The 72,089-nt window shown below is 38.9% G+C and overlaps 2 protein-coding genes across 7 annotated transcripts in view; both read right to left on the bottom strand.

Moving 5' to 3' along the window:
- Positions 1-20,602: 20,602 nt before the first annotated feature.
- C4BPA (complement component 4 binding protein alpha) lies at positions 20,603-63,627 on the bottom strand. Of its 5 annotated transcripts, none has more exons than XM_061159975.1 (13): positions 63,427-63,627; positions 59,254-59,432; positions 56,048-56,202; positions 54,885-55,067; positions 54,129-54,228; positions 37,906-37,991; positions 37,534-37,728; positions 37,109-37,291; positions 35,436-35,636; positions 33,822-34,013; positions 22,695-22,859; positions 21,524-21,699; positions 20,603-21,008 (listed from the first exon to the last, which is right to left on the bottom strand). In XM_061159975.1, the coding sequence occupies exons 2-13, from the start codon at positions 59,412-59,414 to the stop codon at positions 20,799-20,801; spliced, it is 2,007 nt and encodes a 668-aa protein (XP_061015958.1). In that variant the 5' UTR covers positions 59,415-59,432; positions 63,427-63,627; the 3' UTR covers positions 20,603-20,798. The 5 variants fall into 5 exon arrangements, with proteins under 5 accessions (XP_061015958.1, XP_061015957.1, XP_061015959.1 ...); XM_061159974.1 differs by lacking the exon at positions 63,427-63,627 and adding an exon at positions 60,018-60,053; XM_061159976.1 differs by lacking the exon at positions 59,254-59,432 and having other exon boundaries at positions 56,048-56,211; positions 63,427-63,626.
- Positions 63,628-69,583: 5,956 nt separating this feature from the next.
- C4BPB (complement component 4 binding protein beta) overlaps positions 69,584-72,089 on the bottom strand; it is an 11,842-nt gene continuing 9,336 nt past the window's right edge. For both annotated transcript variants that reach the window (XM_061159973.1, XM_061159972.1), the window contains 3 exons: positions 71,964-72,057; positions 70,691-70,814; positions 69,584-69,760 (listed from right to left, as the gene is read on the bottom strand). In XM_061159973.1, the coding sequence (XP_061015956.1) occupies positions 69,617-69,760; positions 70,691-70,814; positions 71,964-72,057 (362 nt within the window). In that variant the 3' untranslated portion in view covers positions 69,584-69,616. The remainder of the gene's footprint in view (positions 69,761-70,690; positions 70,815-71,963; positions 72,058-72,089) is intronic.

The raw sequence follows: 72,089 nt of genomic DNA, 5'->3' as shown, positions 1-72,089 counted from the left end.
CAGTAGCTTCAGTTCAGTTCAGTTCAGTGCCTCAGTCATGTCTGACTCTTTGCTACCCCATGAATTGCAGCACACCAGGCCTCCCTGTCCATCACCAACTCCCGGAGTTTACTCAAACTCATATCCATCGAGTCGGTGATGCCACCCATCCATCTCATCCTTCAGTAGCTTACCTGCTTGCAAATGCATCAATCTCAACTTATTCTTTAATAGATCAACCAACTCAGTTCTTATAAAAGGCTATACATTTGGCTATTGAAAGAAGAGCTTTGCAGTTGGTGTTGTCCATGATGTTATTCAGTTTCTTATAAAGTAACCTGAGATCAATTTTAATTTTCTATTTAATATTACCTGTTTTAGTAAGAACAAATAAGGTCCTCTGTCAGAAATATGTTTAATTTTATCAACCAACAGGAAATATATAACCACTGTATTTCTCATTTTTTCCTTGATGGAAAGTTAAGATTATGAATCTAAGTTTTGGGACTTCCCTGGCAGTCCAGTGGTTAAGACTCCTCACTTCCACTGCTGGGGGCATGGGTTCAGTCCCTGGTTGGGGAACTACAATCCCACATGCCGTGTGGTGCAGTCAAAAATTAAAATAAGTAAATAAACCTAAATTTTAGTAAATTTTCTGCTTCTCTTCCAGCATTTCCTTCTTTATAGACTTAACTCTGAAGCAATCATAGAGTGTCTTGACTTCACATTTCTGTTTTAGCAACTTTAAAGTATAAATTCTCTGCCAGTTATCACTGTACTGCCCTTTGGCTCCAATTACAGACAACTGTGATAATGAACATTTCCCCTTCGCAGTGAGCATGATGCTAAACTTTCTCAGTAGAGGGTGCTAAAGGAACAATGTAGGAAGAAGGTATCTCCTGCTGTTTCCTGCTGCTTCACAGTGGGTTAGCATTGTGAGTGTGAGGTTATCTAGCAGCAGTCAGCCCCAGTCCTTGCCCTGAATGCAGAATATCATGGTAATTTTGCAGCCCTGAGTTGGCCTGGCCACCAGCTTCCTATAGGTTCTCCTGCCAGGGATGCTATACCCGCCCTTTTGCCATACCAGCACTGTCTGCATGTCCACACACCTGGCTGCCAGGTGCCACATGCCTGCACCCGTCTGTCCTCTGGGCTTGCACCTGGGCTCCCTGTCACTCTGCACACCTGTGCTCCTAGATGCCACGGGCAGCCAATGCACAGAGAATGCTCTAGTGCCCCAGCCAGCTGCAGGCCCACAAGCACAGTCACCAGCCGCAGCTCAGCTAGGCTCTGCCTGCACTCCTAAGGGCTGGCTTCTGCAGACCAGCTCCGATTCAGGCAACTTACTGAACTTCTCTGGCATCTAGTAGGTTACAATTATGCCTTTTCCAACAAGATCTAAACCCAAACATCAGAAAAGTTCCCCCTTTGAAGTTTGTCCTGCTTGAGTACCTTCCTGCAGCCTTCGGGAACCATGTAGAGTTTTCTTATAGCCTTAAGTTTCTCTTTCATCAAAATTGAACCATTCTTTATATTAAACTTTCCCCATTAAAATCACTGTGTTGTTTTTTTCTTTCCAGATTAGACCCAGATGGATACATGTACATTTTGGCATACATTAAAAATGGATATAATTTAAAACTTATAATACCCAAGCTTCTGTCAGGTGAGCTAGATGACACCTAAAGGCTTTAAGAAAAACAAATATTTTCGGAAATAAAAATTTTTAATTATGTAAATTCATGTAGCATATTTCAATATATTTCAAACATAGGAAGGAGAACTCATCAAATTTCTAAATCTGCAAATAGGCTCATTATCATACCAGAAAATTGATTATTTGCCTTAAATCACTGAAAGAAAAGACTAAGAAGATTAATTCCTGAATGCAGATGAATTTTAGAAAATAACATGCCCCGCTTTTGGTTCCCATAAATACAAAATGGCAGTACAATCAATACAGTCTACCTTTAGCTAATATTTTTCTTGACAGAAACTCTGGTTTATCAATTTGCTTCTCCCCAAGGTTATCAAATTTAAAATAGAAATAATTCACTTTGTCATAATTCATTTTCCTGTGGTCAGAGAATATTTTGGCTTTGTAGTTGACTTCTCTTAGGCTGAACTAAACTTTAGCACCAAATTAACATTTCACATAACTGTATACATTTTTTACTCACAATATAATTATTTGGCACTACTATGAGCAAGCCTCTGAGTGAAATAACAAAGATGAACTAATCATAGTCGAAGGGAAAATGCTGTTAAAGAGACAAATGCAAAACATCTGCATTCCAAGAAAGGGAGCAATTATCTAAGCAAAGAATGAAAGTTCTCTCACTGTTGAGAGTGCAAAAGTAATGTGATGGAAATAAGCTGAGGAGATGGAGGGAGAAAACAGAATTCAAAGAGAATGTAGAAGCAGTAATCTTTTCATCTTGCATGATAGAAGTTCAAACGAACAAGCAGGCAGAAGGCCAGAAGCCGCTTCTCTGGAGACCTGGGACAGAAGCAGAGAAGACACCGATAAACACTTAATATTGGGGGATTCCCTACCTGTATTTGGGCTGCCCTGGTTGCTCCGCTGGGAAAGAATCTGCCTGCAATGCGGGAGACCTGGGTTCGATCCCTGGATTGGGAAGATCCCCTGGAGAAGGGAAAGGCTACCCACTCCAGTATTCTGGCCTGGAGAATTCTACGGACTGTATACGCCATGGGGCGGCAAAGAGTCGGACACAACGGAGCAACTTCCACTGTCACCCTGTACTTGTCAGGAAATAGGACATCCAAAAGCTCAGTAGCTCGAAGTAGAAATTTATTTGTCTTTGATGAAAGAGGAGGCATAAAGGCATTTAGGATGGTCAGCTGTTCTGACCACATGATGGACTGTGGAGAAGTTAGCCAAGATGGCATGTTCAGGCTCTCTCGCCCCACATTTTGGACATAATGGCTGTGTAACAGCTGACCTCAGTTGTAGCCCCGCGCATGACTATCTTGTGCTGTGGAGATACTTGAGCTCCACCCATGAAGTGGCATGAGTTTCTGCTGCGTCATGGCCGTGACCGTTGGGTCAGCCACAAGCAGAGAGAATATAGTGTGAATACTGCCACGGCTGCTGCATCAGCCAGGAGAGCCCACTGTTACGGCTGTTGAGTGTGAGGAAAGCAGAAGTAACGCCATGGCAGGCAGCTTAGATTAGGAGTAGACCTTCCTACTTCTGGGTGGTAAAATTATCAGGCCACCTGGATACAATCAATTAATTAGCTTTCGCTTAACACTGACCGCTGTTTGCCAATTAGGAAATTAGGAACTGGGCGGAAACCCCTGGGAAAGTCCCGGGTGCGCGAAAGTTTTGACCAATGAAATTGCTTTGCAAACTTGTAACCAATCCGCTTAAACCAACTACCAACGGGCGTGTGCTCACCCTATAAATTTGTGTAACAGCTTGGGCTCGGGGCTCTCTGACCCTGCACCACTGCGTTGGTTGCGGCAGAGGCCCTGGCTCGAGTCAGTAATAAACTTCCCTTTTTGCGAGTTGCATTGTCTTGGAAGCCTTTCTCTCTTCCCGCTCGGGGATTCGGACATCGGGCATAACATTGAGTCAGCCAGGAGAGCGGCTGTGTTGTGTTATGTCTGCTGCTACAGCTGCGGCGCCAGCCAGAAGAGAATGAACACGTCTGTAGTCCCTGCGGTTCTGGCATCTTCTTTCACCCTCCCAGCTCCCACCTTGCCCAGTGCAGACGGTGTGAGCAGCAAGACAGCTGGCACTGTGAACAGGGTGACGGGCAGTAGTTCAACCAAAGCCCAGATTCCTTCTGCCTTGTTGCTTCAGCATCCCGCAGGATGCTGTCCCCCGAAGCACGGCGGAAACTGGCTCACCAGCAATATATCTGCATTTCAGCCCTTACTCTGGGGATAAAGCAAGCAAAGCGCAAGCAGCTAGCTTCTTACTCCCCACCCCTTCCCACGTTTACCAAGGTATAATCGACGTATACTACCGCCTAGGTTTAAAGTGTACAGCATAATGATTTGATTTATATACATCACCAAACTATTATCACAGTAAGTTTAGCGAATATCCATCATCTCATACAGATACAAAATTTTAAAAATAGAAAAAAAAATTTCTTGTGATAAAAACCCTTAAGGTTTACTCTGGTAACACTTTCATATATAACATACAGCAGTGCTATTTATATTTATTATGTAGTACATTACATCCCTGTGTGTGAATGTACTCAGTGGTGTCTGACTCCTTGTGACCCCATGGACTGTAGCCTGCCAGGCTCCTCTGTCCATGGAATTTTCCCGACAAGAATATTGGCAGAGGTTGCCATTTCCTCCCCCTGACCCAGTGATTGAACCTGCGGCTCTTGAGTCTCCTGCAGATTCTTCACCACCTTGCAAGCCCACATCACATCCCTAGTGCAGATTTATCTTACTACTGGAAGTGTGTACCTCTTGACTGCTTTCATCCGATTCCCTCTACCATCTCAATCTGATCTCTTTTTCTTTGTTAGTTTCTGAAGTATATTGATTTACAATAACACTATGGACAATAAACTGTGGGAAATTCTGAAAGAGATGGGAATACCAGACCACCTGACCTGCCTCTTGAGAAACCTGTATGCAGGCCAGGAAGCAACAGTTAAAATGGGACATGGAACAACAGACTGGTTCCAAATAGGAAAAGGAGTATGCCAAGGCTGTGTATTGTCACTCTGCTTATTTAACTTATATGCAGAGTACATCATGAGAAACGCTGGGCTGGAAGAAGCACAAGATGGAATCAAGATTGCCGGGAGAAATATCAATAACCTCAGATATGTAGATGACACCACCCTTATGGCAGAAAGTGAAGAGGAACTAAAAAGCCTCTTGATGAAAGTGAAAGAGGAGAGTGGAAAAGTTGGCTTAAAGCTCAACATTCAGAAAACTAAGATCATGGCATCTGGTCCCATCACTTCATGGGAAATAGGTAGAGAAAGAGTAGAAACAGTGTCAGACTTTATTCTTTTGGGCTCCAAAAGTACTGCAGATGGTGACTGCAGACATGAAATTAAAAGATGCTTACTCCTTGGAAGGAAAGTTATGACCAACCTCGATAGCATATTAAAAAGCAGAGACATTACTTTGCCAACAAAGGTCTGTCTAGTCAAGGCTATGGTTTTTCCAGTGGTCCTGTAGGGATGTGAGAGTTGGACTGTGAAGAAAGCTGAGAGCCAAAGAATTGATGCTTTTTGAACTGTGGTGTTGAAGAAGACTCTTGAGAGTCCCTTGGACTGCAAGGAGATCCAACCAGTCCATCCTAAAGGAGATCAGTCCTGGGTGTTCATTGGAAGGACTGATGCTGAAGCTGAAACTCCAGTACTTTGGCCACCTCATGCGAAGAGTTGACTCACTGGAAAAGACCCTGATGCTTGGAGGGATTGGGGGCAGGAGGAGAAGGGGATGACAGAGGATGAGATGGTTGGATGGCATCACCAACTCGATGGACATGAGTTTGAGTAAACTCCGGGAGTTGGTGATGGACAGGGAGGCCTGGCGTGCTGTGATTCATGGGGTCACAAAGAGTCGGACACGACTGAGCAACTGAACTGAACTGATGGTAGTACCTGTTACACAACATGATGACTTAATATTTCTAAACATTTCAAAATTATCACCATGATAAGAATAGTTAGAAAATGCCATTATACAAGAATTTAACATAGTTACTGACTATATTCCCCATACTATGCATTTCATACGGGTGGCTAATTTATTCTACAATGGGAAGTTTGTACCTTGTGAAGGTGAAAGCTGCTCAGTCTTGTCCGACTCTTTGCGACCCCATGGACTATACTGTCCAGGGAATTTTCCAGGCCAGAATACTGGAGAGAGTAGCCGTTCCCATCTCCAGGGGATCTTCCCACCACAGGAATCGAACCCAGGTCTCCCACACTGCAGGGGGATTCTTTACCAGCTGAGACACCAGGGAAGCTCTTGTTCCTTTTAATCCCCCTCATCTGTTTATTTCCTTCCCCTACCCCTCTCCCCTCTGGTAACCACCTATTCATTCTCTGTATCTGACTTTGTCAAGCAGCTTCTTTTCTAAGTAAGTGATCAGGAGTTGTATTCATTAGAAAGTTGCTCCAAGATAGGTTCTAGTGAAAAGTGATGTGTTCAGCTGATATTTAAAAGGATGAACCAGAAGTGGTTCTGTTTCTTAAAATCAAAGGGAGGAGTCTTAATATAGAAAAACACTTAGCAATCTGTGTTATGACAACAATTTAATTGTAAATACCTCACCTGTACCATCAGACTACAAGCAAGACTACAGTCAGCAAAATTTTTTCATATACACAGAACTTTAAATGAGATTATTCAAGCCTCAGTCTTCAGTAACCATGTTCATTAATAAAAGTTTGCAGGGAGAAAGATAACACTCCTCTATTACAAATAGCTGCATGAAGACAGAATGAATCTAGGTAGGAAAAACCAGGCAGTACTTTTTTTAAGAGAGAAGAATAGAAATCTTTTGGAAAACATTATTAAATGTTCTTAAAAGAAACTGAAAATCAACAAAAGGTTTGGAATATAAAGCCAAGGAAATCTCCTAAGAAGTGTGTGTAAGAAAGAAGATAGAAAACATAGGAAAGGTAGACCATCAACCAATCAACAAGGAAATCCAATTATCAGACAAATTGGACTTCCAATAAGAGATAAAAGTGAAGAAATATTATAGAATACATCATATAAGAAAATTTCTCAGACCAGAAGAACATGAGTTTAGAGACTGAATATATTCATCAAATACTGGAAAAACATAAGAAGAGACAAAATATAGCAAGGTGCATCAACATATTTTAGAACATCATGGGTGACAAGAGTGTATCTTAAAAAAGTCCAGTGGAGGGTGTAGAAAGTCAGGTCAGAAGTCAAGAGGTTCTCTGACTTCTCAATAGCTACACTGCAAATAACAGGAGAAATTCATTTAAAATGAGAGAAAAAATTCCTTTAAAATGAGAGGAAAAATTATTTTTAGCCCAGCCTTCTACACACAGTCAAACTAAATCACGTGTGACAGTGAAGACAGTTTCAAACATGCAAAGATCCAAAATTTTACTTTCTATGCATCAATTCTCAGGCAGTTCCCAAAGGATGGGCTTTTGTAAAATGAAAATTCAAGAGAGAGGAAAACATGGATCAAGAACCAAAGAAAGTAACAAAAGCAGGTGTGAGAGCATCCACCATGGGCTGAAGTGTGTGGCAGACCATAAAGTATCTATCTTGTCCTATCACCAGGGCCTTACCACTTCAGCTCAGCCTGGACAACTTCCACCTGTCAGTTCAGCTTCCTTAAGCCCAGGCTTTTCCAGAACTGTTTAAAGTCACTCTGATTTTCACTTAGCAGGAAAAATGGAGGTAAGTAACACCTCCCAGAAGCAGCTCTCAGTTAACAACTGATGGAAGTTAGCATCACTACCCCAGCTCCCTCACCTTTGGGTGATTCTCCTGAGGTGTGAGTTCAACATATTTACCAGTTTCTCCTGGCATTAGCCTCCTGGCATCCTAAGTGGCTTCATAACACATCCCTTATTGGCTGTCTTTCCTTCCCTGTCTCACTGCCCTACTCATCTCCTGAATAGGGTTTTTCCTGAACCTTCCAAATAAACTACTTATCCTTTCATTCCTCTCTCAGGGTCTGCTTCTAGTGGAACCCGAATTAAGACCATGTAGGAGGATGGAGGGCCCTGAGAGGAAGGTCTGTATGGACTGGAAGGGAGTGGATAAGCATCTGATATCTCTGAACATTGGAACAACACTGGTAGACTGAAAAACCTCTTGGAGCATCTGAGAGGAATTGGAAACAGAAATATAATAAACTAAGCTAGCAAGCAAACAACATCACTAGGGAGGGCACTAACAACACCAGAATAAAAGAGAAGAAAGTTGTAAAGAGAGGAACATGCTTACAGAACACTACTTGATTTATTTCAGTCATGGCATTTAAAAGTTATTACTGATTTAACTGAAATTGTGCAATAACTACCTTGGGAAAAGGAGGAAATGTAGATGATTAAGTTAGAAGATGACTGAATCTTTGTCTGTATTCAACAGACAAATAGACAATTCATTAAAAAGTAGGGGAAAAAAAGTTACTTAAAATATGGTGATAAGTACCAGGGAAAAAAATGCTGCAAGACATGACAATGTTTCTCTGAGACCAGGGAAAAGGAATTGTGTGGGTCCAGTTAGCACATCATATGTTAAATGTTCTTCTATTTTAAATTAATTTTAAAGATAAGTGATAAGTCAAGAAATAGTTTCACTTGTCATGTGGTTTACTATTTATAATTTTATGTTATATAATTTATTCGTTGTTCAGTCACTAAGTCATGTCCAACTCTTTGCCACCCCACGAACTGCAGCACACCAGGCTTCCTGTCCTTTACTATCTCCTGGAGCTCACTCAAACTCAATGTATACTTTTATATAATTTATAACTTAAATATGTAATTATAATTTTACAAAAATTAACAATTTAAATGTGAAATTTAAATTTAAAGTGAAATGATAAACGAAAAATATTAACAGATTTGAGTTGTTTACACCCATCTTTACTGCTTCAGTGTCTGTTTATGTGCACATGCATTTATTTTAGATATTTTAGAGTCAATTAAATAAAAGAAAAAAGAATGGAGAAGTAACTCACATCAGTGTGAATTATTGTCTCTGTACCTCTCCTTCATACTCACAGAGAGCCGTATGGAAGGTAACATGAAGGATTGGCATTTAAAGGCCTCAACTATTTCTGCTGTACAGCTAGAGAATGAAGCTTGAGTAAGATAATTCATTATCTAAGCACAGAAATAAAACCATAAGCGTACTTAGCTATTCAGTTCTAATCCACTAATAAAATGATGTGGAAGTAGGAATCAGATAGTAGAAATCTTACTATCATTGATGAAAATAAGAAAAATGATTCTTTCCTAACCCATCCCAGTATCCCACTTAATTTCTCTGTATTAGTAAAGCATTCATTCTTAAACACAGCTACAAAAATCTACCAGGACTTCTATGTATATGATGCATTTAGAAAGACATCAACTATCTATTTATCTAATAATCAGTGAACTCATTAGTGAGTATAATTGCAGCAATATTCAATGAAACTATATAGTATGAAATAGAAACTATGTTTTTATTCTATTGTAGAGAAAACATGTGCTGTAGTAAAAAAAAATGTAATAGAAATAATAAATGATATAAATTATAATGAAATAAGTTAATTCCACCATTATGTAACAAAATAAAATAAAGACTTGGTTTTCAAATTATTACAGTACTTAATGAATGAAGACTTTCCTGAGGAAGCTTTGTTGGCAAAGGAGAAACACAGGAGAATATAATCACTCCTGCTTGTGGGAGAAGATGAGTGAGAAGTAGTGAAAGTTAGTGAGTGAAACAACAATTTCCAGATATTTATTCACATCTAATCACAAGGAATTGTCAGCATCTTCTCCTCCAGTCCTTACTGATGTCATAAGTAGAGAGAACCATCACAGGAAGACACACACAAACAGAATGAATGTCTGTTTGGGTTTCCTTTGCTTACAAATTATACAGTTCCTGCTAACACAAGACTATACTGGCAATTTAATTTTTAAAAATGATATGTCTTCCCTACCATCTCATCATAAGGAAATGGCAATTATTTTTGATATATTCTAAGCTTAAAATTTTTTATAATTATGTTTATTTTTAATTGATCGATGATTGATTTGCCACAGATCAACATGAGTTAACCATAAGTACACATATGTCACCTCCCTCTTGAAACTCCCTTCCACCTCCCACCCTTTCCTACCCATCTAGGTTATTACAGAGCCCCAGTTTGGGCTCCCTGAATCATGCAGCAAATTTCCACTGGCTATCTTTTTTACATACATTAGTTATATGCTTCCATGCTACCATCTCCATTCATCTCACTCTCTCCTTCTCTCCCCCACCTTGTCCGTAAGTCTGTTTTCTAATGTCTGTGCCTCCATTGCTGCCCTGAAAATAGGTTCATCAGTACCATCTTTCTAGATTCCATATATATGCATTAGTATGTATGGAGCTTCCCTGGTGGCTCAGCTGGTAAAGACTCTGCCTGCAGTGTGGGAGACCTGGGTTCGATCCCTGGGTTGGGAAGATCCACTGGAGAAGGGAAAGGCTACCCACTCCAGTATTCTGGCCTGGAGAATTCCATGGACTGTAAAGTCCATGGGGTTGCAAAGAGTCAGACATGACTGAGTGATTTTCACTTCTGACTTACTTCACTCTGTGTAATAGGTTCTAGGTTCATTCACCTCATTAGAACTGACTCAAATGCGTTCCTTTTTATGGCTGAGTAGTATTCCATTGTATATATGTACCACAGTTTCTTTACCCATTCATTTGTTGATGGACATCTAGGCTGCTTCATTCATGTCCTAGCTATTGTAAATAGTACTGCAATGAACAATGGGATAAATGTGTCTTTTTCAGTTTTGGTTTCCTTAGGGTATATGCCTAGAAGTGGTATTGCTGGGTTGTATGGTGGTTTTATGCCTAGTTTCTAAAGGAATCTCCATGGCTTCATGGCTATATCAATTTACATTCACACCAGCTTTGCAAAATTGTTCCCTTTTCTCCACAACTTTCCAGCATTTATTGTTTGTGGATTTTTTGATGATGGCCATTCTGATCACTGTGAGGTGATATATCAATGTAGTTTTGATTTGCATTTCTCTAATAGTGAACAATGTTGAGCTTTCTTCATGTGATTACTAGCCATCCATTTGTCTTCTTTGGAAGAAGTTCTCTTTAGGTCTTTTGCCTGCTGTTTGAATTGTTTGCTTTTCTGGTATTGAGTTGTATGATCTGCTTGTATATTTTAGAGATCAATCCTTTGTCAGTTGTTTCATTTACTACTGTTTTGTCCCATTCTGAGGGCTGCCTTTTCACCTTGTTTATAGTTTCCTTTGCTGTGAAAAAGCTCTTAAGTTTAATTAAGGTCCCACTTGTTTATTTTTGTTTTTATTTCCATTATTCTAAGAGGTGGGTCATAGAGGACCTTGCTATGATTTATGTCATACAGTGTTGTGTCTATATTTCCTTCTAAGAGTTTTATGGTTTCTGGTCTTACATTTAGGTCTTTAATCCATTTCAAGTTTATCTTGATGTATGGTGTAAGAAGGGCTTTCCTGGTGGTTTAGACAGTAAAGAATCCACCTGCAATGTGGGATACTTGGGTTTGATCCCTGGGCTGGGAAGATCCAGGGCCTGGGAACCCACTCCAGTATTCTTCCCTGGAGAATCCCCATGGACAGAGGAGCCTGGCAGGTTACAGTCCATGGGGTCACAAAGAGTCAGGCATGACTGAGCGACTAAGCACAGCACAGCAGAGCACAGTATGGTGTTAGGAAGTGATACAATTTCATGCTTTTACACAGAGTTATCTGGTTCTCCCAGCATCACCTATTGAAAAGACGATCTTTATCCCACTGTATATTCTTGACTCATTTGTCAAAGATAAGGTGCCCATAGGTGTGTGGGTTTATCTCTGGGTTTATAAATCTCAGGGTTTATCTCTGGGCTTTCTATTCTATTCCATAGGCCTATACGTCTCTTTTTGTGCCAGTACCATACTGTCTTGATGACTGTAGCTTTGTAGTACAGTCTGAAATCAGGTAAGTTTATTCCTCTAGCTCCATTCTTCTTTCTCAAGATTGCTTTGAATATTTGGGGTCATTTGTGTTTTTTTCATATGAATTGTAAAATTTTTGTTCTAGTTCTGCGTAAACTGCCATGGGTAATTTGATAAGGATTGCATTGAATGTGTAGATTGCATTTGGTGGTATAGTCATTTTTATAATATTGATTCTTCCATCCCAGGAACATGGGATATCCCTCCATCTGCTTATGTCCTCTTTGATTTCTTTCATCAGTGTCTTATAGTTTTCTGTATACAGTTCTTTTGTCTTCCTACTTAGGTTTATTCCTAGGTATTTCGTCTTTTTGTTGGAATGGTAAATGAGATTGATTGCTTAATTTCTCTTTATGGTATTTCTTTGTTAGCATATAGGAATGCAAGAGATTTATACATATTGATTTTGTATCCTGTGACTTTACTAAATTCACTGATTAGCTCTAGTGATATTCTGATAGTATCTTTAGGTACATGATAGTACATGATACTATGTACAGTATCATGTCATCTGCAAATAGTGAGAATTTTACTTCTTCCTTTCAAATCTAGATTCCTTTTATTCCTTTTTCTTCTCTTATTGCTTAGGATTTCCAAAACTTTGTTGAATAATAATAGCAAGAGTGGACACCCTTGTCTTGTTCCTGATCTTAGAGAGAATGCTTTCAGTTCCTCACCATTGAGAATAATATTTGCTGTGGGCTTGTTGTATATGTCCTTTATTATGTTAGGGTATGTTCCTTCTATGCCCATTTTTGAAGAGTTTTTATTATATATGGGTGCTGAATTTTGTCAAAAACTTTTTCTGCATTTATTGAGATTATTATATGGTTTTTAATCTTTCAACTTGATAATATGATGTATCACATTGATTTGTGTATATTGAAGAATCCTTGTGTCACTGGCATAAACTCAAGTTGATCGTGGTGTATGATCTTTTTAATGTGTTGTTGAATTCTGTTTGCTAGAATTTTGTTGAGGATTTTTAATCTATGTTCATCAGTGATACTGGCCTGTAATTTTCTTTTTTGTGATGTCTTTCTCTGGCTTTGGTATCAGGGTGATTGTGGCCTCATAGAATAAGCTTGGAAATGTTCTTTCCTCTGCAATTTTTTGGAAGAGTTTCAGGATATGCATTAGCTCTTCTCTGAATGTTTGATAGAGTTTACCTGTGAAGCCATCTGACACCGGACTTTTGTTTTGGGGGAGATTTTTGTTTATCACAGTTTCGACTTCAGTGTTGGCAGTTGGCTTGTTCATAATTTCTATTTCTTCCTTGCTCAGTCTTAGAAGGTTAAACCTTTTAAGAATCTGTCCATTTCCTCTATGTTGTCTATTTTATTAGCATATAGTTGCTTTTAATAGTTTCTCAAGATCCCTTGTATTTTTACGTTGTCTGTTGTAACCTCTCCTTTTTCATTCCTAATTTTTTTATTTGATTTTTCCTCTAACCCCCTCCTTTTTTTTTTTTTTTTTTTTTTTTGTTTTGGATGACTCTGGCTAATGGTTTGTCAATTTTGCTTATCTTTTCAAAGAACTGGCTTTTAGTTTTATTAATCTTCACTATTACTTCCTTCATTTCTTTTTCAGTTATTTCTGCTCTGATCTTTATGATTTCTTTCCTTCCACTAACTTTGAGGTCATTTCTGTTCTTCTTTTTCCAGCTGTTTAGATGTAGAGTTAGGTTGTCTATTCAATGCTTTTCTTGTTTCTGGAGGTAGGATTGTATTGCTACAGACTTCCTTCTTAGAATTGCTTTTGCTGCATCCCACAGGTTTTGGGTCATTGTGTTTTCACTGTCATTTGTTTCTAGGAATCTTTTTTTTTTCCTTCTTATTTCTTCAGTAACCTGTTTGTTGCTTAGAAATGTATTCTTTAATCTCCATGTGATTGTGGTTTTTTTTACAGTATTATTTTCCTATAACTGATATCTAGTCTCATAGTGTTGTAGTCAGAAAAAATGCTTTATACAATTTCAATTTTCTTAAATTTACTGAAGTTTGATTTGTGACCCAAAATGTGGTCTATTCTAGAGAATGTTCCATGTGCACTTGAAGAGAAAGTGTATTCTGCGTTTGGACAGAAAGTCCTAATGGTCTAATATTTCATTTAACGTTTGTGTTTCCTTATTGATTTTCTGTTGTGATGATCTGTCCATTGCTGTAAGTGGAGTGTTAAAATCCCCTACTATTACTGTGTTACCGTCAATTTCCTCTTTTATGTCTGTTAATGTTTGCTTATGTACTGAGATGATCCTGTGTTGGGTGCCTAAATATTTCCAAACGTTCTGTCTTCTTCTTGGATTAATCCCTTGATTATTATGTAGTGTCCTTCTTTATATCTTGCAATCTTTTTTATTTTTAGTGTATTTTGTCTGAAATGAGAGTTGCCACTCCAGCTTTCTTTTGATTTCCATTTGCATGCAATATAATTTTCCACCCTTTTACATTCATTCTGTTTATGTCTCTAGATCTGAAGTAGGTCTCTTTTTTATGATTTATTGATTTATTAAAAATCAATGTAAATTTTTAAAATTATTTATTTATTTATTTTACTTTATAATATTGTATTGGTTTTGCCATACATTGACTTGAATCCACCATGGGTGAAGTAGGTCTCTTGTAGACAGCATATATATGGGTTTTTCGTGTGTGTGTGTGTGTATCGATTCAGCCAGTCTGTGTCTTTTGGTTGGAGTATTTAATCCACTTACATTTAAAATAATTGTTGATATATATGTTCCTATTGGCATTTTCTTAATTGTTTGGGGTTTGTTTTTCTGGTCTTCCCTTTCTCGTGTGTTTACTACCTATATAAGTTCCTTTAACATTTGTTGTAAAGCTGGTTTGGTGGTGCTCAATTCCCTTAACTTTTGCTTATCTGTAAAGCTCTTGATTTCTCCATCAATTTTGAATGTGATCCTTGCTGGGTAGAGTAAGCATGGTTGTAAATTTTTTGCTTTCAGTACTTTAAATATATCCTGCCAGTCCCTCTAGCCTGCAGAGTTTTTGCCAAAAGATTAGCGTTAATCGTATGGGTTTTTCCTTGTATGTTACTTGTTGCTTTTCCTTTGCTGCTTTCTTTCTTTCTTTCTTTCTTTTTTTTTTTTTAACAATATTTTTACAATATTGTGGTGGTTTCCACCATGCATCGACATGAATCAGCCATGGGTGCACATGTTTCCCCTCATCCTGACCCCCACTCCCACCTTCCTCCCCACCCCATCCCTCTGGGTTGTCCCAGAGCACAGGTTTTGAGTGCCCTGCTTCATGCATTGAATTTGCACTGGTCATCTATTTTACATATGGCAACATATATGTTGCAATGCTATTCTCTCAAATCATCCCACCCTCATCTTCTCCCACATAAGTCCAAAAGTCTGTTCTTTACATCTGTGCCTCTTTTGCTGCCTTGCATGTAGGATCATCATTACCGTCTTTCCAAATTCCATATGTACACCTCAGTACACTGTATCGCTGTTTCCCTTGCTGCTCTCTTCCTTTGTGTTTAATCTCTGTTAGCTTGATTAGTATGTGTTTCGACGAGTTTCTTCTTGGGTTTCTCCTGCATGGGACTGCACTTCTTGGACTTGATTGACTATTTCCTTTCCCGTGTTGGGGAAGTTTTCGACTATAATCTCTTCAAAAATTTTCTCAGTGCCTTTCTTTTTCTCTTTTCCCTCTAGGACTCCTATAACTCTAATGTTGGTGCATTTAATATTGTCCCAGAGGTCTCTGAGACTATCCTCAATACTTTTCATTCTTTATCCTTTACTCTGCTCTTCAGCAGAATTCACCATTCTATCTTCCAGCTCACCTATCCGTTCTTCTGCTTCAGATATTGTACTTTTGGTTCCTTCTAGGGTATTTTTAATTTCAGTAATTGTGTTATTCATCTCTGTTTATTCTTTACTTCTCTTATGTCATTGTTAATTGTATTAATTGCTTCTTATATTTACTCCATTTATTTTAGAGGCTTTGGAACATCTTCACTATCATTATTCTGAATTTTTTTTCAGGTGGTTTTCCTATTTCCTCTTTGTTTATTTGATCTTGTGAGTTTCAACTTTGTTTATTCCTTTGTGCTATATTTCTGTCTTTTCATTTTTTCTCCCCAACTTACTCCATTTGAGATCTCCTTTTCCCAGGCTTTAGGGTCATATTCCTTCCTCCTTGTGGTTTTTGCCCTCAGTGGTTAAGGTTGGTTCAGTTGTCTGTGTTGACTTCTTGTTAGGGGTGCCTTGTGCCTGCATTCTAGTGGGAGGAGGTGAGTTGGGAGGTTTTTGTTGTTGTTGTTTATCTTGTTTTTCCTTCTGATAGGCAGGACTGTGTGAGGTGGTATATTTTGGAGTGTCTGTGGGAATCTTGTCAGCGATGATTATTTTTGTGTTTTTGTCTTGCTTGTTCTTTGAGTGAGGTGTCCTAAACTGGGTGCCTTGGCAACTGGGTGATACCAGACTTTGTGTACAGGTGTAGGACTTCATGGAAGTTCTCAATAATTAATATCCCCTGCGGTTAGGAGTTCTCTGGCAGTCTGGGTTCCTGGGCTGAGGGCTCCCACTTCAATGGTTCAGCCCGAATCCCTGGATGGAAGACTCCATAAGTCATTTTTTGGGGGACTAAAGGGGATTAAAATAAACATACCAAGACAAAAAGCAAAACATAACAAGAAATAAAAGGTAAACCTACATAAATTGTAAATACAAGGTCAGGCAGACAATTACAAAAGCAATGGGACATATACACACCCTTACACACACACAAATATAACCAATGTATTCCAAAGAAAAGAAAGTACAAGAGGTTGACTTGGTGAGCAAAGGAAACCAAAAGTGATACTGACCAATTAAAAACAGGGTTAGCTAAAACTCAGACTGGAAAACTGAGCCAGAGCAGAGTGTCAGCTGGGGAATATAGCAAAGAAAACATAAATTAACATACCTGGTGAAAAAAAGAAAGAGTGAAGGAAAAAAGAGAAGAAGGGAAATAAAAGAGAAAAGGAGGGGGCAGAAGAAAAGATAAAAGAATAAAAATAGAAAAGCCAAGATAAATAGGTATATATGAAAAAGATTTATATTTATTAAGGAATAGCTACAGCAGGAAAAACAATAAGAAAAACAGACAAACAGAACAACAACAAAAAAATCCCAAAAGAGGAAGAAACAATCTTTTTAAAAAGATTTTAAAAACGAAAAATCCACAGCATTGCAAAAGGCCAGTGTAGAAGTAGAAGTATGTAGGGAGAATAAAAAAAGTGTGATTTAAAAGAAGAAAAAGAAAAAAGTTCTCAAGGTCACAGTTCTTCCTAGTTGTGGACTCTGCTCCCTGTGGGTGTGGTTGGACAAGTGTCCTGGGATGGTCTCCTGGTTGGGGGAGCTTATGCCTGTGTTCTGGTTATATCTTCTCTCTCTGAAGGCAGCACCGTGTCCAGTAGTAGGTTTTGGGGTGCCTATGGGTTCAGTATGGCTTTGGGCAGCCTGTCTGCTAATGTGCAGCACTGTGTTCCTGTCTCTTTGAAGAATTGGTGTGGGTATCTGGGCACTGGTGCTTGCTGGCTTTTGGGTGGGTCTCGTTTTGGTGTTGAGACAAAGGCCTTTGGGAAGGCTCTCATCTATTAAAGTTCCCTGGGGTCAGGAGTGCTCCAGTGGTTCAAAGTCCTAGGCTTGAGTCTCTCACCTCAGGGGTTCAGGCTCGATGCCTATGGAAGTTCCAAACCTCACAAGCCACACAGCACAACAGACAGATTACCAACAGACAGATTATCTCTTTTTTCCTTCACTCTTTCTTTTTTCGCCAGGTATATTACCAACACTCTTGGTGAAGGCAACACTCAGCAGCCCAGAACACCCAGTGAGGCTTACACCAAAGACCTCTAATATTGCCAGGAAGGCCTCTGGACCTGTCGTGGGCAGTGTAGGGTGACTTCAGTGTCAGATCTGGCCTTATCCCAGCTTGTGGCAACTCCCAGTGTGTGGAGTTGCCCCTTGGGTCCACTGTCTGTTCCTGCCCTGGACATGAGGGGGCAAAGGCCAAGTCTCATTGGGGTTCTCTTGCTCTCTTGGGCTGGGGAGAGGGGAGGATATGGCCACCACACATGGGTTGTCCTGGGGAGTACCTGTGCAGTAGTGACCTATTGGATGTTGTTACAATCTGAGGTAGGTCTCGAGTTCTCCTGGGGGAAAGGGTTCCTAGAAAGAGCTCAGCTCTTCAAGCTCCCAGCAAGGTGCAAGCAGTAACCTGGACCTGCTAACTGCCTCGTGGTAGCTGCAACCTCTGGGATCAGGACCCAATCAGTGGTGTTTTGTCCACTGTCTCTGGCACCCCTCCTGGCTTTGGCAGTAATAGACAAGTCTATTTCCACAGCCGCACTGAAGTATCTCAGCACATCCTCACTGCCACCAGCCCGCTACCTCTCCCTGGGACCTTTCCCAGAGCTTCCGATCCGGGTCCTACCCAGTGTTGCAGGTGGAGCCTGTTAGGGGGATGCTCACGTCGTGCTTTTCTTAGCTTCTTGCCCCGTCCTTCTGGGCAGGGCTGGGGCTTGTTAGCCACTTCTCTTGGCTCCCGGCCTCCACCCTCTGATCAGGGCTAAGACTTGTGAGCTGCTTATGGGCTGAGAAGTGCAGCTCTCTCTGTATTTTGCCTCTGGGCTCCCACTTTTGCATGGCTCTCTGAGGTTCCGCAGCTCCCTCTTTGTCCCACCTGTGAGGGAATTCCCCAGTGCATGGAAACTTTTTCTGCTTCATGACTCCCTCCCTCCCTTGGGGCACAAGCTCCTGTCCTGAAGTTCTCTTTCTCTCTCTCTCTCTTTCCCTTTTAATGTCTTTATCTTTCATCCTACCTCATTCCAGGGACCTTAGCTTGCCCCTTTGGAGATCTCGGGTCTTCAGCTGTCATTTAGAGGGTGCTTTGTAATTGTTTCATATCTTGATGAGTTTTTTATGTTTCTGGGGAGGCAGGTGATCTCCCCATCTTACTGCTCCATGATCTTCTTCTGCTCTAAACTTTAAAATTTTGATATAAAACATCCAGGTCCCTTTTCTCCCTCTCACTCAAACCCTTAGGAAGCACCAAGTTGAAAAAATTAATCTCTTGCAAATTCTTCTAATAAAGCTTTCCTAAGCTTTCTCAGCTCATGTATATACCTAACAGGATATTCCACTTTCTTAGATCATATTTTTGATGATGAATGTGAAGATAGTTATAATACATGAGAAATTTGGACAATTATAGAAGATGATGGTGAAATCCTATTCACACAGTGTCTAAAGGACCACTGAAGCTTATGCTTCATCCTCATGTCCCAAACCAAAAGAAGAGGAATCAATATTTGTTACAGCACATGTATGAATTGTAACTGTTTTGTACACAGTGTGTGCGGGGCTCCCCATGTGGCCCAGTGGTAAAAGAATCCACCTGCCAATGCAGGAGACACAAGAGACACAGGTTGGATCCCTGGGTCAGGAAGATCGCCTGGAGGAGGAAATGGCAACCCACTGCAGTCCTTTTACCTGGAGAATCCCATGAACAGAGGAGCCTAGCAGGCTATACCCCATGGGATCGTAGAGTCAGACACAACTGAAATGGCTGAGCACAAGCACAAGAGATTTGAGTGGGGAAAAAATGGATAGGCTGGAACAGCACTTCAACAGAGAAAAAGCAACTGGAGAAGACGTGACTTATGCTCTGCCCACATACCTGCTCTGGAGGTTACCACGAGCAGCCCCACGGAAACATCGGCTACCCGTGTCTCTCTGCCTTGATGTCTCATTGCTGCCTCCACTGGCCCACAGTGCAGGTCAGATGTGACTGAGTGTCAGTGCTACCAGAGCGAGTCTTTACCACTGAAAGGAGAGAACTGGCAATAAATACCCCGGGTCCTCCTCCTTGGAAAGACAACTTGTGTTCCACATGCTCCCAGAAAGCAGTTAGCACGACTGAGCTTCTGCTTGCAGCAGCAATGACCTCTTGAGGCGATCCTCCCTTTCCCACTCCTCCCACTCAATCACAGCACTTTCTGGGGCACCTCCCATGAAGAGTAGTCCCTCACTTGTCTCAGGAGAAAACCAAAACAAATATCAACCAAAAGAAATTCTGAGTAAAAGGATCAGACAAATGGCTTTTAAGACCATGAATAGATACCTTCTGTGTTAAGTAGGTAACTATAGCAATTCAAACGTATTGAAGGTTTAGTGAAAGCCTGTTATACAACATGGTCTCATTGGAGTATGTTGAGGGGAGTTAAAGAAGCCACTGTTTCCACATAGAGTTCTGTGTACAAAGCAGATGGAATAACCAAAAGAGCCAAGATATGAGTAAGAGAGAGATTTCAGAGGATGCAAGAGTTGGAAGAAGTGGTTAGTGCAAAGAATAAAAGTCTCCGAACACCTTGAGACATAAAAGTGATTGATATAAGGTTTCTCCTCAGATGGGAAACAATTGCTCAAGCCATTTTTCTTTCTATTTAGGAAAATAAGGACCAAGCCAGATCAAGGACTTAGGAGCACAAAGGTGGCTGCCAGGTTGGCTTTCACTCGTCAAACTTTCAGAGTTTGTTGCTGAGGATGGAATCAGGAGACTGACACAGACAAGAATGCCCTTCTCATAAGGCAATGCCCCATGCATTACTGGGGCAGAGGCCAAGTGCACGGAGCTTAGAAAAGGGCATGACAGATTCAAAAGGGCAACAATGAACAAAGCATTTGGGGTGTGTTGATGTTTAAATACTGAGCACCTGAGTGACCTATATATGCAGAACTGTTGAGTAAAGGCAATGCAGAAAAATGTATTGGTGTAAACCCAAGTCCCTATGTCCAGGGTCTCTACAGTAAAATAAATGTATCAACTTTATGCATGGGTTTATTCTCAGACCTCATTTCACAGAGTCCTAATGACCCTGAAGACAAAATGCAGTTAGATATGTTAATTTTTAATGGGAAAAAAAATATGTACAATGTAGCCGGAAAAGCAAAAACAATGAGTCAGAAAATGGTGAATAATTCTACAATCTCACAGAACTAAATGTTAACAAATTATCCTTTCTAGCTAACTATTACCACAATTGATGGCATAAACAGATGGTAAAGGTGAATAACTGAAGTGATCTATATTGGATTAAAGGCAGCAGGCACATATTTCTCCCTCTCTGATGCTTCCAGAGAAGCATCCTTTGGCTTATCTATCTGAAGCTCCAGGAGTGCAATCTCCAGGGACAGCTTGTACACTTCCAGGGCCAATTTCACCTCCTCTGGACTTGAGAGGCACTGCAAGAGTTTCCTGCCTGTGATTACTTGCTCACAGCCTTCAGGATACTCCTAGAGGAGAAACACATGATGAGTGTGCTTGAAAGACTTCTCTCCCGATTGTAGGGGGGCATAGTTCATGTGGAAACTGGCAGGGTTACAGATTCAGGACCAAGACACACCCCAGGGCTGGTGGGTGGGCAGGAAAACCAGACACACCTTGTTTCCCACCATCATCTTCCTGAGAGGAATATAACTCTGCTCTGAGGCAGCCTCCCAGAAAGCTTCTGGGGGGTCAGACACTACTTCTGACCATCTGGAAATGGGACAAGAGTATATCAAATCCTCTAGAAAAGTTGGGAGTCAGTACTACCAGGTCTGAGACCTCCACTCCAAAGGGGCTCAGTTTTCCCTGATCACAAGTGAGAGCAGGAGAACTGCATCTCCTGTCTGACCAGAAGGCTTCAAAGCAAAATTGAGAGTTCCTTTGAATGACTGAATCTTGACAAGCCAGATATCTCCTTTGCTGGCAGGACAGTGCTTCAGGGTTTAATAACACAAAAACTACCTCAAATTGTGTGACTTACCCACTCACACTTGGGTGCCGCTGGGGACCAGGTTCTGTCCTCTGAGCAAGTGATATTTTCTGAACCAACCAAACGATAGCCAGACTTACACTGGATAGTAATTCTTTCAGGTTCAACATATCTAACCTTCTCCACAGATAACCTTCCATGTTCTATCGTTGGTTTCAGACACAATGCTGCAATGGAATCACAATTTTAAGCAAGTTACAGACCTAAGAAAAAACATACAAACCTAGGGTACTAAGAATGAACTGTATTTAAGTGTTGCTAATTGTTTTACCTTTTTTTTAATCTTGAGGAGAAAAATAATATTCATTAGCATATTTACTGAGCATTGGGATAGTACTTTATCAGACTTTGGGGTAGATCTTTATGTGATTATCTTATTAAAGTCTCACTATTTTATCTAAGAGAAAGTGAGATACAGAGAGGTTAAGTGACTTGCTGAGGGATATAACAATTTTAAATAGCATGACAGAATATAAAAAGGGTATGTGACCCCAAATCTTCAACTATCAAATCAGCTGTCTCTTGTATCTCGTTTCCTGTAAGACAATAGATAAAAAATTTTCCCTCTTGCTTATTATTCTCCTGTGTGTAAAGGAGACAACGGTGGCAAATCATCCTTGAAGTTGTTGATGATGAAGTGATATTAAACCTGTGTGCCTGCAATAATCAGACCTGATTTTGACCTCTTGTCCCCGTAACCACTGGAAAATTAGGAGTCCCTCAACACACAGCTACACTGTGAGCAGCTGGTGCCCTGCACTGGCTCTGACGGAAATGCTTGTGATTTCACAATGCTTGGCATCAGCCCACTGGGGCTTACATTCTAGACCAACTTTTCATGAAAGTTTTGCTGCAGGCCACAGCTACACTCAGATAGAATGTACCATCTGTAGACTATTTCTGGAATTACACAAGAAACTGGGAAATGGGGCTGCCTCACAAAGGCTGAATTTTGTACCTGGGAGAAAGAAGGGGAGATTAATGTTCTGTGTGCCCTCTGAGCTTTTTGCTTTGGATACCATCAGACTATAGTGATTATTTTAAATAAGTCAAATCAAATGGGTTTTTTTTTTGCTGCCTCTCACAGGGAAAAAACTGTGCTCTCAATCCTTTGATGATAGCCCCACCCCTGCCCCTAAAATGAAGAGGGAGCCAGAGTTACCTTTACACTGAGGGGTTGCAGGTGACCAGCCTGAAGAAGTGCAGGAGAGTCTGTTCGCTCCAACCAGGATGTACCCTTCATCACATTTATATTCAGCTTCACGTTCAAAGTATTTAGAGACTATTTTATGTTGTCCATGGGCAATGCCAGGAGGGGATTCGCAATCTTGAGGTAAGACACAAAAGTGAAAAGAGGTCGGCATGTAGAATGCATATAATAACACTTCCTAGAACCTGTGTGGCAAAGGAGGCTTCCGTCTGTCCTTCTGTCTTCTCGGCCCATCCAATCACTCAGCCAAACTCAAGTCTCGAGCTGCCTTCATGAAGGCCTGAGGCTCAGGAACCATAGAAAGGTTACAGTGGACTGACAAGCACTTAGGATTTGCTTCCTTTTTTTGAAAATTCACTAAACTTGACACTATTTAGGAGCCATTTTGGCAGGAAGACAGAGTTCAGTCAAAGTCACACTGTACCTGTATCACACTCCACTGCTTTCCTGCTAAATGCAAAGATGTGTATCTGGGAGAAACTAAAGATGCAAGATAAATCCACAATCTCTGACTCATTGCTCCCAATAAAACCAGTCCACCCATCCTCCCAAGAATATACTCACTGTCCTCTAAAATAGTTCAGAAAGAGCTTATAGAAAGAATAAAAATGATGGCTTGCATGCTGGAAAATAGACATGACACAGTGCTGGGCACCTGTGTGAAATGGAACACTGTCAGGACCCACACACACTGCATGAGAAGTTTAGATAAAACAGGCCACTGGAAATGCCTTCCCTGGTGGTTCAGACTGTAAAGAATCTGCCTGCAGTGAGGGAGACCCAGGTTTGATCCCTGGATCGGGAAGATTCTCTGGGGAGTGGAATGGCAACACACCCCAGCATTCTTGCCTGGAGAATTCCATGGATAAAGAAGCCTGGTGGGCTACCTGGTGGGAACACAGAGAGTCAGTCACGACTGAGCAACACTTGACACTTTTGAAAATGTCAGTAAAATATAAACTGATGGATGATAGTATCTATAGTACTATCCTAAGATGCCTCCTTGAGGCATGGAAAATGTGATGCCAACAATGAGGTTCAAATGCTGGAGCTTCTGTGGCAAGTGGTAGAGAGAGTGATTAAGTGACTCAGAAGAGTGAGTAAGCTGGAGTAGATGTGCCACACACATGCAGGAAACTCCACCACGTGATTACGTTAATCCCCATAGTGGTCCTTGGCCTATGGGGTAAGACTGTCCTATCCAAGAAAACCAAGTAGAAGTCACTGATATGACCTATACCCTTCCCTTAGAGGCAAAGAAGATAAGTTCTTTTAAATATCATTTACCAATGTGTAGAGAAAATGGAGAAATATCTGTCACTCTTAAATAATTAAAGTTGCAAGAGTGGTCATCATATCCCCATGTACTTCATAAGTCTGTCTACTACAAAAAATTAGGATTCCGGAGAATTACAGTAGACTACTAAAAATGCAACAGCATTGCAGCCACTGTACCACACGTGGTATCTTTGCTAGAGCAGATTAACATGTCTTCTGATAAGTGATGTCACTGATTCAGCACTGGCCTTCTTTTCCAGCCCTGTCAGAAAAGAGCATCACAAGCAGTTTGCATACATATGAAAAGGTCAAGATCATCCATCTGCATTTTTAGTCCTTGGCTGTGATAACACTTCTGTCCCTGTCATAATAGACTCTGAAGATATCATGACCATGCAGACATCCATAGAACAGCACTTTGATACAGAACATCAGTGGCATCATGTTAATTCTACTGAATAAGCAAGACTAGATGGCATGATGATGTTCCAGAGTATAGAAGGTAGAGGAGGAAGAAAAGAAGTAAACTCTGAAAGGCAGGTTCAAATAGATTTGAGCGGGTTTATACTGTAGTAGGTGAAGGCACACGGACCAGAAAGAAAGGAAGAAAAAAGAATAAATCAGTTCAGTTCAGTCTCTCAGTCGTGTCCGACTCTGCGACCCCATGAATCGCAGCACACCAGGCCTCCCTGTCCATCACCAACTCCCAGAGTTTACTCAAACTCATGTCCATCGAGTCGGTGATGCCATCCAGCCATCTCATCCTCTGTCATCCCCTTCTCCTCCTGCCCCCAATCCATCCCAGCATCAGGGTCTTTTCCAGTGAGTCAACTCTTCACATGAGGTGGTCAAAGTATTGGAGTTTCAGCTTCAACATCAGACCTTCCAATGAACACTCAGGACTGATCTCCTTTAGGATGGACCGGTTGGATTTCCTTGCAGTCCAAGGGATAAATACCAAGAAACAAAAGGTAAAAATTGAAATGCCTAGCTTATCTATTAGATGTGACGCATTTTCATTGATTCAGAAAAGAGAGGGAAACCAGCAAAGTCAAAGAATGGGATCAAATAATGGGCGATAAAGAGAAAGTTGGACTAAGGAGCAGTATTTTTTAACAAACTTATCCACTTAAAAAACATTCAGTGTATACAAGCTTTTAACCTAGTGTGTTTTTTGTTGGGGTGTGTGTGTTTTGTTTCATTTTTCCAACTGAATGAGGCTGCAGGAAAGGATTTTCACTGCAAGTTCATTTCCTGTGTTCAAATTGTACAAATGAAGCTAGGTAAAAAAAAAAAAAAAATACAACACATAAAAACATCAGGTCAGACAAATCACCACCATTACACATTTCTTAAATTCTAAACTTACATTGTAAAAGCAAATTATGAAAGACATGCATGGTAGGGAAAGAACAATGGTATATTTCCTCTTTCTTGATGGAAGTCACAACAGTTACTAATATTTATCCCCCTGTGAAGTTCATTGTTCTAATTTCCATTATCCAAGGAGGAAATCTGTCCTTGAGGATATCCAAAACCCTATTATGCTACGATATTAGAAGCATCCTTGATACTGGGACAAAAGCCAAGCTTGTTCTCTGATCCAGTGATTGATCCACACACAGCACAATAATAGGGTCATTTCCCTAGTACCAGATGTCCTGGGAGGGGGCCCACATGTTTCAACCAGGGGTTCCTGAGACCAACATACTCACAACTGAGCAGGGTATGGGAACTTCTAGGTTAAAAGTGCCAAAGAATAAGAGAAATTTCTGGTATTGGAAACTTTTCTCAGTTCACACACACTTCAGAAGAACTAAGTAGATTTCCAAGAGGAGAAATCAAAGTTAAATTTAATAATTTCATCTGCCTCTAGATTGTTCTTCTTTAGTAACACTTTAGTTCCAACACTTAAACTGCAAAAATGTAAGGAGGGGAAGAATGACCCTTATCTCAAGATCTGATTTTCTATCTTTTCATTTTTAGCAGAGAGAGACTGAAAGCTACTGGGTGCTGAGCTTTGCACCCCTCCTTGTCTTTAAGAAGTCAGCAGTTGGCTTTAGTGAGAATAAGTCAGGAGCTATAGAATTTGTGCCAGCTTTATTCAACATTTTCTTTTTTAAAGTGTGGATTTAGATCTGACCATATGATTGCACAGTTATAAGCATTTTTTTCTTCTGCGTGAAGTTGATCAGGATCCTGTGGGGCTCCTGGGCACAGAAGCCCTTCTGTCCCTGGTTTCTTGTAAGGAACACACCTCCAACCTCCATCACATTCCCCGAGTTCCAAAGGGCAGATTCTAACAAGTATTAATTTGGGAAAGGAAGGGATGAAAAGACAAGGGAGGGGCAGCCAGGAAACAATAGAGCCTTGAGGCAGTCTTGGTCTGCCTCAAGGATACATAACAATGTCTTTAAACTATTTAAGATGTCAGCTTTCCACTGACATCTAATAGAAGCAGAAGATATTAAGAGGTGGCAAGAATACACAGAAGAACTATACAAAAAAGATATTCATGACCCAGATAACCACAATGGTGTGATCACTCACCTAGAACCAGATATCCTGGAATGTGAAGTCTAGTGGGTCTTAGGAAGCATTGCTGCCAATAAAGCTAGCAGAGGTGATGGAATTCCAGCAGATATTTAAAATCCTAAAAGATGACACTATTAAAGTACTGTACTCAATATGTCAGCAAATTTGGAAAACCCAGCAGTGGCCACAGGACTAGAAAAGGTCAATATCATCCCACTTCCCAAGAAGGGCAGTACTAAAGAATGTTCAAACCACCGGACAATTGCACTCATCTCCCATGCTAGTAAGGTTTTGCTCAAAATCTTCCAAGCTAGGCTTCAGCATTTGTGAACGGAGAACTTCTAGATTTCAAGTTGGGTTTAGAAAAGGCAGAGGAACCAGAGATCAAATTGCCTTCATTTGCTGGATCATAAAGAAAGCATGGGAAATTCCAGCACACATCTACCTCTACTTCACTGACTACACTAAACCCTTGACCGTGTGGATCATAACAAACTGTGGAAAACTCTTAAAGAGATGGGATACCAGACCATGTTATCTGTCTCCTGAGAAACCTGTATGCGGGTCAAGAAGCAACAGTTAGAACCCCATACGGAACAACTGACTGGTTCAGAATTGAGAAAGGAGTATGATGAGGTGGTTTATTGTCACCATCTTTATTAACTTATACACAGAACACATCCAGTGAAATGCCAGACTGGATGAGTTATAAGCTGGAATCAAGATTACCAGGAGAAATATCAACAACCTCAAATATGTGCAAGAACCACCCTAAAGGAAGAAAGAGAAGAGAAACTAAAGAACCTCTCAATAAGGGTGAAGGAGGAGAGTGAAAAAGTCAGCTTAAAACTCAGTATTGAAAAACTAAGATCATGACACCTGGTCCCATCACCTCATGGCAAATAGAAGGGGAAAATAAGGAAGCAATGACAGATTTCCCTTCTCAGGCCCTAAAATCACTGTGGATGGGGACTGAGCCATGACATTAGAAGATGATTGCTTCTTGGCAGGAAATCTATGACAAACCTAGACAGTGTGTTAAAAAGCAAAGGCATCACTTTGCTAAGAAAGGCCCATATAGTCAAGGCTATGGTCTTTACAGTAGTCATGTATGGATGTGATAGCTGGACAGTAAAGAAGGCAGAGCACTGAAGAATTGATGGTTTTGCACTGTGGTCCTGAAGAAGACTCTAGAGAGTCCTTTGGACAGCAAGGAAATCAAATCAGTCAATCTTAAATGAAATCAATGCTCAATACTCTTTGTAGAGACTGAAGCTGAAACTCCAATACTCTGGACATTTGATGCAAAGAGCTGACTCATTGGAAAAGACCCTGATGCTGGGAAAGACTGAAGGCAGAAGGAGAAGAGCACAACAGATGGCTGAATGGCATCACTAATTCAACAGATACAAACTTGGCCAAACTCCAGCAGATGCCGAAGGACAGGGAAGAAGTCTGGCATGCTGCAGTCCATGGGGTCAGGAAGAATTGGACATGACTTGATTACTGAACAACAAGAACAAGATGATAGCATTCTTCTTACCAGAGAAAGGCCACCAGAGGCTACATTAAAGGAACCAAAGAAGCTCATCAAGCTAGGGATGGGAGGATAGTTAGGAGGTTTGGGATGGACATGTATACACTGCTATATTCAAAATGGATAACCTATAAGGACTGACTGTACAGCACATGGAAATCTGCTCAATATTATGTGGCAGCCTGGATGGGAAGGGAGTTTGGGCGAGAATGCAATCATGTATATGTATGGCTGAGTCCCTTTGCTTTTCACCTGAAATTATCACAACATTGTTAATTGGCCAAACCTACAAATAAAATAAAAAGTTAGTAAAAAAGGATCACCTAAGACCAAATGAGGGAGTAGAGGCCCTGAATTCACTCTAATCTTATCAGCAAGCACACCCTTGAACCATTGTTATAAAATTTCCTCCTCAAATCCTTTCAGGTTGGGACATACAATTTTGAGAGACACAAACCTGCTGTGTCCCCCTTTACCTGGCAAAGCAATGAAATTTTTCTTTTCTACTTCACCCAACACTCTGTCTCCAAGATCCAGTTTGCGCCGTACACAGAGCCTGAGCTTTTGGCATCATGCAGAGTTTTAAATCCTTTATCTGGAGTGGTGGAGATATGAAATACAAATAGCAAAAAGGGAAACTGTCCTATTTTCATTCAAAATTTAACCATAGTCCTATTTCTATCACATAATGGTTTCATGAAGCCTAAAAGTGGTCTATAAAAAGCCACTTCTGGTCTTTTTGCATTACCAATTAATAAAACTTCCACAAAATTTTAATCAATAAGAAATCATATAATAATTTGTGTTTTTAACATGAAACTATGACTTAGATTATTATCTGAGAATACTACTTTGTGAAAGTCTGTACAAAATAACAAAATGGGAAAAAGTACAAGAAAACACAATTTTTCTGCTTGAATTCACAAATGGCTGATGCACAGTGGGTTGGAATAGAAACAGCAAAGCTTTACATAAACTCAGGAGAGTTAGATTGAAATCACAGAGTTCTTCCACAATCCATTCATCAGTGCTCAAAACTCTGAGCTGAAGAAACTGCTGGGCTAACTGGGTATGGCATTTTTAATGATTATTAAGCTATCAGTAAAAGCACTCATACATCTTAAAATTCTTGAATGAGGTCTTTCATTCTCTGTGGTTCTCTATGCTCTAGGTATCATGCTGTCATCTCTGAAGTTGCGTCTGAAGATAAACAGATGGCAAATGGTCAAGGATAGAACACAAGCCACCGTGGAATTCTAAGAGGATGTATATTAAACAAAGTAAGGTAGAGGCTCTCTGCCTCTTGCGGGCATCAGAAACATCTCTGCACCTATCTAAGCATTCACAGGCTTACACTCCTCTCCCTACCTCTAAAGGTAATGCTCCAGTGTGCCTCCTGTGTGTCTTGCCAAAGCCTAATTGGTCTTGAGGTAAACTCCAATACCTCCCTTGTTTTTACAAAGGAAACTATAAATCTGAAGTTTTTTTTGTTTTTTTTTTTTTTGTTTTTTTTTTGCAAGGTAAGCTATTGGAACCATTCCAACTTGTGTGTCAACAATCTTCTCGAAGTTGAACTAGAACAGTGGTTTCACACCCAAATTGTCATTCTGTTCCCAAGGCTAGAGGCAAATTTACTGAGGATTTTTGGTTTTTGTGTGTGTGTGTTTCCCCATTCTGTAGAAAGGCTAAAAGAATGAAAACTCTTAGCTCTACCTTGAATATGACCTTGGCTCAAGACAGCTATATTTGACCCTCACAGACTCCACCATCTCAGAATCCCCATTGCTTGACCCAAGAAACGATCCTGGGCTGATTCCCCTAGCAACCAGTTTCTCCAGGACTCCAGGTGAGGGCTTACCATATGCTCAAGGCCAACCAGTCCAAGGCTTTTTACCTAGTTTGAAACCTCCCCTTAATAATCACCATCATTTTCGATGTTCATGGAAGTCGTATTTACAATAGCCAAGATACAGAAGCAAGCAGTCAATCAACAGATGAATGGAAAAAGAAGATAGATACATATATATAATATCACTATATATATATAATCACTATTTCATATATATATATTACTCAGCCATAAAAAAATTGTTTTGCCATTTGAAACAACCTGGATGAACCTGGAGAGTAGTAAGCTGACTCAAATAAGGCAAACAGAGAAAGACAAACACTCTGTTTTCACCATACTTTAACAACAAAAGAACAGAAAGAGAAATTCAAGTAACAATTCATTACCACTGCATTGAAAAGGATAAAATATATAGGAATAAACCTACCTAAGAAGACATCCTGGAGTGTAAAATCAAGTGGGCTTAGGGAGCATTACTATAAAACAAAGCTAGTGGAGGTGATGGAATCCCAGCAGAGCTATTTCAAATCCTAAAAGATGATGCAGCGAAAGTGCTGGACTCAATATGTCAGCAAATTTGAAAACTTCAACACTGACCACAGGGCTGGAAAAGGTCAGTTTTCATTTCAATCCCAAAGAGGGACAATGCCAAAGAATGTTCAAGCTACTGCACAATTGCACTCATCTCACATGGCAGCAAGGTAGTGCTCAAAATCCTTCAAGCTAGGATTCAACAGCACATGAACTGAGAACTTCCAGATGTTCAAGCTGGATTTAGAAAAGGCAGAGGAACCAGAGGTCAAATTGCCAATATCCATTGGCTATAGAAAAAGAAGGGAATTCCAGAAAAACTTATACTCTGCTTCACTCGCTACACTAAAGCTTTTGATTCTGTGGATCACAACAAAGTGGAAAATTCTTAAACAGATGAGAATACCAGACCACCTTACCTATCTCCTGAGAAACCTGTATGCAGGTCAAGAAGCATCAGTTAGAACTGGACATGGAACAACGGACTGGTTCCAAATTGGGAAAGGAGTATGTCAAGGCTGTATATTGTCACCCTGATTATTTAACTTTTATGCAGACTACATCATGTGAAATGCTGAGCTGGATGACTCTCAAGCTGTAAACAAGATTGCGGGGAGATATATCAATAACCTCAGAAGTACAGATGACACCATCATAATGGCAGAAAGTGAAGAGGAACTAAAGAACCTCTTGACAAATTAAAGAAAAGACTGAAAAAGCTGGCTTAAAATTCTGCATTCAAAAAATGAATATCATCACATCCGGTCCCCTCCCTTCATGGCAAGTAGATGGAGAAACAATGGAAACAGTGAGAGACTTTATTTTGGGGGGCTCCAAAATCACTGAAGATGGTGACTGCAGCCATGAAATTAAAAGATGCTTGTTCCTTGGAAGGAAAGCTATGACCAACCTAGACAGCATATTAAAAAGCAGAGACATCACTTTGCTGACAAAGGTCTGTCTAGTCAAAACTATGGTTTTTCCAGTCGTCATGTACAGCTGTGAGATTTGGACCTTGAAGAAGACTGAGTTCCGAAGAACAGATACTTTCAAACTATGGTGCTAGAGAAGACTTTTGAGAGCCCTTTGGACAGCAAGGAGATCAAACAAGTCAAACCTAAAGAAAATCAACCCTGAATATTCATTGGAAGGACTGATGCTGAAGGTGAAACTCCAATATTCTGGACACATGATTCAAAGACTTGATTCAGTGGAAAAGACCCTGATGCTGGTAAAGATTGAGGTCAGGGGCAGAAGTGGGAAACAGAAGATGAGATGGTTGGATGGCATCACTGACATGAGTTTGATCAAACTCTGAGAGATAGTGAAGGATGGGGAAGGCTTGCAGTCCATGGGGTTGCAAAGAGCCAGACATGACTGAGCAACTAAACAACAGTGAGACAAAAGACCTGCACCCTCAAAACCATAAGATGCTGATGACAGAAAAAGAAGACACAAACAGATGAAAATATACCATGTTTGTAGATTAAAAGAATCAATATGGCTAAAATGGCTACACTACCTAAGGCAGATTCAATGCAATCCCTATCAAACTACCAATGGAATTTTTCACAGAACTTGAGTAAAAAGTCTCAAAATTTGTCATGGAGACACAAAGATCCTAATTAGCCAAAGCAATCTTAAGGAAAAAAAGCAAAGCTGGAGGAATTAGCCTCCTTGACCTCAGACTACACTGCAAAGCTACAGTCATCAAGAAAGTATGATATTCATACAAAAGTAGAAATATAGATCAATGGAACAGGATAAAAAACCCAGATAAAACCTAGGCACAAAGGAAGCAAGACTACACAAAGTTGGAAAGACAATCTCTTCAAATGATGCTGAGAAAATCATATAAAGCTACATATTAAAAACTAAAATTAGATCATTCTTTAACACCATAGACAAAAAATAAGCTCAAAATGGATTAAAGACCTAAATGTGAGACCAGAATCTATAAAGTTCCTAGAGGAAAACATAGGCAGAACACTCTCTGACATAAATTGCACCAATATCTTTTTCAATTAATCTCCCAGAATAATGGAAATAAAAACAAAAATAAGCAAATGAGCTCTACTTAAACTCAAAAGCTTTTGCACAGCAAAATAAACAATAAGCAAATGAAAAAACAACAACAAAAAAAGACAATCCACAGCTTGGGAGAAAATATTTGCTAATTATGTGACTGACAAGGGATTAGTCTCCAAAATTTATGAAAAGCCCATGATGTTTAACAGTATCAAAACAAACAGCCTAACCAAAAATGGGCAAAGTCCTAAATATTGACATTTCTCCAAAGAAGACATACAGATGGACAAAAGGCAAATGAAAAGATGCTCAGAATCACTAATTACTAAAGAAATGCACATCAAAACTACAATAAGATATCACCTTACAGCAATCACAATGGCCATTATCAAAAACTCCACAAATAGTGAATGCTATAGAGGACATGGAGAGAAGGGAACTTTCCCACATTGTCGTGGGAATGTAAATTAGTACAGCCACTATGAAGAACAGTATGGAGGTTCCTTAAAAAGCTAAGAATAGAACTACTATATGACCCTGCTACCCCATTCCTGTGCGTATATCTGGAGAATACATGGACTGAAAGGATACATGCACCCCAATGTTCACTGTAGCACTGTTTACAATAGCCAAGAAATGGAAGCAACCTAAATGTCTATTGACATAAGAATGGATAAAGAAGATGTGGTACATATACACAATGAAATAGTACTCAGCCATTACAAAGAATGAAATAAGCTCATTTGCAGCAACATGGATGGACCTAGAGATTGTCATGCTGAGTGGAGTAAGTCATGCAGAGAAAGAGATATCACATAATATCACCTACATGTGGAATCTAAAAGGAAATGATACAAATGAACTTACAAAGCAGAAACAGACCAACAGACTTAGAGAATGATCTTGTGGTTGCCAGGGGGAATCATGGGGGAAGGGACAGTTAAGGAGTTTGGAATGGACAAGTACACACTACTATATTCATAATGGATAACCAACAAGGACCTACTGTATAGCACATGGAACTCTGTTTAATGTTACATGGCAGCCTGGATGGGAAGTGTGTTTGGGGAGCATGGATATACATACATGAGTCCCATTGCTGTTCACCTGAAACTATCACCACATTGTTAATTGGTTACACAGTTAACAAAATAAAAGTTTTAAAAAAAAAAACAACAACAAAATTTGATTTTTACAATAGATAGCAAATCTTAAATATATTCATTAAAAAGTTGGTAAATAAAATGCAAAAAAATTATAATTTCCATCAATTTGATATGAAAAACTTCTTTTAAAAAAATGTGTTTCCATAAGCTCTTACCTGGGCTGCATTCTGGTATTCTAGGACTCCAGGTGCCATATTTTGTACATGTAGCTTGAGATATATGTTTATTATGACAGCTAAATGAAATCTCATCTCCACTGAAATAGATACAGTGAGTACCAGTGCTATGTCTTCTCCGTAGAGTGATGCTGCCATCATTATTCAAGTTTGGTACTGGGCAACATACCTCTAAAAAAATATAAAAGAAGGCTAATAGTAAAATCACTATGAGGAGGCTCCTATGTCTAAATCTCATTTCTCCCTTTAGAAGGTCTCATTACTGAAGAGAGATGGGGATAACAGGGACACCAAGTCTGTTCTCCCAGTCCCTGATTTGCTAAAGCACTCCAGCTCATTTGTTTCCAATAATCAATTTAAGTGGTGGTAAAAGATTTTATTAATGATATTTTAATTCAGCGACATTAAGGTCTTTCATTTTATTTCCACAAAATGAGTTCCAATGACTGCAACTAAACTTTAACTCCTAATGTGAAACAAATAATCTTTCAATAAGTGAACTACCATTTTTCATTATTTGTGAAAGCGAAAGTCACTTAGTCGTGTCCAACTCTTTGCGATCCCATGGAATTCTCTAAGCCAGAATACTGGAGTGGGTAGCCTTTCCCTTCTCCAGGGAATCACTCCCAACCCAGGAATCAAACCCAGGTCTCCTGCACATTAGGTGGATTCTTTACCAGCTGAGCCACAAGGGAAGCCCAAGAATACTGGAGTGGGTAGTCTATCCCTTCTCCAGCAGATCTTCCCAGCCCAGGAATTGAACTGGGGTCTCCTGCATTGCAGGTGAATTCTTTACCAACTGAGCTATCATTATTTGTGCATTTCACATATTTTTCCACTTCCAGTCTACAGAATAAAGTTCCCTGTATTCTGCACCTCAGTGTCTTCACCTCTAAAATGGCAAGAGTCTCATAAGCTAAGCTAAGCTAAGTCACTTCAGTCATGTCCAACTCTGTGCGACCCCATAGACATCATAGATGGGTATACAAATGCATGTTGTCAATTGCAGAGTCCCATAAAATTGCATCCATATGTCTCTCAGCCCCTCACTTACTCTCAAGTGAGACTAGAGACAATCTCCTTCCTGTCCTATTGAGGCAAAAACACTGAGTCAGGGATCAGAGTCTTTTAGAGGCAGGTCATTCAGCCCACAGTCCCACCACTCAAGAGACATGAGACACAAGTCATCTTGCAGTTGGTTGGGTTCATGACTGCTTCACAGACTTTCCTCTGCCAAGCACCCCAGAGTCTACACTGGGGAGGAAATGGCTGTGATGGAGGTCTGACTCAGGCAATGGTTGAGTTGTATTCTACATTCTACCTTTACCAATATTGGAGCTAATACTTAATCTGTACAATATTTGACTTCTGTGTTTGTACCTCATTTGATTCTGAATCAGGATAAGATTATAATGTCTCAGCTCAAACTCCAAGAAATTTATGGTCCCTTCTGGCAATAATAGTTCAATATACAGTTCAATTAACATAATTTTAAATTTATCTTGAGGAAAAAATTACATCAATTTAAGATGAAAAATCAAGCTCATACTGAATATTCAATATACAAAAAGATTTACAAAAAAAGAAACTCACCCTCACATTCTATGTATGGGCTCCACTTCAAATCGCTCTGACAAGTCACAGTTGTAGGTCCATCTGCCTTTGGCCTATAGCCAGAATCACAGCTGTACCTCAATACAGTCCCAATATCATGCACTTCCTGCTTTGTTTGTGTCCGGTAGCCATATCTTCCCCACGAGGCATGAGGGATGTGTGGTAAGCCAACACAACCATCTGCTCATAAAGAAAGAACAAGGGAAAAGTACACTCTCATTAGGGATGCAACAGTGATCAACGAGTCTGTCATATAAAAGGGTGGCAAGTCCTCACTCAGCCAGGAATCAGCCTACCATGGCTGATGAGTCAGCCTCACCAGAAAACACACAAGGACAGGCATCCAAATGTGCAAGGCATCAGAGAGGTTCTTACTAGGGGCACTGACAAGTGATTTCTGTGTGTTGTGCCAACTTTTTAAAATGTGAATTCTTTTTCGTCTTCATTTTACATCACAAATTTTAGTCTTTGAATTGAAGCATTGGGCTTGCTAAGCAGGTATGGCTGGAGAAATGTTCCAGGCAAACACATCGAACTTTCTTGTTTCCGGACTGATAGAAGAAAATAAACAAGAGCCATTCATCTTATCCAGATGACATCAGGAACATTATCATTGAAGGATTTGTCAAGAACAAATTAAATACCAAGTGACTTTTGAGCCTAAGTATGTGTCTTGTCATCTTCACTCTTTCCTGATAGTACAGGTTCACAATATGGAAATATAATACAAACATGTCAGTTTGGACATTTATTATATTTTCATCTTCAAGGTAAGGGTCTTTTTAAACAGTTTTATTGAGAGACAAGTCACGTAACATAAAATTCATCCATTTAAAGTACACAATCCAGTGGTTTTCAGTATATTCACAGAGTTCTCCAACCATCACCACTATCCAATTTTTGGATATTTTTACCAACCAAAAATAAACTCAGTACTTGTTAGCAGTTACCCCCCAGTCTTGTCTTCTCCCAGGTCCTAGAGACCACTAAAAGACTTTCTCTCTATATGGATTTGCCTAACCTGGACATTTCAAATAATGGATGTCTGATTCGTAAAATGAGGATAATATTAGTGCCCACAATTCCGGACAGAATTCATTGAATTAATTCTTGCTATAAACCTATACTAGCATCAAGTTATTATTACTACTATTAAGATAATTTTCAGGGATCCACATGAGTTTATAACTTCAGAGTATGAGAATTACATTGATAGTTAATCCATATAAAATTTTGTGTAAGTTAGAAAAAGATCTTTTTCCCTCAGGACTCTTTACAGTTTATCTTTAAAACATTTATCATATGATCTTTGTTAGGACAAAGCAATTTTCTATCAAATGCAAGAAAATTGTTGAAATAAACATACCATAAACAGTTTACTGTAGACCAACCTCTACAATGCTAACCTCTATCTTTGGGGGTGGAGTATGCACAACCTTTACAACTGTGTGTGACAGCTTTTTGTGATGTTATATGACCTTGCACAATATACTGTAATTATTCTTTTTTTCAACAAGAAAAAAAAAAGATTGATCTAAATTTAAACTTCTAGTGTGATTCAAATGGGCTTAGGCATGTAAGTATGCTCCCAATAATATTTCTGGATATTTTTAGATGCCAAACATTGAAACTCTTTCATGGTCCATACTTACTGAGTTCACAGGTGGGTGGAGGAGGATTCCAGCTATTATCAGCTTCACAACGGATTAAACTGTTGCCTTCAAGCCGAAAACCCTTATCACAGGCATATACAATAGACTGTTGATAAGTATAGGTGGGTCCAAACCCAGAGGTTATTTTTCCATCTTTAACCACTGGTTGAACACAAATGACTTCTAAAAATCCACAAGAAAAGACAAATTTCAACTTTTAAAAGCTTCAGTAAAATGAGATTCCATCATATCAGTGCTATTTGTTACCATATACTGGTACAGCCTAAGTATCAGTTTACCAAATTAATGACTGCATCATTGAAATAATTAGTTTTTCTTTGAAAAATTTCACCTCCCCCAATACCTTTACCTTCCTTTTTCTTTTAAAGTAATAATTCAAACCAAAATTCATCATTATGACTTACTTTTACAAGAAGGAGGACTTGGACTCCAGACACCTATTGTCTTATTTTCCACTCTGCAAGAAATGGAGGCTTGGCCTAACATTGAGAAGTCAGGGTCACAGCTGTAGGTGATGGAAGAGCCATATGTGTAGAAGTCTTCATCTCCACCATTGTGTCTCCCATTACTAATGGTTGGAGGAGGTTCACACTTGGCAACTGAGATGAGTGAAGAGGAAGAAATAATGAGGGAAGGCATACTTACAAATCTAACATTCATAATGCAAATTCTAATGAAGTGTAAAAGAAGCAACAATGAGGGACATGAGTTTTATTATTACCTAACTTGTAATAAAGTTTAAGTTTATAGTCAAGTCAAAAAGAGTCTTTGCTTACTTATACATTGTGGGAGAGGATCACTCCAGCCAACTCCTTTATCTTGGATCTCACAATAACTATTGGCTGAGCCAATTAAGATATACCTGAATAAGACAGGATTGAAGGTTTTAATGGAATTATTTCTAGTATAAATTAAGTTGAATAAAGGAGTCTGAATAAATAGACTTATTATTCTATATTAAAAATGAAGAAATAATATTTTATCAGATAACACTTTCCACTGAGAACTCCATTTTGTAAAATTGTATCACTGCAATTAGATGTGTATCTGTTAATTTGTTCTTTTATTTTTTTTAATTTGTTCTTTTATTCTATAATCTATTACTGTCCTGGCAAATTAAACTTAAAACTTGGCCTCATCAAATCTGGGTGCACAAGTAAATGAATAAACAGACAAAGAAGAATGTTACTTTCCTAAGTGAAGTGATTAATCTTGATTAGCTATGGGAAATTGGATTGCTTAAAAGGAACAGTGGTGATGATGTTTATATCTGAAAAGTAGGGAGATTTCCTGGACACCACCTTGTACTACTTCCATGGCCTCTAATTAAAGTCAATGAAAACTATAACAATCCAACACAGGCAGGACTGCTAATCATCATTAAAGAATAAAGGTTCACACATCTTGGGTCAGAAATCAAGTCTCAGTAAACTTAAGAAAATTGAAATCATATCAAGCATCTTTTCTAGCCACAATACTATGAGACTAGATATCAGTTATGAGGGGGAGGGGAAACTGTAAAAAAATATACATATAAACACATGGAGATTAAATAATACATTCTAAGTAATGAACAGGTTGTTGAAGAAATAAAAAGGGAAATGAAAAAATCTTTAGAAACAAAAGACGATGAAAACACAACAACCCAAAACCTATGGGATTCATCAAAAGCAGTTCTAAAAGGGAAGTTTGTAGCAATACAATCCTACCACAAGAAACAAGAAAAAATCAAATAGAAAACTTAACTTTACAACTAAAATAACAAAAAGAAGAACAAAAAGATCTCAAAATCACTAAAAGCAAAGATATCATGAAGATCAGGGCAGAAATAAATGAAAAATAAATAAATGGAACAATAATAAAGATTAATACAACTAAAAGATGGTTCTTTGAGAAGATAAATAATATTAACAAACCATTAGTCAGACTCATCAAGAAAAAAGGGAGAAGAATCAAATCAACAAAATTAGGAATGAAAAAGGATAAGTTACAAAAGACAATGCAAAAATACAAAGGATTTTAAGAGACTATTATAAGCAACTATATGTAAATAAAATGGACAACCCAGAAGAAATGGACAGATTTTTAGAAAAGTTCAAACTTCCAAGAGTGAACAGAAAGAAATAGAATATATGAACAAGCCAATTACAAGCAGTGAAATTTAAAAATGTGATTGAAAAAAAAAGGAAAACTCCCAAAAAGCAGAAACCCAGGGCCAGATGGCTTCACAGGTGAATTCTATCAAACATTAGAAGAATTAATGCCTATACTTCTAAAACTCTTTCAAAACATTGAAGTTGAAGGAACAATCCCACACTCATGCTACAGGGGCACAATCACCCTGAGAGCAAAACCAGACAAAGACAAAACACAAAAAGGAAAATTGCAGGCTAATATCATTGGTGAATATAGATGTAAAACTACTCAAGAAAATTCTAACAGAATTCAACAATGCATTAAGAAGATCATACACCATGATCAAGTCATGTTTATTTCAGGGATGCAAGGATTCTTCAATATACACAAATCAATCAATGTGATACACCATATTAATAAATTGAAAGATAAAAATGATATGATAATTTCAACAGATGCAGGAAAAGCTTTTGACAAAATTCAGCACCCATTTATGATAAAGACTCTTCAAAAAAAATGGGCATAGAAGGAATCTACCTCAACATAATAAAGGGCATATATGATAAACCCACAGCAAACATTATTCTCAGTGGTGAAAAACTGAAAGCATTCCCTCTAAGATCAGGAACAAGACAAGGGTGCCCATTCACACCACTGTTATTTGACATAGTTTTGTAAGTCCTAGCTATGGCAGAGAATATAAAGAAATAAAAGGAATACAGATTAGCAAAGCAGAAATAAAACTCTCACTGTCTGCAGACAACATAATACTATATACAGAAAACCCTAAGGATACTATCAGAAAATTACTAGAGCTAATCAGTTGAATTTAGTAAAGTTACAGGATACAAAATCAATACACAGAAATAACTTACATTCCTATACACTAAAGTAAAGAAAAATCAGAAAGAGAAATTAAGGAATAAATCCCATTTACCATTGTAAAACAAAGAATAAAATACCTAGAAATAAACCTACCTAAGGAGATAAGAAGTGTATACAGAAAACTATAAAGCAATGATGAAAGAAATCAAAGACAACATAATCAAATGGAGAGATTTTCCATGTTCTTAGGTTGGAAGAATCAATATTGTGAAAATGACTATACTACCAAATGCAATCTACAGATTCAACGTGATCCCTATCAAATGAACAATGGCATTTTTCACAGAACTAGAACAAAAAACCTCATGATTCATATGGAAACACAAAAAGTCAAGAAGTGTCACAGCAATCTTGAGAAAGAAGAATGGAGCTGGAGGAATCAACCACCCTGACTTCAGACTACACTACAAAATTACAGTCATCAAGACAGTATGGTATTGGCACAAAAAATAGAAATATAGACCAATGGAACAAGACAGAAAGCCAGAGATAAACCCACACACCTATTGGCAACTTACGTTTGACAAAGGAGGCAAGAATATACAATGGGGCAAAGATAGTCTCTTCAATAAGTGGTGCTGGGAAAACTGGACAAAGAATGAAATTAGAACATATCCTAACACCATACACAAAGATAAACTCAAAATGGATTAAAGATTTAAATTTAAGGCCAGAAACTATAAAACTCATAGAGGAAACATAGGCAGAACACTGTATGACATAAATCATAGCAAGATCCTCTATGACCCACCTCCTAGAGCTCCTAGACTAATGAAAAAGAAAAATAAACAAGTGGGACCTAATAAACTTAAGGACTTTTGCACAGCAAAGGAAACTATAAACATAGTGAAAAGACAACCCTCAGAATGGGAGAAAATAAGAGTAAATGAAACAACTGACAAAGGATCAATCTCCAAAATATACAAGCAGCTCATACACTCAATACCAGAAAAGCAAACAGCCCAATCAAAAAAGTGGGCAAAACACCTAAACAGACATTCTTCCGAAGAAGACATACAGATGGCTAATAAGCACATGAAGAGTTGTGGTACATATACACAATGGAATGTTACTCAGCTATAAAAAAGAACACATCTGAGTCAGTCCTAATGAGGTAGATGAAACTGAAGCCTATTATACAGAGTGAAGTCAGAAAGAGAAACACCAATACAGTATATTATTATATATATATGGAATTTAAAAAGATGGTAATGGCAATCCTATATGCAAGGCAGCAAAAGAGACACAGACATAAAGAACAGACTTTTGGAACATGTGGGAGAAGGCGAGGTGGGATGATCTGAGAGAATAGCATTGAAACATGTATATTACCATATATAAAACAGATGACCAGTGCAAGTTTGAGGCGTGAAGCAGGGCACTCAAAGCCAGTGCTCTGGGACAACCCAGAGGGATGGGGTTGGGAAGGAACTGGGAGGGGGTTTCAGTATGCCGGGGACACATAATCACCCATGGCTGATTCATGTCGATGTATGGCCAAAACCACCGTGATATTGTAAAGTAATTATGCTCCAATTAAAATAAATTAACTAATACAAAAAGAAACTAGGACTAAAACCACCATATAACCCAGCAATCCCACTCCTAGGCATATACCCTGAGGAAACCAAAATTAAGATAGTTACATGTTCATTGCAACACTATTTACAATAGCTAGGACATGGAAGCAACCTAAATGTCCATTGGCAGATGAATGGATAAAGAAGCTATGTTATGTATATACAATGGAATATTATTCAGTCATAAAAAAGGAATGTGTTTGAGTCAGTTCTGAGGAAGTGAATGAATATAGAGCCTATTAAACAGAGTGAAGTAAATCAGAAAGAGAAAAGTATCGTATATTAATGCATATATATATGGAATCTGAAAAGACAGTACTGACTGACCTATTTGCAGGGCAGCATGGGAGATGCGGGCATAGAGAATAGACTTATAACATGGTGGGGGAGGAAGGAGAGGGTGGGATGTATGGAGAGAGTAACATGGAAACATACACACTACCATATGTAAAATATATAGCCAGTAGAAATTTGCTCTATGACTCAGGGAACTCAAACTGGGGCTCTATTAACAATCTAGAGGGGTGGGATGCGGAGGGAGGTGGGAGGGAGTTTCAAGAGGGAAGGGATATAGTATACCTATGACTGATTCATGTTGATGTTTGGCAGAAAACAATACAATATTGTAAAGCAATTATCCTTCAACTAAAAATAAATAAATTTAATTTTAAAATACAAGGATAAATGTTCAGGTGATCCCCCTAGGCAAGGATTCAGGATCAGATGAAGTGTTTGCTGAGGACAAAGAGGATATGGAAAGGGTAACAGAAGCAAGTAGTTACAAATACCAACTACAACCACATGATCGTTGTAGAAATAAGGATCCTAGTAGTTATAAATATTTCTTACTTCTTTACATATGAATAGATTTGTTCTAAATTAAATGTTTCTCTTTTCTTTTTTCATCCCTCTACCATCTAAACAAGATATAGTAGTTTATCTTATATAGCTCAGTATTTAAATTACAGGATATCAAAGGAGAGGTATGATTTTGCTTAAAGAAGATTGTCTTTGGGAGAGAAAGTTAGCATGTTTTCAGTTGTATGAGAGATAGTTGCATCATGTAAGTTGGAAGCACAATTTTGCTATTGCCTTGATCTGTAAGTTAAACTAAATATGGTTAAAACAAGTGCATATAAATGCCAAATTTGACAAGGGGTGGGTGGACCCTGGTAGGTTTGAATTGCATCAACTTAACCTAAAGAGAAATTTTTCCAGAATTTTCTTTCATGCATAATGTCAAGTTTTTGTGGTCTATAAGTGAATTAATAGCCAAGTTCTGTATATGCTTAAAAGGTCAGATCACAGCACAAGATGTGCCTACAGAACACATATTGTTGCTTCTCTGCTCCATCACCTGGGTGCCATAGCACACAGCCAGGATTACAGCAAACCCAGCTCCTGGAGGATGTCCTCCTTCACATCATCCAACTTCTGATCCAAGCACATCAGCACCATAGAGAAGGGCAACAACTTCTACGAAACATTCTCATCTTTGAAGGCAAAGGCTAAGAGGTAATGAAAGAACAATATGAGTCCCAGTCTATACTCATGAGTATACTCTACTGCATACTATGACTTCCAGTCAACACTCCACTCAGCCATGTGGTTCCTCTTTTGGTTTTGCATCTCCCACTTCAAATCCACCTTCCCTTTTTGACTGCCTGCCCTGCTGACCTCAGGTCACAGTAGCAAACGTAGAAGAAACAGCCTCCTGTACACTTTTGCCAGCTGCCAGACTGTTATCAAGTCAGATTCCTATAGCAAATCCATATATATACACCTGAGTTAGTCCCAACTAATATAACTGATTAGACCAAAAATAAATAAATAAATAAAATAAACTGCAATTTAAAAAAGTATGAAAATGGAAATTAAGAGGTAAAATAATCACTCTTTGCAGAGGATATGATTACAAACTGGGTAATCCCAAGAGAATTAAACTGAAAAACTAATATAAATAATAAAAGAATTTAGAAAGTTGGCTTAGATATCAAGTTTACATGCAGAAATCAAGCATATTTAAATACAAATACACATATAATGTTACAGTATTTAATGGAAGAAATGATCCATTTAAAGTAGCAAAACTAAGGGCTTCCTTGGTGGCTCAGGGGTAAAGAATCCACCTGCTAATGCAGGAGATATGAGTTTGATCCCTGATCCAGGAAGATCCCACATACTGAAGAGCAACTAAGCCTGTACACCACAACAATTGAGCCTTTACTCAGAGCCCAGGGGCCACAACAATTACCAAAGCCCACACACCCTGTGCTCTGCAACAAGAGGAGCCACCACAATGAGAAGCCAGCGAGCACCACAATTAAAGAGTAGCCCTACTCGCCACAACTAGAGTAAAGCCCTTGCAGTAACAAAGATCCACCACAGCCAAAAATTAAATAAAATAAGTAAACAATTAAAAATAAATAAATAAAATAGCAAAACTAAAATACCTAGGTTTAATCACTTCAAGAAGTGCAGAAAGAAAATATTGACACACTTCTGAAGAAACAAGAGAAAAACACTAAAATGAATAGGGTATAGCACTCCAAAACAGGCCACTTTGGCATCAGTACTATTTTCAGCTAAAGGTACCTGAAAATTAGCAGATTCAAGAAACTTCTGACCTCCCCTTTTCTTCCTCAAAGCAGACCAAATTCCCATGTGAAAGATGACTTTTCTATACCAGGAGGAAAGAACATTTTTATCACTTGAAATAAAAGTATTGAGGCCAAGAGAAATCTGTACTGAAAGATCATGTTAAAAATAATGCTTATCTCTCTTTAGCCACCATATATATTTTCATTGCTGTCGTTGTTTAGTCGCTAAGTTGTGTCCAACTCTTTTGTGACCCCATGGACTGTAGCCCACCAGACTCCTCTGTCCATGGGATTTTCCAGGCAGGAATACTGGAGCGGGTTACCATTTCCTTCTCCAGGTGATCCACAAATACTATTCTTTGCTCAGTCTAATATATAAAGGGTGGGATAAATGTGGCAGAGTAGGAGGACATGGAGTTCACATCTCCTCACAGCTAGGGCATCTGTCAGGCACTGGTGGGGGACCTCAGACACCTAAAGCTGGGAGGAACACCTGTGTGACCAGGTAGGACGTAGGGGGAAGGGAAGCGGGAGGAACTGGCACCCTGAAGCTCAGCTGGGGGCAGACAGGGGGTTCACAAGCTGGGAGTGGGCCTCCGACAATAGGGATTTGGAGAGACCTTGGGGGAATCACAGGATCAAAAGGCAACACAGCCAGCATTTCCCCTGCCCACTCAAACCCTAGGAGGCCTGCTGGGATCTCAGACCTGAACCTTCACCCTCTGAGGCCCCCTCTAGCTGCAGGGCTCCTGGGAGCAAGAGACTGAGGGAGGGAAGGAGGGAGGAAAATAGACGCTAGCAGACCTAGTGCTCCTGAGATGCAGCTATGGGAGGGGAAGGGTTTTCACACTCAAGTGAGGACCATCCAGTGAGGGGTTCAGCAGAGATGAGGAGAAACATTCCAGGGATTGGATTGGAAGGGAATGGGACCACTGTTTCCCCCTCCAATTTGGACCCTGGGGAGCCTGTTGCAGTCCTGTTGCCTGAACCTTGGACCACTGAGGTACCCTCCAGCTCTGCTGAGCCCTAAGTCCTGCCTCCGTCACTTCTCAAGACTGGTCCTGAGCCTACGCCCCACACCTGCCTAAGCCCCATTCTCTCCTAAGACCTGCCCACCTACAGCCAAGGCCTTTTCCAGAACCCTTTTCCTTCTTTTTTCATTTTTTGCTGTTGTGCTTCTGTTTTGCTGTATTTTTGTTTCATTTATGTTTTTATTTTTCTAATATATTTTTAATTTTCTAATTTTACCTTTTATTCTTTGTTATTGTCATATTTTTCTTTTTCCTTCTTTCTTTTTTTTTTTTCTTTGCCCTGGGGGTTAGGAGTGAGCTCCATGTAGTGGGAGAGTTGCATCCAAACCACTAGACTGACAGAGAACCTCAGACCAAAGGGAATATTAATTCAGAGTGAGTCATCCTGGAGGGCCTCATCTCAGCACCAAAACCTGACTCTGCCCAATTGCCTGCTAACTCCAGTGCTGGAAACCTCAGGCCAAACAACAAGTAAGACAGGGGTACAGCCCCACCCATAAAAAAAAAAAAAAAGAAATGAGACCACAAAAACACATGTTACAAGGTTAAAAACCTACAAGACCAAATAAATGAAGAGGAAATAGGCAACCTACCTGAAAAAAGAGTTCAGAGTAATGATAGTAGAAATGATCCAAAACCTTGGAAAAAGAATAGAGGCATAGATCCAGAAAATACAACAAATATTTAACAAGGACCTAGAAGACCTAAAGGACTAAACAAACAGTGGTGAACAATACAATAAATGAAATGAAAAATCCATTAGAAGGAATCAATAACAATAACAGAACCAGAAGAATCAATTTGTAAGCTGGAAAATAGAAGAGTGAAAATAACTGCCAAGGAAAAGAATAAACAAAAAAGAATGAAAGAAATTGAGGACAGTCTCAGACCTCTGGGACAACATTAAATGAACCAACAATTCAAATTGTAGGAGTCCCAGGAGAAGAGACGGAGAAAGGGTTTGAGAAAACATTTGAAGAGATTATAGTTGAAAACTTCCCTAACATGGGAAAGTAAATATCCACCCATGTCCAGGAAGCACAGAGAGTCTCATATAGGATAAACCCAAGAAAAAAGCACATATCAATCAAATGAACAAAAAGTAAATTCAAAGAAAAGATGTTAAAAGCAGAAGGGGAAAAGTAAGAAATAACATACAAGGGAATCCCCATAAAGTTGTCAGCTGATTTTTCAGCAGAAACTCTTCAACCCAGAAGGGAATGGCAGGATATAAGTGATGAAAGGGGAAAACCTACAACCAAGATTTACCCAGCAAGGATCTCATTCAGATTTGGTGGAGAAAAGCAAAACTAAAAGAATTCAGCACCACCAAACTAGCTTTACAACAAATTCTCTAGGTATGAAGTACAAGAGAAAAAAAAAAGAACAACAAAAACAAGCAAAAACAATTAAGAACATGGTAATAGTGAAGTGAAGTCATTCAGTCGTGTCCGACTCTTTGCGACCCCATGGACTGTAGCTCACAAGGTTCCTCCATCCATGGAGTTCTAGGCAAGAGTACTGGAGTTGGTTGCCGTTCCCTTCTCCAGGGGATCTTCCCAACCCGGGGATTGAACCCGGGTCTCCCACATTGTGGGCAGACACTTTACCGTCTGAGCCACGAGGGAGCCAAGAAAATGGTAATAGGAACATACATATCAATAATTGCCTTGAAAGTAAATGGATTAAGTGTTCCAATCAAAAGGCACAGACTGGCTGAATGAATACAAAAACAAGACCCATATATATGCTGTCTATAAGAAACCCACTTCAGACTTAGGGACATATACAGACATAAAGTGAGAGGATGGAAAAAGATATTCCATGCAAAATGAAATAAAAAGAAAGTGGTAGCAGCAATTCTCATATCGGACAAGATAGACTTTAAAGTAAATAGAGCTACAAGAGATAAGGGAGGACACTACATATTGATCATGGAATCAATCCAAGGAGAAAATGTAACAATTTTAAGTATGCAGCCAGCATAGGAGCACCTCAATATATAAGGCAAATGCTGACCACCATAAAAGGGCAAATTGATAGTAACACAATAATAGTGGGGGACATTAACACCCCACTTACACCAATAGGCAGATCATCCAGACAGAAAATAAATAAAGAAATACAGCTTTAAATGACATGATAGACTAGATAGATTTGATGTATATTTATAGGACATTCACTTGAAAGTTGCAAAATACAATTTCTTCTCATGTGCACATGGAATATTCTCCAGGATAGATCACATCTTTGGTCACAAATCAAGCCTTGGGACATTTAAGAAAATTGAAATTGTATCAGGGATCTTTTCTGACCACAACAGTATGAGATTAGAAATTAATTACAAGGAAAAAAACTAAAACATAAACATATGGAGGTTGAACAGTGCCCTTCTTAATAAGCAAGAGATCATTGAAGAAATCAAAGGGGAAAAATATTTTATACGCAGAAATGAATGACAACAAAAACAGGACAATCCAAAACCTATGGGGTGCAGCAAAAGTAATTCTAAAAGGGAAGTTATAGCAATTCAACCTCAACTCAAGAAACAAGAATAGTCTCAAATAAGCAATCTAATCTTACATCTAAAGAAACTAAAGAAAGAACAACAACAACAACAAACCAAAGTTAGTAGAAAGAAAGAAAAGGTCAGAGCAGAAATAAATGAAATAGAAATGAATAAAACAGTAACAAAAATCTATATAACTAAAAGTTGGTTCTTGGAGAAGATAAATAAAACATATAAACCCTTATCCAGAATCATCAAGAAAAAAAGGGAGAGGACTCAAATCAATAAAATTAGAAATGAAAAAGGAGAAATGATAATTGATACCATAGAAAATCAAAGGACCACAAGAGACTGCTAGAAACAATATATGCCAACAAAATAGACAACCTGGATGAAAAGGACAACTTTCTAAGACTGAACCAGGAGGAATTAGAAAATATAAACAGACCAATCACAAGTAACCAAATGGAAACTGTAATTAAAAATCCTCCAAGACCAGATGGTTTCGTGGCAAATTTTATCAAATATTTAGAAAGCATCTAATGCCTATCCTCAAACTTCCCCCAAAAAAATGCAGAAGGAGGAAGACTCCCAGACTTGTTCTATGAGGCTACCATCACCCTGATATCAAAACCAGACTAAGATATCACAAAAAGGATTATACACCAATATCACTGATAAAAATAGACTCAAAAATCCTTAACAAAATATTAGCAAATAGAATCCAATAATATGCAAAAAGGCTCATAAACCATGGTCAAGTGAGATTTATCTCAAGGATACAAGGATTCTTCTATACATGCAAATCAACTTATATTACATAAGTTTATATATAATTTACATATAGTTTACATAAGTTTATATATAGTGTATTACACACTACATTAACAAAATGAAGAATGTAAACAGTATGATCATCTCAATAGATGCAGAAAAAGTTTTTGACAAAATTCAACACCCATTTGTGAAGGAAAAAAAAAAATTCTCCTGAAAGTGGACATAGAGGGAATCTACCTCAACATAATAAAGGCCATATATGACAAACCCACAGCAAACATCATTCTCAGTGGCAAAAAAACTGGAAACATTTCCTCTAATCAGGACCAAGACAAAGATGTCTACTCTCACCACTATTATTCAACTAGTTTGGAAGTCCTAGTCATGGCAATCAGAGAAGAAAAAGAAAAAAAAAAAAAAAAGTGGAATCCAGACTGGAAAAAGAACCCAGAGAAGAAAAACGAAAAAAAAAAAAAAAAAAAGGAATCCAGGTTATCATTGTTTGCAGATGACATGATACTATACATAGAAAATCCTAAAGATGCTGCCAGGAAAATACTAGAGCTAATCAATGAACTTGATAAAGTTTCAGGATACAATATTAATGCAAAGAACTCTCTTGCATTACTATACACTAACAGCAAAAGATTAGAAAGAGAAATTAAGGAAACAATCCCATTTACAGCAAAAAGAATAAAATACCTAGGAATAAACCTACCTAAGGAGACAACTAAAAAGCCTCTTGAAAGTCAAAGAGGAGAGTGAAAAAGTTGGCTTAAAGCTTAACATTCAGAAAACTAAGATCATGGCATCTGGTCCCATCCTCTCATGGGAAATAGATGGGGAGACAGTGGAAACAGTGGCTGACTTTATTTTTTGGGCTCCAAAATCACTGCAGATGGTGACTGCAGCCATGAAACTAAAAGATGCTTACTCCTTGGAAGGAAAGTTATGACCAACCTAGATAGCATATTAAAAAGCAGAGACATTACTTTGTCAATAAAGGTCCATCTAGTCAAGGCTATGGTTTTTCCAGTGGTCATGTATGGATGTAAGAGTTGGACTGTGAAGAAAGCTGAGCACTGAAAAATTGATGCTTTTGAACTGTGGTGTTGGATAAGACTCTTGAGAGTCCCTTGAACTGCAAGGATATCCAACCAGTCCATTCTAAAGGAAATCAGTCCTGGGTGTTCATTGGAAGGACTGATGCTAAAGCTGAAACTCCAGTACTTTGGCCACTTCATGCGAAGAGTTGACTCACTGGAAAAGACCCTGATGCTGGGAGGAATTGGGGGCAGGAGGAGAAGGGGATGACGAGGATGAGATGGCTGGATGGCATCACCGACTTGATGGGCATGGGTTTGGGTAGACTCCGGGAGTTGGTGATGGAAACGGAGGCCTGGTGTGCTGCGATTCATGGACAACAAAGAGTTGGACACGACTGAGCAACTGAACTGAATTGAACTGAACTGAAGGAGACAAAAGACGTGTACTCAGCAAACTATAAAACACTGATGAAAGAAGTCAAAGATGACACAAATAGTTGAAGAGATATACCATGTTCTTGGATGGGAAGAATCAATATCATGAAAATGAATATGCTACCCAAAGCAATCTACAGATTCAATGCAATCCCTATCAAATTAACGATGGCATTTTTCACACAATTAGAACAAAAAATTTTATAATTTGTATGAAAATACAAACTATCCTGAATAGTCAAAGCAATCTTGAAAAAGAGAGCTGGAAGAATCAGGCTCCCTGACCATATTACAAAGCTACAGTAATCAAGATAGTATAGTATAGGTACAAAAACAGAAATATAGATCAACAGAACAGGATAAAGAGCTCAGAGATAAACCCAAGCATCTATAGTCACCAAATCTATGGTAAAGGAGGCAAGAGCATACACAGGAGAAAAGACAGTCACTTCAATAAGTGGTGCTGGGAGAACTGGACAGCTATTGATATGTGTTAAAGAATGAAATTAGAACACTACCTAACTCCATACACAAAAATAAACTCAAAATGGATTAAAGACCTACTGCAAGACTGGACATTTATTCTTAGAGGAAAACATAGGAAAGACACTTTTTCCAACAGAAATCACAGCAAGATCTTTGTGGACACACCTCCTAGAGTAATGAAAATAAAAACAAAAATAAATAACTGGAATTTAATTAAACTTAAAAAACTTTTTCATAGCAAAGGAAACCATAAATAAGACAAAGAAAAACCCTCAGAATGAGAAAAAAATATTTGCAAACAAAGCAACAGACAAAAGATTAATCTCCAAATTGTATAAACAGCCCACAGAGCTAAATATCAAAGAAAAAACCCAACAGAAAATGGGCATAAGATCTAAATAGACATTTCTTCAAAGAAGACATACAGATGGCCAAAAGGCACATGAAAATATACTCAACATCACTAATTATTAGATAAATGTGAATCAAAATTACAATGAGGTATCACCTCACTCTGATGATAGTGGCCATCATCAAAAATCTACAAGCAATAAATGCTGGAGAGGGTGTGGGGAAATGGGAACCCTCTTGCACTGTTGCTGGGAATGTAAACTGATACAGCCACTGTGGTGAACTGTGTGGAGGTTCCTTGAAAAAGTAAACATAGAACTACCTTATGACCCAGCAATCCCACTGCTGGGCATACATCCTGAGAAAACCGTAATCCAAAAGACAAGGTACCACAGTGTTCATTGCAGCACTATTTACAATGGCCAGGACATGGAAACAACCTGTGTCCATCAACAGACAAATAGATAAAGAAGATGTGGTACATATATACAATGGAATATTTTTCACCATAAAAGGGAACAAAATTGGTCCCTGTGGATGGACCTATCATCTGTCATACAGAGTGAAGTAAGTCAGAAAGAAAAAAATGAGCATGGTATATTAATGCATGAATGTGGAATCTAGAAAAATGGTACAGATGAACCTAGTTTCAGGGCAGGAATAGAGACACAGACACATAGAATGGGCATATGACACAGCGGGAAAAGGAGAGTGGAATGATTAAGAGATTGGGTTGACATATATACACTGCCATGTGTAAGATAGATAGCTAGTGGGAACCTATAGTAAAGCACAGGGGGCTCAGCTCAATGCTCTGTGATAACCTAGATGGGTGGGATGGTAGGGAGAGATCTAAAAAGGAGGTGATATATGTATACATATAACTGATTCACTTTTTGTACAGCAGAAACTAACACATGTGTTAGTTGCTCAGTCACATCTGACTCTTTGCGACCCCACGGATATTAGCTTACCAGGCTCCTTTGTCCATGGGATTCTCCAGGCAAGAATACTGGAGTAGGTTGCCATTTCCTTCTCCAGGGGATCTTCCCCACCCAGGGATCAAACCTGGGTCTCCTGCATTGCAGGTAGATTCTTTATCATCTAAGCCACCAGGGAAGCCATAGGAAAGCAATTATATTCCAGTAAAAAAAAAAAAAATTAACATATAAGCACATAGGCCTAATCATTTTGGAGGTCTTCATTTTCCTGTGCAGGTTCCCATGTACATGTAAAAATTAGATTGGTATACTTTTCTCCTATTAATCTGTGTTATGTCAACTTAATTTTCAGGCCCAGTCAGAGACCCTAAGAGGGTAAAGGTAAAGTTTTGCCTTCCCTACAGTAACATATTCTTGTCTAGAGAGACTCGGAATTTTTTTTTAAATCCATTCTCCTAAAATAAAGTTAAAAGCTAATTCAACATGATTTTAAAATATGCCTAACTTTAAAGTTCATGTAGAAAGATAAACAAGTTTTGTTAGGAAAATTCTAGAAAAGAAAATTAGTTACATAGAACTACCCATATTACTATTAAAACATATTATAAAACATCAATAATTAGATGACTGTGCAATGTGTATATAAATATATAGACAAAACAATGATTGAATAGAAAGTCTAGAAATAGACCCAGATATATATAAGGATTTCATATAGTACCAAAAACAATCTCAAATCAGTAAGTTGAAGATGGACTTTTTAATAAATGATGTGATAACAGGAAAGTCATATGGAAAAATATAGACTGGGATATGTACCTCGTACTGTATAGTATATATTGACTCCAAATGGATCAAAGCTTTTAACACTAAAATATATGAAAACATAAAAGTGTAGAAGCTAGGCAAATAGTTCAAAACCTTGTATTTGGGAAGGCCTTTCAAATTAAGACTTAAAATTCAGAAGCCATTTGAAAAGGAAGACTGATAAATTTGACAACATATACCAAAGCCAAGGGCTTCCCAGTTGGTTCAGTGGGTAAAGAATTTGACTGCAGTGCAGGAGACACAAGAGATGCGGGTTTGATCCCTGAGTCGGGAAGATCCCCTGGAAGAGGAGATCCAGTCAGTATTCTTGCCTGGAGAATCCCATGGACAGAAGAACCTGGCAAGCTACAGTCCAGAGGGTCAAAAAGAGTCAGACATGATTGAAGCAACTTAGCACACATGCATGCATGCACCAAAGCCAAGTCAAAAGAAAAACTTTGCAGACAAAGTTGCAGCTCACATCAGAAACAAGGTGTGAACCCTCATAGACACAAATCCATGTGAATATGTGTATCCATATACCTCAAAAATTAAGAATAAAATGCCCAACTAGTTAATAGTAAAAATAGGCAAAGGATATGCCAAATAACTCACAAATATTGAATAAATACAAACACTTCTTATTAAAACATGCTCAGAATAAGAGAAATATACAGTTAAACTATAGTAAGATTTCATTTTTACCTCTTAAATTGGAAAATTTTCAAAATTTTTACAAGCATTGAAGGTTTGACAGCAAACTTAGTTGAAAGTTTATGGTAAGATAGACATTTGTATACTCTGCAAAACCATGTAACTCCTATAGAGAGCAATTTGGAAATAATTTTCAAATTTTCAAATATATGCACTCTTTGACCCAGGATTCCTACCATGGAAATTTACCCTACAGATATAATCTATATATACAAGGTAATGCATTAGAGCATAGTTCAGAACAGAAAAAGATTGGAAAATTCATAGATCCATCAAAGAGATTATCAGTCCACAATACATCACACAATAAAATCCTGTGCATGCATAAAAGGGAATTAATGAGAAACCTCTCTATGCACAAACATAGAGACACCTTCTGTTTATATTGATAAATAAAATATAAAGCAAGATTTAAAAGATTTAAGACTACTTTTCCTATTGGAAAGTTGTCAAATAAGAGTACACACTAATTTCTTAACTTGTATTTGTAAAAGTAAACACTAGAAAAATACATGAGAAACCAATATAAGTGTATCCCTGTTTAAAGATAGAAAGGAATGTGGTGATGGCAATAGAATGAAAGTGAGAATTCTCAGTGGATACCTTTTATATCATGTTTAGTTTTGAAATATATAGTATACATTAGCTATCTTAAAATTTTAATTTAAAAGAAAAGTATCTCTAGATTGCCTCACACTCACCCTTCTGAACAGCTGAATTCTATTTCTGATCCAAAAGAGTAATCTGTCTTAACTATCACTTGCCCATTAAGTAATTCTCCTGGGTTTCCACATCGTTTTTCTATGAGAAAAATTAAAATGATGATTAGTGATTCCATGTACTCAAGGATATGGCATTAGAAAAGAGAGCTGATGGATCATTGTGGTAATGAAGTCTATGGTCTGGAATTTAACATACTGACCAGGGAGCTAAGCTCCATTCTACATTGCCAGTGTGTACTTTGAACTTAAGCCACTCAAAATACATATCCTTGATCACAAAAGGTACAAAAAAAAGTATAGACTGCATGTGTATACCCATACTACTAGAAAAGCATCACAGAATTTATTCTCAATTAAGAGTGAATAACAGCATCTTCTTCCAAACACAGTATTTGGGATGAGGTTTCTTTGAAAACTGTATTGTCATTTTCTAGACACGTAATTTTCATAATTTTATACAGTGAATCTAGTTTTCAGTGTATTAAAATGAAGATTGTAAGTGATAGATTTATTTTTCAGTGCAACTAGGTGTCTCCTAATTTTTTTTTTTGTTTTATTCATTTGTTTGTTTTTTCAAAAAATGGCACACATGTGTACATTGAAATCAGTAACTGACAAACTGGATTGTTCCTTAGTGATCAGAGATACTCATTTGCACTTATAAAGCTTAGTTCCTGAGGCAACTTTGAGAAGAAAGACAAAGCACAAATAAGAGAAATGAATGTTCATACTTACTGACACAAAACTCTCTGTATTTCCAATTGCCTGTTACCTCACAGGTAAGAGAGTAACTTTTTGAACTTATCCTATAGCCAGGACGACAGTTGTATCTCAGGGTAGTTCCAGTTTCAAATGTTGTCTCATTTAATTCATTTACTGGATAAGCAAATTCTAAATAGGGTGGAATACCACAACTGCCTGAATACCAAAATGAGAAAACACTCACGTTAGAGCTTGAGACACAGCATCCTGAAGTTTCAGTGGCATTACTTTAGGGCAGGAACCATTCTTTTCTCCTCTAATCAAGAAAAATAATAACTCCTATTATCCCCACTGTTCAATGAATCCAGAGAGTAATACATGATTGTTGATTAACGACAATGAAAAAGATAAAAGACATAAATTTTTCATTTCTTTTCTCCTATAAATGATTTATCTTAAAAGGATGGCAGACAAGATTTCATCAGCCTATCAGATTGCCCATATCTGCTGACTCATATGCATCCATGCAAATCCAGAAGTCCAACAGTTTCTTCAACAGAAGTATATCATTTCATTAACAATAACAGAAACTTACCATTTAATTAATAGTAACATTACATAGCATTGGTTGTTTCAGAGAACAGAAACTCGGTGGCTAGGAGAAGGATGACTATAACATTTCTAATTTGTCCTTTTTGCATCCTGTGTTTTGTGTAGTCTGAAGGAAGAAACATGGAGCCCTGGATGCATAACAATCTTAATCCTGCTTTACTTGCAAGAACAAAATATAGGGCTGATTTACCTTTTAGGAGCCACACTAGAAGTTTATACTTTTCCTGTCCATTCTGGATAAACCCACAGGAAGTGAAGATTGTTTAGTCAGGCTAATAGATAATACAGATTTGTTTCAAGTCATGGTTGGGGATAGTTTTGGAAATCCCTGAAGAAGAAATTCTAGGAGGAAATGTCTACAAAACTGACTATGTGTAAAGCAAATGACCCCTACACTCCAAATTATACCAAATCCCCTTAAGTTCCAAATTCTGCATAAATTCCAAACTCCATCAAATAAACCCTTTGTTGCTAAAGCTGAATTTCTGCTAAAAGCTTAATCAGCCTTTGTTAGTCTTGAAAGTGAAGGAGCAAATGATCTTGAAACTTTGCTGACAATTTGAACTTCTCTCCCTATTACTCACCGAGAACAGTGGCCAACAGAGTAGCAACCAAGGTCACTTGGAACAGAATTGGATCAGAGATACTCCACAGCCTAGAGAAGGGCCAAGATGCCATTGTCCCCTTGCTATGACGGATCACAGCTGGAACTCTCTGATGCTTCATTGACATCTTTCTGCTGAAAGAACTCAATTTAAAAAACAATCATTGAATTCCTACTTGTCATAAAGCACTAGGATCATGCTATGGGATCCATGTCTTGAAGAAATTACAGCCTAGAGTTGGAAGAAAAGACAGGTGCACAAATGTTGCAACATGAAACAGTAGGTGTTAGCCTCTGAAGAAGCACTCTGCTCATGAAAGAGATTCATTCCAAGTGGAGAGATGGGAGGTAGCTTAATCTGAGTTAGGTATTCTGTAAAAGTTAGAAACGGTAGGCAGGGCATATTGGGGAACAGAACATAGGACTACAGTGCGGCTGGAAAGTAAGGTGTTGCAGATGGTTGTCAAGCAGGAGGCAGCTCTCAAGTGTGTCTGAATGGGACCTAAGAGCCAAGGTTAGGAATTTACGGATGTTACTCTTTAGAGAGTAAAGAGCCATTGTTTTTTGGTTTTGTTTTGATTTGGTTTTGGTGTGTCTGTTTTTAATATGTCCTTAGAGTGATACATTATTATACCTTAATATCACTAGAGTGGATGTATTAAATATACATGACAGATTGAAATGAACAGAGGAGAAACAGGGAGATTGATTAAGAAGACTATAGCAGTTGGCCAGGTGAGCCACAGAGATGATCAGACCAAGGAAATGGCAAAGGCATTAGAGAAAATAAAATAAATTTAAAATAAAACAAAAAGTAGGAAAATCATAAGATGGGGGGGGGGGGGGGGGAAGAGTTGGATCATCACGTATAACATTGGCAGTTCCTCATGACAACTATCAACTGAAACAATAAACCAAGCAATTTGCAGTTTTGGGGGGGAAAGATGGTTTTATCTATAGATATGTGTAGGGGCTTTCCAGGTGGCTCAGCGGTAAAGAATCCACATGCCAAGCAGGAAACACAGTTCTGTCTCTGGGTCAGGAAGATTGCCTGGAGAAGGAAATCGTAACCCACTCCACTTGCCTAGGAAATCCCATGAGTAGAGAAGCCTGGCAGGCTACAGTCCATGGCATCGCAAAGAGTTGGACATGACTTAGCAACTAAATGATAACAACACAGATAAATGTAGATATATGTATATAGGTATATAAATAAAAATATATGTGACAAATGTACTTTCATTATTTAATAAGACTATTTAAAGACTTATTTAAAGCTAAATCGTGAAGAACATTTTCTCTTCACCACACTCCTGTTCCCATTGGGGAAAAAAAACAGTGTATCTTAAATTTACGTTAGAATTAGTCTTTGTCTTCAAAGGAACACACGAAGTTAAGCCTCAATGAAATACTGAATTTCACCTTTTATTCTGATATGTCTGTTAGATCCACACGATTCTAACTCTTCCCATATGTCCATAATTCATATTAATTGAATATCCATTTAGATAAAGGGGGTCCCCTCAATATTTGCCTCAAAGATGTTTCTGTCCCACATTTAGGGGGAAAATGTTCATAGTGGCCCTTCTCGCAACCCAGAGGGCTTCAACTTCTTCACTGAGCAAAGACTCATCTAATCTTATCTTTGCAAAACTAAGTTCTGACACTCAGGCCTCTGTCAGACCTGCTGTCAGCTGTGGGTAACTCCACCCCCACCCCATGAGCTCCAGACTTGGCCACTAGGAAAATTCTGCAAAAAAAAAAAAAAAAAAAAAAAAAAACCTGTTGAAGAATTTATCAAATATCTTTAGTTATTTACAATGTGCTTGCAGAATTTGTACTGGAAAAATTGAAAAGAGTCAGGACCAGAGTTCTGAGCCCCTTTTTTTTCTTGTTTTCCCTTCTGTTTCCTCAATACCTCCTTCCTGATCTCTAGTCTCTACTCCTAGCAATCTGATGAGACTGGAGACAGTTGCGGGTACAGCAGGCTCCACATGATGAAAACCAGTCCGCTAAATCATCTGCAAAATTTACAAAATATCACAAATATCTCCCACCCAATTAAAGCTGTTAACTATAAAGACCATAGGAATCAGTTTCTTTCATTTTTGATGTCAGTAAATGTGTCATGTTTATTCAATTTCAGTGAAATTAAAGAGATTTTAAAATATCAGTGTGTTGGCAAAATGGAATTTGACTGTAATCAAAAGGATAACAGTATAGAGTAAAATTTTTCCCCATGAATTTCTGCAGTTGTTACAATATTCACAAGAAACTTGTATACATAGAGCATAATGAGAAAAATATTTGTGATTATATTTATAAAGATACAGCCATAGATTGAATCCTTAGTTTCAGGAAATTGAACAATACTTAAAATACTATTTCAAAGATAATATTCATTAGTTATGTTCAAAAAGAATATTTATAACCATTGAATACATTCAAAATGAATACTTCTTAGAATGATATTAACTAAACTGATAATGTGAGAAGTTCAGCAAATTGATTTCAGTGAATTGATCCTTCAGGAATGGGCATTCACCAAACTGGTTTCTGATGACTAACTTTTTAGTCATAATCCAGCTGATCTGGACAACCCAGATCCCTGACATTTCTAAACATGTTCTTACCTTCTACCCCTGCCCATATCATCTTCCCTCTCACCATTTCCTCTTTAGTTCCTACTCATTCCAGCAGTCCCTTCTCCAGAGTCCCCTCCTATCCTCCAGACCAGTCTCCAGTTTCCAATTACAACTGAGTGTTTATAATTCTGATTCTGACTTGGCTTAACTGACAGCTGAGGTCTGCCTTCCCCATTGGACCACAAGTTCCTTGAAGTCAGAAGGTGGGTTGTTAGTCATCTTTGCCCTCCAAGCTACCTAGCACTGTGCCTCACTCAACGTGCTCAAGAAATGTTGGTTTAATTTACTTTCAAACATACCTAGTGCTAAAATGCTAAAAGCATGTTTTCAAGAACAATAATACCATTCCATGTCTACTCTTAAACTGCTTGCTTTGTCAAGGTTGGATTTTAGCTGATTTTAAAACAAGGCACATCTGCTATCTTAATGAGAACAGATCCTAGTGATTTTACTCTAGGCTGTTCCCCATCCTTAACCCAAAGATACCAGACCATCAACCATAAAACATAGGATAGTGGTGAAGGAAAGAATAAACAAATACCACAGTCCATGACAGGAGCTAACAGGCAGCCACACGCACATCCAGACCCCTTGCTGTGGTGAGAGATTAACATCATGGCCACAGACACAGTGCTGGGGGCACAGCAGCACAGCATGTGGCCAGGCCCTGGGGTGTGAGCGCTGAAGACAGACCCAGGCCATGGGGTCTGAAAGAAATCTCTGCAAAATAAGGAGGAATTATTTTCTCTTCCCTTGAAATTACAGAATAGCAGACACCTACATCATAAATTGACCTGCAAATGTTATATCTAACAAAGGGATTGTTTCCAACACTTGAACACAACTTTTAACCTTTGAAAAGTCCATAATTCTAACTGGTTATCTTAGAAAATTATTTTTTGTCTTAGACAATATTTAAATTAATTATTCTGGTTTTGAAAGTTATAAATACTTGTGAACTTCTTAGCAAGTCCAAAAATAAATTGTTACACTTTCTTCACTTGCAATCTTGAACATAAATGAAAACTTTTGAATGTTGGATTTCTTTTCTTTAAATTTCAGCTTTAATAAGGCATAGGTGATTAAATTGTTAGATACTTAAAGTGTACATCATGGTGATTTGACAAAGGTATACATTATGAAAGGATTTCTCCCTGCCCCCCTTCTAATTAATTAACACATCCATTATATCAAATATTTGACTTTTCCCCACAGTGTAATTAAAAAATAATTGACATACATCATTATATAAGTTTAAGGTATACAGCATGATGATTTGATTTACATAAATTGTGAAATAATTACCATAATAGGTCCAGGCAACATTCATCTTCTCATATAGATACAATAAATAGAAAACAAAGAAAAAAAGACAAAATTTTTCCTAATGGTGAGAACTCGTGATGAATCCTCAACAACTTTCCAATATATCATGAAGCAGTTAGTCATGGTCATCATGCTGTACATTACATGCCTAGCACTTATTTATCTCATAAATAGAAGTTCATACCTTTTAACCACATTCTTCCAACTCCTCCCCCCAACCCAACTCATGCCCTCCACCTCTGGTAACCACAAGTCTAATCTCTTTTTCTATAAATTTGTTTTAGAGGGGTTTGGTTTTTTGTTTTGTTTTAGATTCCACATAGAAGTATACCTTTTCTTTTTGGAAATGACATTTAAGTTCTATATTGTCTTGGCAAATTTCAATTGTACATTATAGTATTACCACCCCGTTTTACATTAACTCCTTAAATATTCATCTTATAGCTAAAAATTTATACCCTTTTACCAACCTCTCCTTGTTCCTCCCATCCCCCAGCCCCTGGCAACCACTTCTTAGATTTCTTACTTGAGAAAAAAAATGCCTTTACAATTTGTTGTAATAAATCTCAAGGTTCAGCTCAGTATTTCCTGCTGCTTTATTCGTGTCTCCCAGATATCTTGAGTCTAACATATCCAAAACTAAACATAGCATCTTCCTCCCAACACTGCTTGACCTTTGCTTTCTGTCTCAACTAAAGCAATAATCACCACTCAGTCTTCCAGTCTAGAAACCTGGGAAGCCTAGCTTCCTCTTTCTTGTCACCTTTCCATATGCAGAGTCACCCAGTCTTGTCACGTTGGCTGCAGAAACACTAAGAATCTGTCATTCTCTCTTCTACCCACTTCCGTGGTCAGGGTTTATGTTCTCAGAGTTTCCTTCACTCTACCCTGTGTGAGTGCTAAGTTGTTTCAGTCGTGTCTGATTCTTTGCAATGCTATGGACTGCAGCCCTCCATGCTCCTCTGTCCATGGGATTCTCCAGGCAAGAATACTGGAGTGGGTTGCCAGGCCATCCCCCAGGGGATCTTCCTGACCCAGGGATCAAACCGAAGTCTCTCAGGTCTCCTGCATTGGCAGGCAGATTCTTTACCACTAGCGCCACCTGGGAAGCCTTACACCACCCACCCTACAGCAAAAGCCTCCAAACAACTGCAAGCCAGCTTTCACATTGATGCTGTTATATTCCTAAAAAGCAATTTAGAAATTGCTAAACTGTTAGCAATTTAAAAACACCCACGGTCCCCAGTTCTCTAGGGTCCCATAAGTCTCCCAACTCTCCCTCTACTGCTCACTTAAAACACTGTGCTTCAGCCACACACATGTGCTTATCTTTCCCAAAATGCATCCTAGAACTTTCTAAACACCTGCAAGCATTTTCATATGATGTCTCTAGTGTATGAACGTTCTTAACTCCCAGCCTCTCCATGATGCACTTACCCAGATCAAATGCCACCTCATCGGTGAAGAATCACCCAACCCCTACACCCAAGAAATATCAATCTTTGCTATGCTTCCCTAATTACCTGGCTGACATCTTAATTGTAACACCACATTGTATTGTAACTATTTATTCGCTTTTGCCCCTTGTGATAGATTGTAGAACCCTTGAAGGCAAAGAAGGTGTTTATTCAACCTTCCAGTTTCTAACCTAATATTAACTGGCATAATAATAGTTATCCAATAAATGTGAAACAAATGAAATGCAGATTAGTTTTATCCTCAGAGTGAGAATGACTAATCACCTACTGAGGACCAAATGAAATAATCTGTGTGAAGTGCCTTGTAAATTTTGAAGAGATGAGTCTGTGATTCTTCTCCCCTTACTGGTTCCCGGGGTGTGTGGTGGCTCACTGGGCCGGGTGGAGCATTCCCAGTCCATCACCATGACTCACTGTGGTCCCTCGGCAGAGCCTGCACAGGACTCAGCAAACCACAGAGTGTGGAGGTGGAGGCTCGGACTTACGAGCTGAGGAGACCTGATTTGAGTCCCAGCAATGCCAGTCAATTTCTGTGATCTTGAAGAAGCTATATCAGCTCCCCGATCTCAGTTTCTCATCCTTAAAATGATGACATTAAACTTAGATTATCCTTCTCTTCCCTACAAACCTTAGAATTATAGAACTGCCCACTGAAAAGCAAAGACTTCCTTAGCAAATGCCCTGACACTTCACTATCACCTTTTAAAGTCCTATAGAAATGAAACCAACTCAAGAACTATAGTCACCATGGAGGGTCTCTTGTGAAAAATACCATTGGCATTTGCCAAGGCAGTACAATTTGAGAGGCTCCGGGAAAATCCTCAGCCTCCAAATTTCCCCTGTCGTTAGAGATGACTTTTTTAAGTTAACTTATTTATTTAAGTATCAAATATTAATTTATTTAATTATTAAATATTAAAATTTAGTTATTTAAAATTCCCTTTTTAAAAATTCAGATACCTCTGGGAAAAAAAACTTTTTTTTCTCCAGTCTCAAGTGAGTGTCTCCTGGCTCACACCTGCACTCTCAATCACATTCCTTGCAGACTCCAGAAAGAACTTGCTTCCACAATTTTCTCTTCTTTCCTATAATTTCTTTAAATCTCATCAGCTCCTTCCTTCTGCACTATATTATAACATATCTCTAAACTTAACATAAACCTTCTTCGATGTTTCTTTCCCTTTTGGGCACTCTACTTTGTATTCTCCTTTACTACTACATTTAGGGACAGAACAAGAGTCAGCAAAGAGAAGGGTGGTTGAAGAATTAAAACTCAAACCAGAGAAGTACTATGTCTTGCCCAGTGGAAACAGAAGGGAATTTCAAGAAGGAAAGCTAATCAACAACCAGATTCAAAAACTGAGGGAGAGAAAAGAAATCGGGACAATTCAGACCTCTAGCTTCAGATACTAACTGGACGCTGACCAATATCCTCCTTCTGAGTAAATCTAAAGGTCTTTGCTGTCAGTGGTGGAGGAGATAAGGGGTTCATAAAATCTTTAAAGGAAATTGCACCAATTTTCAGAATGTAGACTTTGGAAACCAGTCTCCTGTGTCTCTCTTTGGGACATCTGACTTATCTCCTGTCTCAACTCCCCCATGTGGAGAGGTGGTAAAGGATTTATCAACCAACACTCTCAACTTTTAGGTGCAATAATAAGAATAACTTTTTACTTCTTTCTCGCTTCAATTTATTAGTATGCATTATTATTCCCCCACTTATAATAGAAAATCAAAGCTCAGTAGGGATTACAAGTACTTCTCAAGTCACATTGTCTCCTAATGCAGTACCCCTAAAAACATTTCTGTTGAAAACACTCCAAATTTTGTCTTTATATCATATAATCATGTTCTCTTTAAAGGGCCAAACCACCAGCCTTTCCCCAAGGTACCCCAAATCATCCACTGACCTGCAGACAGCCGAGGAAGAAGACTCTATCATTGTTCCTTGGGTAGTTTCTTAAGGCAGAAGACTGCTTTGATCTGAAATAGCATTAGTTCCTCCCCAGATAAGAGTTTACAAGAACACCCTGGAGTTGGCCCCACCAAAAATTCCCTCACTGCCAGCCATGCGGTTGACTGTTCAGGGACGGCCAGATAGAAATGGATGGGCAGACAATCTCTAGTGACCCAGTGAATGATTAACAGCATAACTAAAGCAGTAGTGTTTATCTAATCTCCTTCTTCTTCACTAGCCCTTTCTTGATAATATGTTGCAATTGTTTATTTTCTTCTCTGCCAACCATTTCCCCTAAGTAGAAGGGTAATATAAATTTGATGCCAGAATTCTTTTTTTTTTTCCATAAACAAAAGAGGGTTATACAATATGCAAACCAGCTATCCTGGAAACTTTGGAGAGTGCAGGATTCAGACTAGGTCCACAAAAGTGATACACTTTCCAAGATTCTAGGTCCAGCAGGCTTTCCTGGGGTTCATAGGATGGCTGGCCTTCCCCTGTAATGGTCTCCAACCCACTCCAAGAAAAGTACAGAAGGTAAGGCGCTTAACGCACTTACCGAGTTCCCGGCAATGTGCAGAGTTGCTTGGAACCTAATTAGTACTTCAAAATTGCATGACCTCCAGAAGTTGGTCTACCATTGAGCGCTGCTCAGAAGGATGCAATGAAGGGTCAGCCATGTTTGTTATCACGTGTGGGCCTAAGAATGCACTCCGACCTTATCCAGTTAAGTTCTTAATCCTCAGGATTAAGGTTTGTGTGCTCAGGGGACTGCTACTTAAGGGAAATTTCTCGTGACCATTTCACTTTTTCTGTGCATGCATGCATGCTAAGCCACTTCAGTTATGGCTGACTCTTTGCAACCCTGTGGACTATAGCCCACCATGCTCTTCTGTCCGTGGGATTCACCAGGCAACAATACTGGAGTGAGTTGCCGTTTTCTCCTCCAGGGGAGCTTCCAAACACAGGGATCTGAACCTGGGTCTCTTAGGCCTCCTGCATTGGCAGGCAGGTTCTTTACCACTAGTGCCCAAAATCTCATAAAATTTTCAGAAAAGGAGTTGAACCACAGAAGAGGTTTTGGCAAAATATAGGAAATCTGAGCAAGGCATTGAATGAAAAGTGGAAATTATTAGATGAAAATAAGAAAGATACTAGAAGTAAAGAGAACATAAATGAGGAATTCCCCGGTGGTCCAGAGCTTAGCAGCAGTGGCAGCAGGACTGGAAAAGGTCAATCCTCATCCCAATTCCCAAGAACGGAAGTACTAAAGAATGTGCTAGCCATCGGACAGTTGCACTCATCTCCCATGCTAATAGGGTCATGCTTAAAATCTTGCATGCTAGGTTCAGCATTATGTGAGTCAAGAACTTCCAGATGTCCAAGCTGGGTTTAGAAAAGGAAGGGGAACCAGAGACCAAATTGCCAACATTTGCTGGATTATAGAGAAAACAAGGGAATTTCAGAAAAACATCTATCTCTGTTTCGTCAACTATGCCAAATCATTTGACTGTGTGGATCATGACAGACTGTGGAAAGCTCTTCGAGAGATGGGAATACCAGACCATCTTACCTGTCTCCTGAGAAGCCTGTTTGTGGGTCAAGAAGCAACAGTTAGTATGGAACAACTGATTGGTTTAAGATCGAGAAAGGAGTATGACAGGGCTGTCTGCTGTCACCCTGTTTGTTTAATCTATATACTGAGCACATCAGGAGAAATGCACACTGGGTGAGTTACAAGCCAGAATTAAGATAAGTGGGAGAATCATAAACAACCTCGGATATGCGGATGTTATCACTGTAACAGCAGAAAGCAAAGAGGAACCAAAGAACCTCCTGATGAGGGTGAAGAAGGAGAGTGAAAGAGCCGGCTTAAGACTAAATATTAAAAAAAAAAAAAAAAAAAAAACCTAAGATCATAGCATCCAGCCCCATTACTGCATGGCAAATAGAAGGGGAAAGTTGGAAGTAGTCACAGAATTCCTCTTCCTGGTCTCCAAAATCACTGTGGATGGTGACTGCAGCCATGAAATCAGAAGATAAATGCTTCTTGGAAGGAAAATGATGATAAACCTAGACAGTGTGTTGAAAAGCAGAGACATTGCTGACAAAGGTCCATATAGTCAAGGCTATGGTCTTTCCAGTGGTCATGTATGGTTGTGAGAGTTGGACCATAAAGAAGGCAGAGCACCAAAGAATTGATGCCTTTGAACTATGGTGCTGGAGAAGATTTCTGAAAGTCTCCTGGACAGCAAGGAAATCGAACCAGTCAATGTTATGGAAGATCAACCCTGAATATTCACTGGAAAGACTAATGCTGAAGCTGAAGCTCCAGTATTTTGGTCACTGGATGTGAATAGATGACTCACTGGAAAAGTCTGATGCTGGGAAAGATTGAGGGCAGAAGGAAAAGAGGGCATCAGAGGATGAGATGGTTGGGCAGCATCACCGATGCAATGAACGTGAACTTGGGCAAACTCCCAGAGAGGGACAGGGAGGCCTGAGGGGTAGGGAGGTTGCAGTCCACGGGGTTGCAAAGAGTCAGACACAACTGGGTGACTGAATAACAGCAACCAGAGGTTAGGACTTAGCACTTTGACTGCCAGGGCCCAGGTTCAATCCTTGGTCAGAGAACTAAGATCCCGCAAGCCATCCTGGTGGGGCCAAAAACAGAAAGAGAGAGCGAGAACACGGGCCAAGTCACAAAAGTGAAGCTGATTTGCTGATTTAACAAAAATGAGCCTGGTGTCCATGGGATCGCAAAGAGTCAGACGCGACTGAGCGACTGATCTGAACTGAGAATAAAAGTGGTACACAAGGAAGACCCAGAAGGATGGGGTGGGGAGGGAGGTGGGAGGGGGGATCAGGATGGGGAATACATGTAAATCCATGGCTGATTCATGTCAATGTATGGCAAAAACCACTACAATATTGTAATTAGCCTCCAACTAATAAAAACAAATGGAAAAAAAAAAGGCTCCAAAATTATGCAGTCTTGACAATGAAGTTAGAGAAAATATAACCTTTAAAGCTGGGTCATCAAATTCCATTTCTCAATCTGAGTCCTTTTCTTTACTTTCCACTGTGACTGTTTCAAATTTTTCTCTCCAGTTCACCAAATTGTCTTACCCTCAGCAGATAATCTTGCCTCCTACTTTACTAAGAAATCATTGCACGTTAGCTTCTCTCTTCCTCAAATTGTCTTCCCTATTTACTCTTGTGTCAGAAGAGATTTATTTTCTTTCCTTCCTTATTTTCACTGTGTGTCATCCTGAAATGTTCTCTCAGTCTTACCAAGCCTCAAATTCAAGTTTTCTTCTGTTGTGAGATATTGAACTTCTCAAAAGAATCTCCTATTTTCAAGCCCACTTTTTCTCTACAATCCCCCTTCATCCCCCCCATTGTGGTCTCCAATCTGGCTTCCGCCCACTCTACCGACACACCTCTGTGACATGTGCCCTTGTCTCCAAATCCAAAATTTCTTTAACTCATCCACTTTGGCTTCTCAGCAGCCTCTAACACTGTGGATCACCTCCTTTCTGAAGCTTCTCCTTCGCCTACCATTACCCTAAACTTTCCTGATTTCTCTATCTTATTAACTGTCCTTTCCTGCTTGTTATTACCTCCTCTTCCTACTTTTCACCCCCAAATGCAGATACATCCCAAGTTCTTCTTTTTAAAAATGTTTCTCTTTAGACACAGATGTATAGAACAGACTTTTGGACTCTTTACATCTTTTTAACTTTCCTGTTCTCATGGCTTTAATTATTCCCTGTAGGGACTACCCCATAATACACCTTTATCTTTCATTTCTCTTTGAAACTCAAACTGATATTTTTTATTGCCCATTAGAAATCTTATAAGCACCTTTATACTCAACAAGGAAGAACGTCTCATTTCCTGCCCAGAAACTTCACCTTCTGACCACAAGATTAATTCAGGCTTCCCGGAATGGAATTTCAGACTCACCTTTAAACCCTTCCTCCCCTCATCCTCCAATGTTCGTGAGTTGACAAGTTGTTTTGATTTCACAATGTCTCTTAAATCTGCTGTTTCTTTTCTATTTCTAATGCCAAAACTGGCTGGGGTTTTCACTGCCTCTTCGGTGGACTACTGCTGTGGCCTTTTCTTTGGCTTCTCTGTCTCAATTCTTTTCCTGCTGTACCTCCACAACGTACTGTTGGGAGAGAAATCTATGTTCTGTCCTTAGCACTTCCTTGCCTGACAGTTTTCCATCTCTACTCACTATCTACAAAATAAAGTTCAAATTTTCTAACTTGACCTTTAAAATTCTCCATAAACTGGCTTTAATGTGTCTTTCCCTCTCTCTCATTACCTCTCACGCTTTATTGAGGCTATGCAGATTACCCTAACATGCTCCACCCTTCTTGCCTCATTGCACCACCTTTTTTAAAAATTAATATTAAAATTAAATATAAAACATTAAAGAACTTGAAGAGAATTTCACCATTCTAAGACAACTGTTTTCATCTGCACTTATTATTGCTTGGTCCTTTTCTGTAAGAATAAAGGTTTTATATAAATGCAATTATAAGTACTTGCTCTTCTGTATTTTATTTTTATTTTATTTTATAAGATTATATTTTTAAAATTTTCTGTCCATAATTATCACTGCAAAAGACTGCATTACATTTGATGTATCCTAATTCACTAAAAATTTTCCTTAGATTGGACATTTCTAAAGGTCACAAGGTCTTGCTAGTTGCTACGTAGACAATATAGGCAATAATATAATGAACAACTTAAAATTTAAAATAATTTTGGTCAAGTTATATTAATCCTAGTTGTGGATTTACTTGGTTAAAAAGTTTATTACTTTTATTTGCAACAGTGTGGATGGACCTATAGGGTATTATGCTTCAGTGAAATTAGTCAGGCAGAGAAAGACAAATGCTCTATCTTATTACTTGTATATGGAATCTAAAAACTAAAACAAATGAATGAAGACAATAAAACAGAAATAAATTCACAGTTATAGAGAACAAACTAGTGGTTACCAACTCTCTTCTGTATTTTGTTTGTATCCTAACCAGAGTTCCTACATGTTTCCTACAGAGATCAGAGTGAGAGATGGAAAAAGCTGGTCATATCAGATCAGTATAAAATGTTGGCAAGAAAACCTTAGGATTCCTATTTCTTCCACCCTCTGAAAAAAGAATAATATTTTCATATGTTTTGCAGCATCTCAAATTGACCATATACATCTAAGTTTCATCCAAAAGGCAGTAAGCAATGTTACTGCAGAAGATTTGGAAGTCTGGTTTTATAAACGGGATGTTGGGGAGACCCAGGCAAGAGTTTGGGTTCTAATTCTTTTGTTTTGATAAGCTATAACTATACTGAACCTATTTTCCTAAAATAAGACATTAATTTTTGCCTCATAAGTTTTGGTTAATTTCAGGTTAATTTTTGCCTCATCATTTGCCTTTCATATTGAAACATGAGGTGGGAATTCCCTAGCAGTCCAGCAGTTAGGACTCCATGCTTTCATTGTGGAGGGCCAGGGTTCAACTCTTATTCAAGGAACTAAGATCCCACAAGTCATGCACTGCAGCCAAAAAAATAAATACCTTATACCTTAGCTGTGATCTAAGCTTCCCATCCTCTTTTAGACAGAAAATTAAACCCTTCCCTCTTCTTTGAAGTGAAAGTGTCAGTCACTCAGTTGTGTCTAACTCTGCAATCCCAAGGACTGTAGCCTGCCAGGCTCCTCTGCCCATGGTATTCTCTGTCCATGGAATTCTCCAGGCAAAAATACTGGAGTGGGTAGCCATTCCCTTCTCCAAGGGATCTTCCCGACCCAGGGATCGAACCCAGGTCTCCTGCATTGCAGGCAGATTCTTTACCATATGAGCCACCAGAGAAGCCTTGTGGCTTTACATCCCATTAATACATTGCTAATTCTGGTCTTAAACAATCACCACACTTGGTCATTCTACTTTCCACACACATACGCACACACGCACACACACACACATGCACAGTGTATTATACAACTGCAGCTGGTTACTATGAATTTGCATTTCGGTCCAAAGAGAGAAAAATCTGAAACCAATTTCAGAACCAAGAGAAAATTTTATTCATGGGAGTATTTCTATTACCCAGTCTGCTCAGCTACAATGTCAGGGCAACATTTTTGCCTTCAACTTGGCCTTCTTTCTTTCCAGAAAATATTTTACTTTCTCCATTGTTAAATCACTTTTCTTTAATCTTTGTGTAAATTTCTTTATGGCTTTGCAAAGTTCCTTACTCTCCTGAAAGGCAAGCTGAAGAAAAAAACACCTTTTTAAGTTACAGTTTAAGAACTGAGACCCAGTGCTACCCTCAGAAGCTAATGAGTGGTGTTTAGGTTCCAAATGAGGGCTTCAGTGGGAATCTGGGTCTTCAATATGCTGAATCATCTAAATTTTCAGGATGGCTGTGGACTGCCTAAGCCCCTTCCAGGATGCTGCCAAGTGTCACTCTCCTCCCACAGGGACACAGAGATAAATATAAAACCTTGCAATTAGGTGCGTCTTGGGGGAAAGACTGTCTGCCACTGTCTGCCCTTAGGGTCATTTTTTATTTTCAGAAAATAAAATTTAGAGATTTAAGTTTACTCATCATCCCAGTAATAAATATAGACTAAGAGAGGAGATGGGCTTCCCTGATGGCTCAGTGGTAAAGAATTCACCTGCCAATGGGAAACCCAAGAGATGTTGGTTTGATCCCTGGGTTGAAAAGATCCCCTGGAGAAGGAAATGGCAACCAACTCCAGTATTATTGCCTGGGAAATCCCATGGACTGAGGACCTTAGTGGGCTACATAGTCTGTGGGGTCTCAAAGAGTTGGATGTGACTTGGCAACTAACCAACAACAACAGAAAGAGAGGAGTCTCAATGAAAACAGATCTTTCAGTGTTTTTGTGATTTTTCTTAAAGTCTGGAAAATTTTTAGAGACTTTTCATAGCAATAATTCCAAGCCTAAGACATGAAATTATGTATCTTGCTCTTTAAAGCACATGAGACAACAACTCTTACCAAAAGAGCTTCATGAGACATTCATGGTGATGGTGGAAAATGGGAACACAAAATCATGAGTTAATAGTTTATGAGTCCCACTCCACAAACAGGCCAAGATCAGCCCATTCAAAGGCATTGCAAAAGAACCCTGGAGGCACCAATGTGAATAAGACAGAAAAGAGCCCACTACTTACAAATGCCTTCTCCAACTCTAACTCGGCTGGTTTGGGAGCTTCTTGGATCAACTCACAGATGGGAGGCGTACTGGTCCACTCCCCATCGATACACTGTTGATGCTGTGTGCCCACCAGGCGGTACCTGAACACAAGGTGAAATGGAAACAGCTTTTACCCTTCCATTTCTTGAACTGGGCAACTAAAGTTGGTTTTATGTAATAGTATTTCACACTGTGAAATAGAAATACTAAAATCTACTTTCCTGCCCCAGAGCTCTAATGCATTCTTAAGTTATCTCAGTATTACACAGCAATCGTAAAGTAAAACCACTCTCCTGGGGATAGAGAGGACCCAAGAAATATATCCGTGTGTAAGATATGGAGCAATTAAAAATTCTAAATATGTGTTTTTAAACACACAGTTTGGGGTGGGGAGGGTAAGGGAAGAAACTTCATCATTCAGTAATTTTTAAAATCAACTGTCATCTATACTCCAAAAAGCAGTAGAAAGCTACAGACAGCTTTCAAATAAATCTTGGTGAACTGGCTTAAAAGGAGACTCAGCTTTCAACCAGAAAAACAGGAGAGTTGATGGCAAAATCCACTGGAGATAGAAATGCCTGTGAGGCCTCATGACTCTGGGTTAAGATTGAGGCCAGATAAAGAAAAGCCTAGGAGATCATTAAGGGCGCGACCAGGCAGTCTAAGTTAAGGTTAGATTTTAATTATGATGTCCTAAGGACCTATGGGCTTCTCTGGTAGCTCAGCGGTAAAGAATCCGCCTGTCAATGCAGGAGACACGAGTTCAATCCTTGGTCCAGGAAGATCCCCTGGAGCAGGAAATGGCAACCCACTCCAATATTCCTGCCTGGAAAGTCCCATGGAGAAAGGAGCCTGGTGGTCTACAGTCCATGGGGTCATGAAGTGTTGGACATGACATAGAGATTAAACACTAACAGCAAGGATCTAAATAATTCTATTTCTATACTTTCATGTATTCTGGGGGGGCTTGTTTAGTTTTTTGTTCTGCTATTCTTTAGAAAAACATACATTTTAAACATTCCATTTTGTCTTAGCTAAGAGAAAAGAAAGTGATACATAAATTAGGATAAATAGGAGAGTTAGGCTGTCTTCTAGAACTTGGGGAGACCTGGCAGTGGGTAAAGCACCTCTCAAAATCAGAATATGCTTGGTAATCAGCAGACAAGGTTGAGACAGACTGGGGCATTTCTGAAGCAAGGCTACCAGTCAATGGGCAAAGTCTTATATTTAAAATTCTGCAGTACACGTACCTTGCTTCACAGTAATAAGTGATGGTAGATCCTGACTTGAAATCTCTTCCTTCAAAATAGCCATGAGTTGGAGTCTCAGGAGGGCCACAGTCTCCTGATAGACAGGATTATAAGGATGACAGTTGT

Source organism: Dama dama, chromosome 14 (assembly GCF_033118175.1).
Source record: "Dama dama isolate Ldn47 chromosome 14, ASM3311817v1, whole genome shotgun sequence".
In the NCBI taxonomy this organism is placed as follows: domain Eukaryota; kingdom Metazoa; phylum Chordata; class Mammalia; order Artiodactyla; family Cervidae; genus Dama; species Dama dama.
This window is presented reverse-complemented; position numbering and strand designations above follow the sequence as displayed.

Excerpts from the sequence above, each read along its gene's own strand:
- C4BPA (XM_061159974.1), bottom strand. The coding sequence starts at position 60,038 with ATGTTGCCTGGACCTATTATG. Across the intron at positions 56,203-59,253 it reads AGCTCCTGTCATGGACTGTG|CAGAAAGATGTCAATGAAGC; the intron begins GTATTTGTTTAT and ends GAGTTCTTTCAG. Across the intron at positions 21,009-21,523 it reads CGGCACCCAAGTGTGAGTGG|GAGTATCCTGAAGGCTGTGA; the intron begins GTAAGTCACACA and ends TTTCTCCTCTAG.